Genomic DNA, 72089 nt, shown 5'->3' with positions numbered 1-72089 from the left:
GGTTCTCTGTAGTCTGTTATTGGTATATAGGAATGCTTGTGATTTCTGCACATTGATTTTGTATCCTGAGACTTTGCTGAAGTTGCTTATCAGTTTCAGGAGGTTTTGGGCTGAGACGATGGGGTCTTCTAAATATACAGTTATAATGTCTGCAAATAGAGACAGTTTGACTTCCTCCTTTCCTGATTGAATACCCTTTATTTCCTTTTCTTGCCTCATTGCTCTGGCTAGAACTTCCAATACTATATTGAATAGCAGTGGTAAGAGAGGGCATCCTTGTCTAGTGCCTGATTTCAAAGGGAATTCTTCCAGGTTTTGCCCATTCAGTATGATAATGGCTGTAGGTTTGTCATAAATAGCTTTTAATTTTATGATACGTTCCATCAATACCTAGTTTATTGAGAGTATTTAGCATAAAGCGCTGTTGAATTTTGTCAAAGGCCTTCTCTGCATCTATTGAGATAATCACGTGTTTTTTGTCTTTGGTTCTGTTTATGTGATGGATTATGTTTATGGACTTGCATATTGGAAGTTCTAGCCAGAGCTCCACATAATATACATTCTTCTCAGCACCACATCACACTTACTCTAAAATTGACCACATAATTGGAAGCAAATCCCTCCTCAGCAAATAAAAAACAATAGAAATAACAAAAACAGTCTATCAGACCACAGTGCAATCAGATTAGAACTCAGGATTAAGAAACACACTCAAATCCACACAACCACTTGGAAACTAAACAACTTGCTTCTGAGTGTCGACTGGATAAATAATGAAATGAAGGCAGAAATAAAGATGTTCTTGGAAACCAATCAGAATGAAGACACAACTTACCAGAATCTCTGAGATCAGCTTTCCTTATTTGAAAAATATAATACATTGAGACTTTTCATAATTAAAAAAATTTGTATAGCTGTCTTTTACTCTATGGATTTGAATATTTATTTTGGGGAAAAACATATCTTATTCCACTCTTTTTAGTGTTATGTGTTCTAGTTTGGGAAGTAAGATATGAAAACATACAAAATAAAATTAATATTTTTTTTGTTTACTAAGCAGTGATTGTAAAAAACAAATTGCCATCCTAATTTTACACATAAAATTTGTTCTAAAACCTAGAGCTGGCAAATCCTTCAACCCACTGAAAAATAACCATAATCAAAGCATAGAACTTTATATTATCAATAATTCAATAAGTATTATTTGAGTCCATATTATATACTAATCTCAATGTATGATAAAAAAGCATGTAATATGATTTTATCTCAATTACTTATAGTTTGAGAAAACAAACAAATAAGGTGAAAATAAGAATTTACTAAGAGAGAAAAGATATTCATATCTGTGAATCACCATCATGAGGAAAACATGCTTGTGAAAGTATTTAAGCCTGAAGTCAAACACAGAGAGTTTATGACCTCTATAAACTGATGATCATATACTTATCAATTCAGCTCTCTTTTTTGAGATAAGGAAACACAGGAACATAATAATAAGTGATTGTCCAGTGACATAAAACAAATTAATGATCTAGCATACTGTTAGAATTATTACAGTGGAACTAAAAACACATCAAGCCCGATTTGGTTTACATGCTTATAGTATCCCTTGCCCTCTCTTCCTCTACTCTATGCCCTGTTACCAAAATGATCTTCCAAAAATGCCTCTGATCTGTCACTCACTTGTTTAAAGACCTCTTCAAGGCTCCACGAGATCTGAACTTAAGGTTGTTTTTCTGCCTTTTTTTTTTCCACTACCCTGCCTGTTCCCTCTGTAAATTAAAAATAAGCCAAGCTATTCTCCAACATATGTTGGCCATTTTAAACACAAAATGCCTTAGTGCACACTGTCTTTTCACTGCATAATGTCCTCCTCCTTACCTCTTCAAATACAAACTTATGTATTCTATGTTCTGCTTAAAGAACAACTGGGGTCTTTCTTGATCTCTTCCAATTGGAGATAATCTCTCCCTTGCTTAGCGCATTATACCTCTGGGGTACACAGTGTCCTCCCTCAGTAACCAAGGGGGATTGGGTCCAGGAACCACTAGTAACAACATGTGCATATGCTTAGGACCCTTATATAAAATGGCATAATATTTGCATAAGCCTGTGTACATCCTCCTGTATACTTTAAATCATTTCTAAATTATTTATAACCTAAGACAACGTGCATGCTATGTAAATACTTGTTACACTCCATCATTTAGGGAATAATGACAAGAAAATTGTTTGTACATGTTTAGAACAGGTACAGCCATCTGTTTTTTCCTGAATATTTTCTATTGTGGTTGGTTGACTCCTTAGATGTGAAACCTGAGGATACAGAGGGTTGACTGTATCTCTCTCTCACAAGACTGAAAATTCACCGAGGATGAAGGCTTTCTCTTATCATATTTGTATCATCTGTAGCACATTGAATGACTTATGCCTAGTCACAGAGAAGTAACTTATTAATAACAATCAACATAATTAAAATAGTTAACATTTATGAGACATTTACCCTTAGTCAATCCAACTACTAATCCAACTACTGTTGATGAAGTGAGAATTTGAAGCCAGGCTGTTGGCTCCAGGGTTCTTGTTTTTAGAAGTGTGGGCTCTGGAGTCTTTTCTGTCTTGGACTGAATCCTGATTCTACTGCTTAATAGCTGAATGATCTCTCTGTGCCTCAAGGTGTCAACTACAAAATGAAAATATTAATGGTACCTAACTCACAGGTTTTTTAAATAGATGAATTAAAATAATACATTTTAAATACTTTGAGTAGTGCCTAGCACATAGCAGTGCAGAATAACTCTATTTATTTAGTTTGTTCTAAATATTTTTTGAGTTAATTAGTTCAGTCCTCCTGGGAAAAACACTTCTGACTTTCCCACCTCCTATCAAAATCCTATTCTAACGTTAAGGACCTGCCTATAGCCAACTCTTCTGTGAAATCATTCCCAATGCCAACAAGATTATTCCTTCACAATGTTGTACATTTCTAACCTTACACGGCAGCTAATTATATGTTAGCTATAGGAAACAGTTATCTTCAATTATACTTACCTATAATGTGAGAAATAGTGAATGAATCATGAATTTTGTATCATAATAAAGGAAAATGATCATCTAACTTTCTGTATTTTGGATCCAGTCTTTCCTCTGACTTGCTGAAATATGTAAAAAAGATTCTTATAGTAGGCAGAATGCTTTGAATGACCTGAATGGGACTACACAAAATAAAATCTCTATATTTGGTCACACCTACAGCAGAATTCTAATTCATAAATTAGAAGGAAAAAACATCTCTCAGGGTGCCCAGGTAGTGTTAACATATCAAAGATGAAGTGTTTACTCAATATGCTAGTAAAATCCCAATTTAATTCACTCTTTTCCCATACAGGAATTGTTTTCATATCTGAGGAATCATACTCAATTTTCTAGGTTGTATTAAAGCATGATTTTTAAGAGGTAATCCATAAAGATGTATTTTCCTATAATGAAAAGTAAATATATACCAGGCATTTTCCCTGAATAAAATCAAAGGGATTTTACAACAATTGTGGGGACTTGATAGCTTGTTAGGTCAGTCATCCTCCATGACGGGGCTCAGGAGAGGAGTGACACAAATAACTAGATGAGAGATTGCAATGAGGTATTCTGACATTGCTGCATTTCAGTCTTTTTGAAACTGAAGCATGAGTAGTTTAAATCAATCATCGGCTAATGTGGTTTTTAATACTAAAGTAATTTTTCATCCTCTTTCTATTGTGGGAATAATCAATATAATATTAGGTATCATTTCATATTTTAGTGATTTTATTATTTAGTAAAAAAAGCACTGATCTGCTTTGAGTCAGGCCTAAGACTTTGTGAGATACTTTATGAAAAAAAAAACAAAAACTGAAGACCATTTCAAGGTAACAGTAAAATAGTCATGTGGCTAAGTGTAGGAAGAAAAGCATGGAGGGTGGGATATTAAATGAAAATAGAAAAAGAACAGCCTAGAAATCCAAAAACTGACTTCTTTCTCAGGTTTCTCAGTGGAACTGCATACGCTTTTACAAACCATCATCAGTTTTTCTGCTGCAGTATGAGGTACAGAAAAAAAAAATACCAACTACTTCAAATACATGTACCTGCATTTCATGAAAAAGGAGGTTTTATTTTACCAGTCATTCAAATATAATGCTCAAGCCCTGGGGACCCTTGGATTACAATGAAACAAGTATTTTATCAAATGTCCAGGAACTTTTAATAATGGATCATTTCCTTCTCTTTCAAACATGAGTTCTACATATTTTGAATTTCATAGAAGGATATGAGGTAGTATAATTTATGGGTACATAATAAATATTTGAAAAATTAATTTCACAGAGCATCTCTAATCTAAATTCTAAATTCTTATTAATTTTAAGATACTCTTAGTGTCCATCTAGAGAACAAGAGGTAACATACTAAACCAATATCACTTGTTTTTGTTAAAATTGGCATTGATCAATTAGGCCTTCTAAACAAAGTGTTTCTTTATAGTCAACTGGACTATGAGACAATCCTAAATATATAATGTTGAAATGGAAACAGTTAGCACACATAATATCTTCCCTCTTCTTGTAACATTCACTTTAGCTAATGTGGCAGGGCTGAATTTTTCTCCCTCACTCACCCCCAAGTCCTGCCATTTCCTAGTATATAATACATACAATATTGGGATAAATAAAAGCAACATTTAATAAAGTGACTCAAGGCATGTTCACAATTTGAGGCCAAGGATTTGAGTGGGACTTCCTTCTGAAGAAAAAATAATATAATAACACTGACTAAAATCTGGAATGCAAATTTAACAGACTCTAAGCCTAGGAAGAATGCAGACATAGCCTGCGTCCTAAGAACAGCACAAAAACAACAAACTGAATTTGTAATCGACAGAATATGCAATGTTTCTATTATCCCCATGGCATAGAAACCCCCAAGCTCAAGATATGCTCTGATTCTGCACGCGAGGATCAAGAAGTCAAGTGAAGATCACCACAAAAGAGGGTTGAAAGAGAGAACTAAACCCAAAGAAAGAGGCAGTGGACTTACAAACAAAATTCTAAAACACATGATAAACTCAAATACCAAAGTACAGATAACCAAATGAAGAAGTGGAGCATGAATTCAATTTTCACATCAAATTATTTTTATGAAACATTCCAATAAAGACTTTAAGTATCTATATTTGATATACTCAAATTGATAAATGAAAGGAAAATTTTATTTTTTCAATGGCAAGGAATTCTTTTTAAAGAAGAAAATGATGGCTTGGTATGAAAAGAACAAATCAGATAAAAATAATGGTCATTAAAGTTAAAAAAAAATCCACAGAGGAGTTCCAAGATGGCCGGTTAGATGCAGCTCAGGATTGCAGCTCTGAGTGAAAGTGCAGAGGGTGAGTGGACGCCACATTTCCAGATGGATTTTTATTGCCCACAGACCAGGAGATTCCCAGGTGGAGGAGCCCCATGGGTCACCAGGGTGGCTGTTTTGGCCGGCGCGGCTGTTTTGTCTGTGCCCCAGCGCAGTGGCTCCCGTTGCAGAGTAAACGGGCCTGTGTTCCCAATTAGCCAGCAAGGGGAACTGAAACAGGGAGCCAGGCCAGGAGATTCTCGGGCAAAAAAAGCGCCACGAATCTCAGAGCCATGGTTTCAGTGGCGCAGTGGGTTGCTGCATGGGAAATCACACAGATCCCGGTGCCTATTCAAAAGGCAACCAGGACACCTGGTAGAGAGCCGACCGTTCAACTAAAAAACAAAAGGCTCTGAGGAAGGGAGCCAGGAGATCAGGCCCGGCTGGTCCCACCCCTACAAAAACAAAAAAACAGCAATTGGAAATGCTCTGGGTTGAGTGTTTCACAGCAAGCACAGCTGAACCCAGGATGGTCCAGCTCTGTGGGGGAGGGGCGTCCGCCATTACTGAGGCAGCCTGCTGTTGCAGAGGCAACCCATCATTGCCGAGGCAACCCACCATTACAGAGAGAGTCTGTCATTAGAGAGGTGGGCCAACATCGCGGAAGCAGTTCTAACCACGCCCATATAAACAGGACTGCAGGGAAGTCACATGGCAGCTGGGCAGAGCCCACAGCAGCTCAGTGAAGCCTCTTCAGGCTGAGAGTGACTAGGCTGCCTCCTTGTGGGCAGGGCAGCCCTGAAGAAAAAAAAAAAGACAGCAGCACAGCGGAAACTCATAAAGCCCTAACGCCCTGGGACAGAACACCTGGGAAAAAAAAGGAGGGGGGGTTATGAGTTCTGCTGCTGCAGACTTAAATTTACTGGCACAGCAGCTCTGAATGAACAACGGGGCTCATAGCTCAGCACCTGAGCTAATATAAAGAACAGACTGTTTCCTCAAGCAGCTCCCTGACCCCCGTATATCCAAAGAGTCACCTCATAAAGGAGAACTCAGACTGACATTTGGCAGGTATCCTTCTGGGACAAAGCAGAAGAAGAAACTGGTAGCAACCTTTACTGTTCGGCAGCTGCTGCAAGTGATCCCCAGGCAAGCAGGGCCTGGAGTGGACCTCAGCAGTCCTACAGCAGAGAGGCCAGACAGTTAAAAGGAAAACTAAGAAACAGAAATAACTTCATCAACAACAAATAGGACATCCATTCAGAGACCCAATCAGAAAGTCAACAACTACAAAGCCAACAGGTGGATAAATCCACAAAGATGGGAAGAAACCAGCGCAAAAAGGATGAAAACACCCAAAACTGGAACGCCTCTACTCCTACAAAGGATCACAACTCCTCACCAGCAAGGGAACAAGACTGGATGGAGAATGAGTGTGATGAAATGACAGAATCAGCCTTCAGAAAGTGGGTAATAAGAAACCTCTGTGAGCTAAAAAAATATGTTCTAACCCAATGCAAAGAAACTAAGAACTGTGGAAAAAGATTTGATGAAATGCTAACGAGAATGGACAACTTAGAGAGGAATATAAGTGAATTGATGGAGCTGAAAAACAACACAAGAACTTCGCGAAGCATGCAGAAGTTTCAACAGCCAAATTGACCAAGCAGAAGAAAGGATATCAGAGGTCAAAGATCAACTCAATGAAATAAAACGAGAAGGCAAGATTAGAGAAAACAGGGTAAAAAGGAATGAACAAAGTCAACAAGAAATATGGGACTATGTGAAAAGACCTAATCTACGTTTGATAGGTGTACCTGAATGTGACGAAGAGAATGAATCCAAGCTGGAAAATACTCTTCAGGATATTATCCAGGAAAACTTCCCCAACCTAGCAAGGCAGGCCAATATTCAAGTCCTGGAAATACAGAGAACACCACAAAGATACTCCTCAAGAAGAGCAACCCCAAGGCACATAATCGTCAGATTCGCCAGGGTTGAAATGAAGGAGAAAATGCTAAGGGCAGCCAGAGAGAAAGGTCGGGTTACCCACAAAGGGAAGCCCATCAGACTCACAGCAGATCTCTCAGCAGAAACCCTACAAGCCAGAAGAGAGTGGGGACCGATATTCAACATCCTTAAAGAAAAGAACTTTCAACCCAGAATTTCATATCCAGCCAAACTAAGCTTCATAAGTGAAGGAAAAATAAAATCCTTTGTGAACAAGCAAGTACTCAGAGATTTCATCACCACCAGACATGCTTTACAAGAGCTCCTGAAAGAGGCACTACACATAGAAAAGAACAACCAGTACCAGCCACTCCAAAAACACACGAAATGGTAAAGAGCATCAACACAATGAAGAAACTGCATCAACCAACGTGCAAAACAGCCGGCTAGCATCAAAATGGCAGGATCAAATTCACACATAACAATATTAACCCTAAACATAAATGCCCCAATCAAAAGACACAGACTGGCAAATTGGATAAAAAGCCAAAACCCATCAGTGTGCTGTATCCAGGAAGCTCATCTCACATGCAAGGATACACAAAGGCTCAAAATAAAGGGATGAAGGAAGACTTACCAAGCAAATGGAGAGCAAAAAAAAGCAGGAGTTGCAATTCTCATCTCTGATAAAACAGACTTTAAAGCAACAAAGATCAAAAGAGACAAAGAAGGACATTACATAATGGTAAAAGGATCAATGCAACAAGAAGAGCTAACGATCCTAAATATATATGCACCTAATACAGGAGCACCCAGATACATAAGGCAAGTTCTTAATGATTTATGAAGAGACTTAGACTCCCACACAATAATAATGGGAGACTTCAACACGCCATTGTCAATGTTAGACAGATCAACGAGACAGAAAATTAACAAGGATATCCAGGACTTGAACTCAGACCTGGAACAAGCAAACCTAATAGACATTTACAGAACTCTCCACCCCAAATCCACAGAATATACATTCTTCTCAGCACCACATCACACCTACTCTAAAATTGACCACATAATTGGAAGTAAATCACTCCTCAGCAAATGCAAAAGAATGGAAAGCATAACAAACAGTTTCTCAGACCACAGTGCAATCAAGTTAGAACTCAGAATTCAGAAACCAACCCAGAACCACACAGCTTCATGGAAACTGAACAACTTTCTCTTGAATGTTGACTGGATAAACAATGAAATGAAGGCAGAAATAAAGATGTTCTTCGAAACCAAGGAGAATGAAGACACCACATACCAGAATCTCTGGGACACATTTAAAGCAGTCTCTAGAGGAAAATATATAGCAATAAGTGCCCACATGAGAAGCAAGGAGAGATCTAAAATTGACACCATATCGTCAAAATTGAAAGAGCTAGAGGAGCAAGATCAAAAAAACTCAAAACCTAGCAGAAGACAAGAAATAACTAAGATCAGAGCAGAATTGAAGGAGATAGAGATACGAAAAACCCTTCAAAAAAATCAATAAATCCAGGAGCTGGTTTTTTGAAAATATCAACAAAATAGACAGACCACTAGCCAGATCAATAAAAAAGAAAAGAGAGAATAACCAAATAGATGCAATAAAAAATGATAAAGGGGATATCACCACAGATTCCACAGAAATTCAAACCATCATCAGAGATTATTACAAACAACTTTATGCACATAAACTAGAAAACCTGGAGGAAATGGATAAATTCCTGGACAGTTGCCTTCTCCCAAGCCTAAACCAGGAAGAAGTCGAAACCCTGAATAGACCAATAACAAGGTCTGAAGTCGAGGCAGCAATTAAGAGCCTACCACCCAAAAAAAGCCCAGGTCCAGATGGGTTCACAGCTGAATTCTACCAGACAAAGAAGAACTGGTACCATTCCTTCTGAAACTATTCCAAATAATCCAAAAAGAGGGAATCCTTCCCAAATCATTTTATGAGACTAACATCATCCTGATACCAAAACCCGGCAGAAACTCAACAAGAAAAGAAAATTACAGGCCAATATCCATGATGAACATAGATGCAAAAATCTTCAATAAAATACTGGCAAGCTGATTGCAACAGCACATCAAAAAGCTTATCCACCATGATCAAGTAGGACTCATCCCAGGGATGCAAGGCTGGTTCAACATACGCAAGTCTATAAACGTAATTCACCACATAAACAGAACCAAAGACAAAAACCACATGATTATCTCAATTGATGCAGAGAAGGCCTTCGACAAAATTCAACAGCCCTTTATGCTAAAAACCCTCAATAGACTAGGTATTGATGGAACGTATCTCAAAACAATAAAAGCTATTTACGACAAACCAACAGCCAATATCATACCGAATGGGCAAAAACTGGAAGCATTGCGTTTGAAATCTGGCACTAGACAAGGATGCCCTCTCTCACCACTCCTATTCAATATAGTACTGGAAGTTCTAGCCAGAGCAATCAGGCAAGAAAAAGAAATAAAAGATATTCAATTAGGAAAAGAGGAAGTCAAATTGTCTCTATTTGCAAACAACATTATTGTATATCTAGAAGACCCCATTATCTCAGCCCAAAATCTCCTGAAACTGATAAGCAACTTCAGCAAAGTCTCAGGATACAAAATCAATGTGCAAAAATCACAAGCATTCCTATACACCAATAACAGAGTTAAAGAGAGCCAAATCAAGAATGAACTGCCATTCACAATTGCTACAAAGAGAATAAAATACCTAGGAATACAACTAACAAGGAATGTAAAGGACCTCTTCAAGGAGAACTACAAACCACTGCTCAATGAAATAAGAGAGGACACAAACAGATGGAGAAACATTCCATGGTCATGGTTAGGAAGAATCAATATCGTGAAAATGGCCATACTGCCCAAAGTAATTTACAGATTCAATGCTATCCCCATCAAGCTACCAATGACCTTCTTCACAGAACTGGAAAAAACCACCTTAAACTTCATATGGAACCAAAAGAGAGCCCATATAGCCAAGTCAAATCTAAGCAAAAAGAACAAAGCGGGAGGCATCACACTACCAGACATCAAACTATACTACAAGGCTACAGTAATCAAAACAGCATGGTACTGGTACCAAAACAGAGATATAGACCAATGGAACAGAACAGAGGCATCGGAGGCAACACAACATATCTACAACCATCCGATCTTTGACAAACCTGATAAAAACAAGCAATGGGGAAAGGATTCCCTGTTTAATAAGTGGTGTTGGGAAAACTGGCTAGCCATATGCAGAAAGCAGAAACTGGACCCCTTCCTGACACCTTACACTAAAATGAACTCCAGATGGATTAAAGACTTAAACATAAGACCTAACACCATAAAAATCCTAGAAGAAAACCTAGGAAAAACCATTCAGGACATAGGCGTAGGCAAGGACTTCATGACCAAAACACCAAAAGCATTGACAACAAAAGCCAAAATAGACAAATGGGACCTAATCAAACTCCACAGCTTCTGCACGGCGAAAGAAACAGTCAATAGAGTGAATCGGCCACCAACAGAATGGGAAAAAATTTTTGCAGCCTACCCATCTGACAAAGGGCTGATATCCAGAATTTACAACGAACTAAAACAGATTTACAAGAAAAAAACAAACAAGCCCATTCAAAAATGGGCGAAGGATATGAACAGATACTTTTCAAAAGAAGACATACATGAGGCCAACAAGCATATGAAAAAATGCTCATCATCACTGGTCATTAGAGAAATGCAAATCAAAACTACATTGAGATACCATCTCACGCCAGTTAGAACGGCGATCATTAAAAAATCTGTAGACAACAGATGCTGGAGAAGATGTGGAGAAATAGGAACACTTTTACACTGTTGGTGGGAGTGTAAATTACTTCAACCATTGTGGAAGACAGTGTGGCGATTCCTCAAGGACCTAGAAATTGAAATTCCATTTTACCCAGCAATCCCATTACTGGGTATATATCCAAAGGATTATGAATCATTCTATTACAAGGACACGTGCACACGAATGTTCATTGCAGCACAGTTTACAATAGCAAAGACCTAGAACCAACCCAAATGCCCATCGATGATAGACTGGACAGGAAAAATGTGGCACATATACATCATGGAATATTATGCAGCCATCAAAAATGATGAGTTCGCGTCCTTTGTAGGGACATGGATGAACCTGGAAACCATCATTTGCAGCAAACTGACACAAGAACACAAAATCAAACTTCGCATGTTCTCACTCATAGGTGTTGAACAATGGGAACACATGGACACAGGAAGGGGAGCACTATACACTGGGGTCTGTTGGGGGGGAGTGGGGGGGACAGCAGGGGGTGGGGAGTTGGGGAGAGATAGCATGGGGAGAAATGCCACGTATAGGTGAAGGGGAGGAAGGCAGCAAATCACACTGCCATGTATGCACCTATGCAACAATCATGCATGTTTTTCACATGTACCCCAAAACCTAAAATGCAATAAAAAATAATAATAATAAAAAATACAAAAACTGTATGTGTGTCATATTATAGCAAAATGGGGTAATCAAGACACACTGTGGCTTCATTTATTGTCATTTTTTTGACAAAACAGAAATCATAAATGAGTTTGTAAAGAAAACTCATTAAGTATAAATTTAAAAAATTAAGAGTGACTACTAGTAGAATTGAAAGAAAATATACAGGTTGATCATATCCTTTGTCACAAATATTTGGAACCAGAATTGTTTCAGATTTTTTATTTTTATTTATTTGTGGATTTTGGGATATTTGCACTATACTTACCAGTTCAGCACCCCTAATCCAAAAATCCAAAATCTGAAATGCCCCAATGAGCATTTCCTTTGAGCATCATGTCAGCACATTAAAAGTTTCATATTTTGGAGTATTTCACATTTTGGACTTTTTGATTAGTGATACTCAACCTATATCCCTTCTAAAGTAGCAGAGAAAATAAAGGATTTTTTAAAGTTTTTACTCCCTAAAGCACTAATAAATAGAGAAAAATGATGGACAAAGATGACTAACAGAAAATTTGAAATAACATGGTAAAAATAAGTTCAAACATAGTAGCTAATCAAAATACTGTAAATTGCTCAAACTTGTCTGCTAAAAGATTACAGACTGGATTTTTATTAAACTTAAATTCCTGGCAAAAGCCATGATAAAATGATGGTGAAAGCTATGATATATGAATACTAATCATAAGAAAACAAATGCAGCAATATTAATATCAGATGGCATAGAATTTAAGGCAAAATATTAATAAGTCTATTATGTACAATATTAAAAGGGAAACAAATTGCTAAGAAATGCCAATAATCATGACCTTATTTGGAACTATGAACTTGAAATATTCAAAGTAAAGCTAGAACAACTGCAAAGAGAAATGGATACCTCAATAATATTAGTAAGATATTTTAAATGACCAAAGTGAACTATATATTATTTACAATATTGTTTTGAATAACAAACTTAAAAAGCTTTAATAAATATATACAGAACTGTGTATCAAAAAGAAAATGTGTATACATGGAATAATAATCAAATTACCAATGCAGTAAGTCACAAAGGCAATATTATCACATTACAAATAATTGCCCATAAGCAATAGTCTATGATAATATCCTAATCTAAACTGACATCAATAATAAAATATATTTTAAAAAATGAATATCCTGTCACAAACATATGTTAAATTACAATAGGAATAAGGTAATAGAAGTTAAAGATGTAAAGATATAGTTTATGTATGTGTGTATGCTTTTGAGATATAATTCTCTCAAAACCAATCCAATGCAACTAAAACGTCAGGTATATTTTGTAGGAATAAGTGAATTTTTTTAAAAGAGAAAATATTAAAAATAAGTGAACATTCAGCTCAAGAAGGCAAGGTAAATAAAACAGAAATAAATGAATTAAAAATAAACTAGTTTAGTTGCAAGATTTTGGCAGTTTGCATAAAAGAACATATAAAATCAATAGCATTCTTACTCTATTGGCATAATTATCAAAATAAAGAATAGATACTAGGACTAATAAAAGTTCAACAAAATAGCTAAGTGACTCATAAACAATAACCCTCTGTCAAAACTTTTTCAAATGAAGATATAATAGGAAAAAAATATTACTTATTTATAATAGCAACAAAATCCATAAAGTCCCTAGGAATAAATCTAATAGTAAATGTTTAATGTATTCATTGATAAAATTATAAATCATGATCAAATAAAAGAAATGAATAAATTAAGAAATGTACCATTCTCATGGATGAAAACACAATGTTTTTAAAATATTATTTCTCCTCAAATTGATGTTCCCATTCAGTAAAATTTCAACTTCATTTTTGAGTCAAATTTTTCATGAAACTTGATAAGCTGATCCTGTAATTCATATGGAAGAGCAAAATAGCCAAAAGTTAGAGAAGTTTTAAGAACAAGTAAGAACAACTTCTATCTGATATCAAGATCCAAGATCTAAACTTGGAGTTTCTCTGTCCTAGAAGTTTACAACTCAGACCCAGAAAACTCTAACAAGTAAGCTTTTGGATGTATATAATTAGGAGGCAAAGCCACTGTTGGGAAATTCTATTTTAAGGACTATATATCTTGAAGAGTAAGTGGAGAGGGAAAATCCACTGACAAAAACAGAAAAATGACATGGACAGAGAAAACAGGAAAAAAAAAAAAAAAAAGATGAGAGACCATGAAAACCCAAAAGAGACTACATTTCTGGTGGCTTTTTATTTGTTGCTGTTCCTAGTGATGCCTATTTTCACCTATAACCCAGAAGTTGCCTTATTTATGATATATTCTATTTTTTGCTTAAAGCTACTTTGAGGGGTTTTGTTTATTTTCAGCCAATAAGCAAGTTTGTTATCAAATTTTACTTGGCCTTAGAAATTAAAATGATGTCCAACTTTATAAAATGCCATAGGCTCTGCCTTTGCCTACCTGAAAGAAAGAAACAGAACCAAAATTAATATAAGCAGTTTATTTGGGCCAAGCTTGAAGGTTGCAACCCAGGAGTATAGACTGATTTAAAATGCCCTGAATATACACTCTGATTAGCAACAGTTATAAGTAAGTTTTTCAAAGGAAAGAAACAGGCAGTTGCTAAGTTGTTTGTAAACATGTAAACACGTTATATTAAACTAGCATAAGCTATACATTGTTCTTTGTATCAAAAATTCCAGGAACATGAAGATAATGGATAAGGCAGCTAGTCAGGAATAAAATTCCTTTAAACCAGTGGTCCACAGCTTTTTGGCACCAAGGACTAGTTTCCTGGAAGACAGTTTTTCACAGACCTGGGCCATGTAGGGGCTGTAGGGGAGGTTGGTTTCAGGATGAAATTCTTCCACCTCAGATCATCAGGCATTAGAGTCTCATAAGGAGCACACAACCTGGATCCCTCACATATGCAGTTCACAACAGGGTTCGTGCTCCTATGAGAATCTAATGCCCACCACTGATCTGACAGGAGATGGAGCTCAGGTGGTAATGGGATGGGGAGCAGCTGTAAATCCAGATGAAGTTTCACTTGCTCACCCACCCCTTACCACCTGCTGTGCAGCCCAGTTCCTAACAGACTATGGACAAGACTATGGCACTGGTCTATGGCCCAGGGCTTGGAGACCCCTGCTTTAAACAATTGACCCCAGGCATGAGGGGGTAGGGCATGACTGAATTCCCATACTCACGTCTCTCTGGGCTTGCACACCTCACAGAGTTCAGGCTGCTCTAAGCTATTTTTCTTTTCTGACTCTTAGTGCAAAGTCAGAAAATTATATATGCAGCAAATTGACCCATTAATTTTTTTTTAATTGAGCAAAGAGACAATATAAAAAGAGCAGTATTCAAAACTCATTCCTCTGTGTCTTATGTGGCTAAGATTTATGCTGCGAGTAGAAGCATAGCTAAAAGCTTTTAAAGAAACTATGCCAGGCTTTTGCTAACCTATCAGTATGAACTTACTCTGTGGTCTTACATAATGATAGTACTTCTTTGGATATTCTTCCAGTACACATATTCCTTAAGCAGAGTGAAGGGAAAGAGATCCACTGCTATTCAGTCTCAGCATAACATGACCTGTATGAAGTATGGCCAAGAGTTAAAAGTTACTGCAAAGGCCAAAACTAAATATAGTGACATTAGTTCTGCCTTAAAATATCTTGGTCTCTTATTGCATATCTTGAGTCATTTGTTCGCATTTTCATTTATTTTTCCAATTTTAATGGTGTTGTTTTACCCCATGATTGTTAAATCCTGGTAATAAGATATAGTTATTTCCCCCAAAATTTTTGTTCCTCTTACTGATGATGAGCAGAATCTATATAATACAGCTTCTAGCACCATAAACCATTATAATTTTGAGTATCACACTGTAGCCTCCACAACTTTTGCAAAAAGTTCTTCCATCTTGTGCCATGCTGGCTATCTTGCATGATGGAATTATCATGTCCTGAACCTTCTGAGTAGGTCTACAGTACCTGGTTTCACAATGGTATAATTATCTTATGTCAGTAATGTAAATGATTTCCTTCTAATGGATTTTGGCCAGCACATCCTTGTTAAAATGCCCCTACCTTTTTCTTTTCTTTTCTTTTCTTTTTTGACATTGTCCTCAGCATTACTAAATCTGGAAAATGCTGTTTTACTTCCTAAGCTGATCAGGGGCTTATGCATGAATTACAATCTATGATCCCAAGAACAATAATTCTATCTTTAGATAATAGACAGCTGTTGCATTGAAAACTGCACCTTATTCATGTTGACACAGAGTACTTAACACCTATTGGCTAGGTTATTTTCATAGATTTTTTTTAGGCTGCTCTTACAATTTATCATCCAAACGACATTACTTATGAAAGTTAAAGGGGTGCTATTATTAATTACACTGGAACATTAGGCATAAATAAGCACTACAACAGTTACATCAAGATGTATCCTCATCTAAGTTATTATGTAAGTAAAAGTTAGATACAATAATGCATTTGGAAGGTATTTTGTGTGTGTTATTTCCTTGATCCCTAAAATTACAGTGTTAAAAAGATGGCACATCTCTGAAATGTGTAAAGCAAAGTGCTTACAGAACCAAACAGTCCTTCCTTTGTGCCACTTCTGCTCTTAAATCTTATCTCTATTACTGAACTGGTCACAGATATTGCAATTATTGGTTTATGTCTCTCCCTCCATTGCTATGCTCAAGTCAGGTAAGATGTAGGACTAATATACTGCTTGTGGCCTAGAAGAAGCCCAGTGAGTATTTTTTGAATTGGAACCATTTGAATAAAAGCGAATTAAAAAAAATAGAATGTTTTAGGAAGTTTCCATTTTCAGGAGCATTAATAAAGAATTATCTGTGCAAAAGATACAGTGTATTATGCGTAGTGCACTTGTATGTAAATATAGTACCACAGAGCACACTGACGTAGAACTATGCAATTTATAATAGCTCGTTGTATCTGGATTGAAGGTACAACACAGTGCAATAGTGAAGAGGATCAACTCTGGAGAAAAACTACTAAGGATCTGAACCTAGACTTTACCACTGACTAGCTATGTAACCTAGAAATCATTTACATTACTGACAACCTTGGAAAAACTAATTTCTCTATGCATCTGTTTCTACATATAAAAGGAGAAAATTTTCTCATGCAGTTGTGAAAAATAAATGTTATTTTCCATAAAGAGCTTTAAATACTACTCAATTTATTATAAATACTCAGTAATTGCCAATAATTTATTATTTTTATTGTTGATATTATTATTAAAGATGGTAACCTCACATGCACAGATCAGTAGGATATATATGTAGTAGTTATACTCAAAGATTCAGAGTACAGCCTGATACTTTGTTTATTCATATAATAAAAAATTAACTGTTGTATTTAAATTAAATAATTTAAGGATGCAAATAGGACTAAATAGGCCAAATAATTCACATGGGAAGAGTCAATCTGACTTAAATTGTAATCTACAGGCTTACCCGACATGCTAAAGGCGATAGCTTCTTCTTCAATTTTCTGAAGTTTCAGAGGACTTGGTATTCATTTTTCTCTAAATATTTAATAGAATTCAGTAGAGAAGCTATCAGGTCCTGGGCTTTTCTTTAAGAGGAGTTTTTTTTTTTTTTTAAACTGATGTAATCTTATTACTCATAATTAGTCCGTTCAAGGTTTCTATTTCTTTTTGATTCAGTCTTAGTAGATTGCATGTGTCCAGGAATTTATTTATTTTTGCTAGGTTTTCCACCTTGTTGGCTTACAGTTGTTCTTAACAGTCTCTAATGATCCTTTGCATTTCTGAGGTATCAGTTGTAATGTCCCCTTTTTTATTTTTATTTTATTTATTTGGCTTTTTTTTTTTTTCTTTTGTTAGTCTAGCTAGTGGTTTGTCAGTTCTCAAAATTTTATAGAAAATTGGTCCAGGTACAGTGGCTTATGCCTATAATCCCAGTACTTTAACAGGCCAAGTCAGGAGGATAACTTAAGCCTAGTAGTTTGAAACCAACCTGGGCAACATAGCAAGATCTTGTCTCTACTAAAAATAAAAATAAGTTATCCAGGCATGCCTGGCATGTACTTGAAGCCCTAGCTACTCAGGAGGCTGAAGCAGGAGAATTGCTTGAGCCCTGGAGTTTGAGATGGCAGTGAGCTATGATCACGCCATTGCACTCCAGCCTAGGCAATGCAGTGAGACTGACACAGAAAGAAAAAAAAAGGAAGAAAGAGAGAGAAAGAGAGAAAGGGAGAGAGAAGGAAAGACAGAAAGGGAGAGAGAGGGAAAGGCAGAAAGGGAGAGAGAGAGAGAAAGGGAGAGAAAGAGAGAAAGTGAAGAAAGAGAAAGAAAGAAAAAGAAAAAAAGAAAAAGACAAGAAAGGGAGGGAGGGAGGGAAGGAGATCAAGGAGGTAAAGGAAGGAAGGAAGGAAGGAAGGGAGATTGAAGAAAAGAAAGCAATTCTTCCAAATTCATTCTATGAGGTTAATATTACCCGTACCAAAACCAGACAAGGATATACACACAAAAAAATAGAAACCCACAGGCCAATATGGCTGATGGACATAGATAAAAAAAAATCCTCAACAAAATTCTAGCAAACTGAATTCAGTAGCACATTTAAAAGATCATTCACCGGCCGGGCGCGGTGGCTCAAGCCTGTAATCCCAGCACTTTGGGAGGCCGAGGCGGGTGGATCACAAGGTCAAGAGATCAAGACCATCTGGTCAACATGGTGAAACCCCGTCTCTACTAATACAAAAAATTAGCTGGGCACGGTGGCGCGTGTCTGTAATCCCAGCTACTCAGGAGGCTGAGGCAGGAGAATTGCCTGAACCCAGGAGGCGGAGGTTGCGGTGAGCCGAGATCGCGCCATTGCACTCCAGCCTGGGTATCAAGAGTGAAACTCCGTCTCAAAAAAAAAAAAAGATCATTCACCATAATCAGGTAGGATTTATCCCAATGATGCAAGGATGGTTCAACATATAAAAATGAATAAATATGATATATTAATATCATATAATCATTCCAATATATGCAGAAAAAGTATCTGATAAAATTTAATGTCCCTTTATAAATAAGACTCTCAACAAACTAGGTATAGAAGGAATATACCTCAACATAATAAAGCCCATATATGACAAACCTACAGGTAATATCATACTTAACAGGAAAATGTTAAAAGCTTTTCCTCTAAGAACAGGAATAAGACAGCAATGTCTACTTTCACCACTCTTATTCAACATAGTATTGAAAGTCTTGGCTAGAACAATTAGACAAGAGAAAATAATAAAGGGCATCTGAACTGGAAAGAAGGAAGTCAATTTGTTCCTGTTTAAAGATGACATGATCATATATATATATTTTAAAAACCCTAAAAACTATATCAAAAAACCCCTAGAACTGATAAACAAATTTAGCAAAGCTACAGGATACAAAATCAACTTAGAAAAATGAATAACATTTCTCTACACCAACAACTAGCAAAAAAAGAAATTAAGAAAACAATTATATTTATAATATCCACAAAAATATACCTATGAATTGATTTAACCAAAGAGGTGAAAGATCCCTATAAGAAAAAATATAAAACACTGATGATAAAAATTGGAAAAAAAAACACAAAATGGAAAGACATCCTGTGTTCATGGATTCAAATAACTAATTGTGAAAATAACCATAATACCAAAAGCAATCTATAAATTCAGTTCAATCTCTATCACAATTCTAATGAAATCCTTACAAAAACAGAAAAAGGCAATCCTAAAATTCATATGAAACCACGAAAGACCCCCCAAATAGCCAAAGCAATTCTCAGGAAAAAGAACAAAACTGGATGCATCACACTACCTGACTTCAAAGTATACTCCAAAGTTATAGTAAAAAAAACAGCCTGGTAGTGGCATAAAAACTGACACAGACTAATGGAACAGAATAGAGAAACTAGAAACAGCCACAGATTTTCGACAAAGGCACCAAAAACATTCTTTGGGAAAGATAGTCTCTTTAGAAAATAGTGGTGGGAAAACTGAATTTCCATATGTAAAAGAATAAAACTAGACCTCTCTCATCATATTAAAAAAACAAATAAAAATGAATTAAAGCCATAAATGGTTTAAGAATCAAAATTTTGAAACTACTAGAGGACAACATAGGGGAAATGCTTCAGGACATTGGTCTAGGCAAAGATTTTACAGAGGAGGACTTAATAGCCCAGGTAGCAAAAGTAAAAATAGACAAATGGGATTATGTCAAACTAAAAACCTTATTTACAGAAAAGGAAATAATCAACAGAGTAAACAATCAGTAGAAAAAATATTTGCAAATATTAATCCAACAAGGAATTAATATCCAGAATATACAAGAAACTGAAACAACAGCCAGTAAACAGTTACCTTGATTAAAATTTAGCAAATGAGCTGAATAAAGATTTCTCAAAAGAAGACTATAAATAGTCAATAGGTATACTGAAAAAAAGTGCTCAGCATCACTAATCATCAGGTAAATGCAAATCAAAACCGCAATAAAATATCACCTCTTTCCAATTAGCATAGCTATCAACAAAAAGTCAAAATACAACAAATGCTGGCAAGAATGTGGAGAAAGGAGAATGCAGATGCACTGCTGGTGAGAATGCAAATTAGTAAAGCCACTTTTGGAAGCCATAAAGTGTCTCATCAAAAAACTACAAGTAGAATTACCATATGATCCAGAAATCCCACTACTGGGTATTTATGAAAAATAAAGAAAATCAACATGTCAAAAAGACCTCTGAACTGAACCTTGAACTGAAGCATGTTTATTGAAGTACTAGTCACAGTAGCCCTGGATATAAATCAACTTAAGTTTTCATCAACAAATAAAGAAAATGTATATATACACAATAGAATACTACTCAGTCATAAAAAGAATGAAATCTTATTAATAGCAGTAACATGGATGAGACTGGAGAACATGATGTTAAGTGAAATAATCCAGGCATAGAAAGGTAAATATCATATAGTCTCACTCATATGTGGAATTTTAAAAATTTAAGCTTATTGAAGTGGAGGGTACTAGAATAGAGGTTACGAGAAGTTTGAATGGATGGGAGATATAGGGATTGTCAGAGATCGGCTAATGGATACAAAATTACACCTAGATAGGAGGAATACATTCTATTATTCTATAGTACTTAGGATGAGTAGAACAGAATTTACAACAATTTATTGTTTATTTTTAAATAGAAGAGTGGATTTGGAATATTCTCAACACATATAAATGATAACTATTTGAGGTAATGAATATGCTAATTGCCCTTATTTTATCATTATACATTCTAAAAATGTATCAAAATATCACTGTACTCATAATTATGTACAATTACATCAATTAAAAATAATAAAAGCAAAAGATTATGAAATTAAGATGAAAGACATTATCTTTACTTCCTATTTTCTTTTCCAACTGTATTTAAAATATTTTCACATATTTATGAACATAGGAAATAGTCTCTTTTCTTTATCTTTATTCCCTTCTTTAGATAGGTAGCACACAATCATCTCACTTAAAAACAGAAAAATTGTATTTGCATCATGAAAAAAAGACTTGGATTTTCCAAATGTTTATTAATTGGGAAGTCAATTTAATATGTAGAAAAAGGCCGGGCGCGGTGGCTCACGCCTGTAATCCCAGCACTTTGGGAGGCCGAGGCCGGTGGATCACGAGGTCAAGAGATCGAGACCATCCTGGTCAACATGGTGAAACCCCGATCTCTACTAAAAATACAAAAAATTAGCTTGGCATGGTGGCGCGTGCCTGTAATCCTAGCTACTCAGGAGGCTGAGGCAGGAGAATTGCCTGAACCCAGGAGGCAGAGGTTGCGGTGAGCCGAGATCGCGCCATTGCACTCCAGCCTGGGTAACAAGAGCGAAACTCCGTCTCAAAAAAAAAAAAAAAAGTAGAAAAAATATAATTTTTTAAGAGTGTATGTATAAAATTATTTAAATGTATATTTCTATGAACACTTTATGCTAAAAATGTTTATAAATTCTAACATAAAAGCTTCCCACATTAAATTGCTAAAAGTAGGTTAGAAGTTATTTAAGTGTTTACAAAAAGAATTTCTAAATGCATAATGATTTTTAAGCACCACCTCTCTGTTATTTGATATGTTTCATAGAGTTTGTCTTTAAGGAAATGTTATGTCTGTTTTCACTCAGAACCAAGTCAATCACATACAGTATTCATAAATTCTACCATATAACACAGATACATCTGACTTTTGTTTGAGCCTTCAGCTACTAGTTGCCCATAGTCATAAGCTGTTATACAACATGCTACTACATTTCTAGGCTACATTTCTTTCCTTTGGACTCTGACTCAGAAAAAAGGCATGTTTTTTTATTAACATTTTAATTTCATATCTGAGTCTGATACAATGAATCTCACCAAGAATGAACCTCCACAAGTTATATGCATCACTACATGTAGTATTAGATTTTATTCACTGCCATTTCTGTCACTGACTGAATGTTAAAATCAAGTGTATGTGGATGGGTGGGTGTGTACTTTTATAATTTTTATATATTAATCAAGCCTTTCTTTTGAAAAATCCACCGATTATTTTTTCTAGTTGTTCTATTTGTTTACCCGAAAAGTTGATGTGCAGAACAGGTGCAAAACTAAAAGATCAGCCATTTTCAAAGGGCATGGCAGCAGTTGAGAAGATTGAGTTTCTTACACTTTATGTCTTGTGATGCTTGTTGGTTTTTAAGCTACTGAGCTACTTTATCTGAAAACATCTCTTGTTCTATTAGTTTTCACCTTAGCCAGTGAATTTAAGTTTGCATTATTGTTCTTTCAACATATAATTAGTATTTTATTCTCCATGAAATAAAGGGAATGATTAATGTGCTAGAAAAAAATTATAAACATAATAAATCAATTTAACTGTTAAGAGAAATGAAAAGAGAAGATGTTTCTTTGCTCCCTACCTCCCAAATCCACTGTCCCATTCTGTCCTTTTTTAATTCATGTCTCTGTCTTTTGCAACCTTGTGTTTGGTAGTTTGCTAACCCATTCTAGTTTTGATTTGGTTAAATTTATTCCTTTTTAAATCAGACTTCAAAGTATCCTGTCTGCATATTAAGGATAATAAAGACCTCACTGCAATTCAATTCTAGCTATAAGTATTGACTGAAGATTCCTACAAACTAGACCTTGCAGTGTGATAGAAGAGAAAACCTTTGTCCCTGTCTTGAACAAGCAGACAGTCTGGTTAGAATAATGATTCAAATGCCTACTGCATGCAAGAAGGTTAGCCAGAGATATGAAAATGGAGAGATCCTACTGACTGGAATAGTAAGATACTTCAAAAGATGGGTTTTGAACTTTGCATAGCAAAATGTGCAGAACTGGATAGGAAGAGAGAAGTAGGGATAACTGAAAGTGTCCATTAGGCAGGGAGGCATACATGAAGAGTCACGGAAGAACAGATTCCTATGGCATGTTCTGGGGATGATGTCACTGACTAAGGCTTAAGACAGGGAGCAGTGAATAGGTTGAATGGTTTCAATCGGGTTATGAGTAGGAAGATGTGCCAATTCTAACAAAGACAAGTAGTTTAATTAGGCATTGAAATCTGCATATCATATGTTGGAGGCATCACAGCCAAATAAAGGTAATTTCTCTATAATCTACTATTGTTTTACCCATGCCTCTCTTTATTAATCCAAATAATTGAGTGTGTTAGGAAAACACATAGTGAGTTTTTCATCAAATTTTCACATTTGTTACATATCTGAAAAATGAATTAATATTAATACATTTAACAAATATAGAAATGACACAAAATAAAAATGCTATGCTTTTTAAAGAGTTGTTCATTTAATAAGGTTTTAACACACTAAAATAAAGACATTTCTTATAAATCATGTGATCATTCAAACCTAGTAAAAATTTAATTCACTGTTTTAAATAGGCTTGGGTAAAGTGATGGAAACATATTGGATTAATGACAAAATCTATTTTTAAAAGATGAAAAGTGAATTATGTTGCCATGATTTGTACTATAAATTATTTCCAAAAACAGAAAAAATAAGCAAATGAATTTAACCAAATAAATACCAGTAATTTTTTTTTTTTTACTGTTCTCTTCAAAAGGAAATACAGTAATAGAGATGCTTGAAGAACTTGGCTTCTCATATTTATTTCAGATCTTGTTGCAGAATCAAATTCAATCCTATTTCTCAGTTCTACAGGAACTGGCTAAGACAGGATTCAAATAACTAGATAAGATCCTACTGCATAGTTCAATTTCTATATTCTTAGTAAAAATTTGAAAGGAAAGTCAGATTACAATAACAGAAATAAATAGATGAATCTGCTTGTATCTTTACTAGTACTCTTGTTAATTTACTGTTTTGCTTTGTTTGCTTTTTTGGTTCATTTATTTACAAAGAGTGAATCTAATTAAGATAACAGACTTGGTGATACAAAATAATATTCATGACTGGACAAAAACATGATTAAGAAAGTACTGTGAATGCTATTTGGGAGAAATAAAATATTTCCCCAAGCTTGGCATGAATATTTTTAAGTTTTCCATTTATCCAGGAGACTGATAAATGGAAATTTGAGACAAATTAAAGATGATCCTGTTTCTTTAATAAAATGATAGATGATATATATATATTCCTTGAAATAATTCACTGTCAAAATACTGGAGCTCAGAAAGAAACCATGGCTGCATTAACCCAATGTTCTTTTATACTGAAGGGTGAATATCACCTCATGGGCCTATTTTCTCTTACCTTGAGAAATCTATTGTGATATTAATGGCTTAAACAGATGTGATGTTTTTGCTGCCCATACTTGCTTGAGTTGCTAATTTTTAGAATTTTGTTTCTAAAAGTCAGAAGTCCAGCAAAATGAAAGATGGGGTTATAATATCATGTTTCTTATCCAACATATGAAGCAGATGTGTGATGCACCTCTCTTTAACTCTTCTGCCATGCCCTTATTTGGGCCTTAACCAGTACTTGGAGAGACACTGTACAGGCAGCTATGCCTGTAAAAGATTACCCTTGCTATCATGATTTACATTCAGATCTTCACTAACCAGGGGCTGCTAGTCCTCCCTGAGATCTACTTTTCTTGCTCGGCATAGTGATGTGACCAAAACAGATTGCAATACTCCATCTCTTCACATATCAGTAGTTTCATAGGTTATTTTATTTCAAGGTCATCATAAGTAATGTTTGGAGACTCATTGAATCAATTATTTCTTCATTGTATTCAGAGAAATACACAATTGAGTATTTCAAATCTTTTTACATTTGTTTTGTCATATTAATAATGTGTAGGAGAAGATTTGGTAAGTTAATATTACCAAAAGTCAAATAAAAGACATAAAAGAAGTTATGTTGTTCTTTTAAGAGAATAATTCCAGTTCAGACACCTGTGTTCATAAAGTAGTGTAGTGTTCTCTGCAATAATGAGATATGGTATATTGACTAAAACTCTTAAAGGTAGAATTCAAAAGCCAAACCATTAACAACTAAGGAAATGCTACCCTTAACTTCACTGTAATTTAGACCTGTCAACAAAATTATCAGGATAGCAATTTTAGAGATTATTTCTAGGTACTGCTTACAGTATTTCTCTTGTATTGAATACAATTGTGCCCTTTCAGACAATCAAATATTTGCACTGAGTTCTACTTCAGGATGTTTGTATTTGGTCAACTAAAAAGTTGAAGTCAAGCATTCATTTTCAATGGGACTTGAGTGTAATATGCAATTAGAGGATTTGGAAATAGTTATGTGTCTAATGAAAATTAAGGAAATCATTTACCACCAGATGAAAGTCAGTATAAATGTTCCATCTTATTTTGTCTTTCCACAAATGTATATGTCTTATCTATATGGGATAATACATGCAAGTTTTGCTCATTGACTTTGCCCTTACCAGTAAATAGATTACTTTTTCTACCTGGGTGACTTTCTTCCATATTTTCAGTGAAGTCAAAAGTGTCACACTACGTACCTATGCCTAGAACTAGCTATGCAGCATATCAAAGGAAGTGCTATGCCACACAACAAAGCACAGAGTTTTACATATAGCAGTCATTCAATAAATTGTTATTGAAATAAACTGTATGTGAATCTTTGCATTGCCTCTACTTCACTAAAATGATGAGTTTCATTATCATACACACTTTGCTATAGATAATAGCAGTAAAAGCCACTGCTATATTGGATATTCATTTCTTCTTCAGTATATTTCCACATATACCTATTTGCCTACTTAAAATTTTGAGTTATCCAACAAGATGATAATCATGTAATAAATATCACCAAAGACTGTTTGTTTTCTAAATGCACTTTGGAGGACAATTCATTGTTTTATAATGAGAAAAGATCCAAAATTTGTTTGAAGACAAAAATACTACCATGTGGAACAAATAGTCCATTTGGAGTTTTTATTATCATTTAATGCCTTATGCTTTATAGGTACAAATTCATTCTGAAACAATGCTTGTGGAACTTTTAATTTACATTTTCAACTCTGAATAGTTGACATTGAAATAGTTCAGTTGTGTTACAGTCTTCCCTCACAAGAGAAAAGCATTGCTTAAAGACAGGCCACCCACAAAATTTTGCAGAATTGAAAGATAATCTCCCAATTGTTTTAGTCTTTGTCAGATTTTGCTTAAGAATGCCCTGACTTTGTAGCTATAAAGGTGTAAGACACATGTGTGTTTGTGTGTATCAAGTATTACTCAAGTGAACAGAATATGTTTAAGTTTGCACATTTCAATATATATGGGTTTTCTTAAAAATATGAAATGTTAAAATATTTGATCAATGTATCCTGATAAATGATACAGTGTTAAATACAAATTTCATGTTCAGCACTAAAAGCCCAAAAAAATCATCTGCCGTTGTCCATATTTTATCTGTTTTTTGAAACCTTAGGGGGAAATATATACTCTTAGGGAAAAAAAATGAAGCTTTATTGCTAGAGAAATGAATGCAAGAAATAGCACTTTAAGTAGTGAAGAGATGTGAAGCATTGCAACTTCATAGCCTGCTAAGGAGCAACAGCTGTACCTAATTTCAACTTGACGTGCTTCAGATCTCATATTCATATAGGTATTTAATGATCCAAACATAATGGTCCTATATAGAATAATTACTTATATGAAGGAGCAAACTTATTCGCATTCCTTTTTAAATGATCCTTCAAGAGAAAAACTGCACTGGATCTTTGAACAATGAATAGTCTCTTTCACCAATTCAAATGTTTGGGACGAAATAGCTTGTCTTTTAAGAGAGAATAATAATAGTGCTGGGGTTACTTCTTTTTGACAGACTCTTTTTGTCTACCCTCTTCCCAGGACAGCCAGGACAATGACAAAAGGTAGAATGCCAAGCCCACCATTAAGTCATAATGGTAGATAGTAACAAGAAATATCAGAAACAAAAGGAAGTAAGGTATTTTAGAGTTGGTATATTTTGAAAACAAAGATTCATTGCTTTGAGCTTGACTTTCCTGGACAGGGAGACTAGTAGAAGCAGAGCTCTCAGATTCCATTTCGCCTGAAGAGTATAGTGATTGCCCAGAGTTTATTAATCCTTCATTTTCATCCCTTGCTTCTTCCATATTCTCTAGAGGTTCACTGATTAAAATCATTGGCCCCAGAGATTTTTCCACACTACACTCTTCTGATTGGAAAATCTGGCCTGTACATTTTTCTTTTCTACTACCTGATGCCACTACTCCTGAACTTTCATAAACTTCTTCAGGTTTAGACTCAGGATAAGGGTGCTTCTCCATACCCTGGATTTTTCTTGTTGAATTACAATTATTTTCTGATTTCGTAGAAATAGGTTGGCTAGCCATGGTAGCAATTGCATTCTCTACAGCAATTTCCTGCTCATTAGTTGACACCGAAATTTCAGTATGATGTTTGGAAAAAGGAGAGCTATTCTGAGAAGCTCTATTAGTGTCCGAGTTAAAAGCAGAATGCACAATAGCATCTAAGTCTGTTTTCTTTGATAATTCTTGAACCTGTCCGTGATTTCTGTTTTCCGAAAATACCGTTTTGTCTGCTGGCAGCATCCCCAACTGTAAATTCAGTTTTGAAGTTGCTTTTTGATTTTCTGTAATGACCAGTGAGGATTCTTCCTCAGATGTTATATTTCTAGTGCCACATTTCTCCCTGTCATGTGTCTTCCTAGGATTGCACATAACCATGGTTTCTTCCTTCTCCATTTCATCTACACGTACGTTACAAATACCTAAATGTGATTCCTTTTCAAAATCATTGTCATAGATTACACTTATGGTATCTCGTTGACAAAGGGTATAATGTGAATCATCATTTCTCCCTTCATGTGGATCAAAGGCTGTTTCCTTTACCTCGATGGGCCTGTCACTTCGTGCTGTCTCTTGAGGTAGCTTAGCAATTATTGCTTTTTCTCTAGCAGACATGCTTTCTGGAGTACTTTCTGATGTTGTCTTAATTATACAGGCTGTACCTGCTTCTGCTTTCTCAGTAATACCATGATCAGCAAGAGAAGACAGTTCACAGCACACTGTTTCTTGGCAGGTAAACAATTCTTCTGTAAGAGAAGCTTTCAAACTCCTCGTATTATCTCTTGTTTCCCGCATATCTTCACAATCTGCTTGTTCTTTTATATGCTCTGTTATGTTTATCTTACTCTCTCTTGCTTTTCCCTGACTTTCCAGATTATTCCAACTTGGTTTACGCTGTGTGTTATTATCCTGATCTTCAGAATTAATCCAACCTGATTTTTCTTCTTCAGCTTGGGAAAGATAATCATTCCTCAAAACATTTTCAGTTCTTGATGAACAAACTTGACCAGTTATCCCTCCTAAAGCAATGCCTTCGCTGGTCAAATGATGATGCTCTGGGGTTAACACAGCTTCTTCCCAACTTAAATTTGTCCTTGGTGAGTGAGACATGTCTGCTGTGATTGCGGTATCTTTGCTCAGCAGAGGAGTTGGGTCTCTGTTACTATTTCCAGTCCCTTCCACACTTATTTTAGGGTTGCCCATCTTCCTTTCTTGGTCATGTAAGATTGTTTGGAAACTTTTTTTTTGTTTTTCATTAATGCCTAAATATATTCTTTGTTCTTCATCATCTTTACCATTGCCATAATCTTTCCTGGAAGATTCTTTTTCTGTTGATTCTTTGAGACATGCTGATATATCTGAATGGAAATCTCTTCCTAAACATCCCCAATCTTTAACTTCAATTTTTTTAGCTCCTCCTTCATATTTTTTATTAAGATTTCCTGCCATTAGTTGATCTGAAGAGGGGCAAGATATTTGCATTGTGCCACTGCCATGGGCTGGATTAGCATTACCATCCAGGACTTCTTTGCTGCCAATGTATAATTGCACTAGTTTATCTCTACTAGTATCTCCCAGTGATGGCTTGATTTCTCCCATATTTGAAGTAATTTCCTCTGAAAGTTGATGTGTACAATCATTTCCTGAAGAACATTTTTCATTGCAGTAAAAATCTCCCTTTATGGAGCTTTCTCCCGATGAACTTGGAGACAGAGACCTTTGGAACAAGTCAGTGCGTATTTCACCATGGATTTTATTCTTCTCTAGCCTCTCTGCTTTATTTGGAAAATTGACTGGATCTGTTGAAAATGTATTCTTTTCATCTCTGGAATCAGTACTTCTGGTTCTTATTAAGTGTTGATTTATCTTACGGGATAAAAACAACAAAAACATAATGACCATATGATCTTTTTAAATGTACAGTGAATTAGATAGGTTTTATTAACTCAGCTAGTAATTATCTGGTAGATATGTTTGATTGATTTCATTTGTGGATTTCATATAAACTCTGGAAGCTGGATGTTTTGGGGAGATCCTTGTATGACTGGGGAATGAGATTAGTAAGAAAAGGGGCCCAGATTAATCATTCTCCTTCCCAGCTTCCAAATATCGCATTGTATTATTCAACTATTCTTGCTTGTCATTGCACTTTCTCCTCACTTAGGCTATACACATTGATAGCTCCATGCTAATCAATTAGAGAGCAGCTTCCTGGGTGCCCCTTGCTGCATTTACACTTGCTGTAGGTGCCCCCATTACAGTTTCTCTTATTAATATGTTTTCTGCAAAGCCTCTGCAAACTATTAATAGCAAAACGTCACTCAAAGAAAAGTGAGGGAGTTAATGTCTCTGCAAATTCTGTTTTAATGACCCTCTGCCAACTGGTACTCAAATGTATTTGAGCTCTTCAGTGATGCCAACTGTCAGGATTTAACAGTGAGATGCCTGTGTTTTTTTTTTTTCTCCTCATAACTGACATTTGCATGATCTCAATAATTATATGCAAATCTTACGTTTTCCCCTTCTTCTCACATAAGGCTCATGTTACTTGTCAACTGCACAGCTGTCTTGTAAGCCAATGCCTGTGGGTTCCACAGATTTGGTTGTATTTCCATCTATTATAGAGCTTCATTGTTTTATGCATTAACATCAGCATGGAGAAAATTAGCATCTAAATTACAGCTCCCTGTTCATTTATTGGATGTACAATCTCAGTAACTTCTAAACAAACTTTTATATTTGAGCCTGCTCATTGTAATGAGATGTATTGGTGAAGTATGTGATTTTTCAGGACCGTTTCATTATATTCTATGGTTTGAAAAAAAATGGCAATGTTAACTTTCAGCTGGTGAGAATTCTCACAATGGGTGACAACTTTGTAGTTTCTTAAAGTTGGAGCAAAGTAAATTGCATACTTTAGTGATGCAGCTCCCATATCACTATAGAAAAGGTGGAATATGTGGGGAAATATATGAGCTCTATTTCTCTCCTGTTTCAGCACTGACACTTGAAGAAGCAAATGTCATTTTAATCTTAGATGATTATGAATCCATGTATTCCAATGATATGAGCTCCATTCAAATACAGTAAAGGATAAATTGCATTATGTGACTCATTTACTCCTATTTCTTCCTTTGTGATAAAAGTGCTATCTAAACCATCCCCCCAAAAAATTCCAAATAGATTGAATGTTCACCAAGTGTGAAATTTATGATAACAAATTTAAAACTAAATTGTATAGTACTGAATTTGTTTCCTGTTTTAAAATTATGGCACAGGGTATTTTCTTCTTACTTGGTAATTTAATATGCTACAATGATATAGAACTTGGAGATTCTCACAAGGATGGAATTTTTTTAAAAATGCTGTTACATGTGAGAATCATTGACTTGTAGAGTTGGATAGGACACTAACAATCCTCTAGTCCAGCCCTCTCATTTTATAGATGAGTTTATGCTAAGTATACACTTGTCACAAAGATTAGAAATGCACATCAGGATAGTGCTACCTCTCCTGTAATTCCTACAAACTATTACTCAGAGCTGCTCGTAAAGAGATAAGAAACGAATGTCATTAATTTACCACTGCAGAGACCAGAAGCAACATACAGAAATCAAAATGCCTTGTTGATCAAGCTAGAGATGCAAGGACAGAATAGGCTGTGCTTTCACATTTGCAAATTATATTAGTTGAAGCTATTGAAAGGCAGGCATTGCAGAATCTTTGAAGCACAAATGGATTCATCTTCTCTAATACCGTGGCAACCAGAACACTTACCATCAACTCTAATTCTTTTTCATTATGTTCATCATGTTCCCTGTTTATGTCTTTTACATTTTGATTACTGGTTTCCAGATCTTCCTTGTCCTCATGAGAACGAACGTTTGTTGGGATATAGGTATCTGAAAAGTTAATATAATTGTGCCTATGTAAGATTGTCTTAATTGTGGGTTTTAACAAAAGAGACAAAAAATGAATGAAAAATATTACCTGTATTCTTTGGATTCTCAAAGTTATTCCCTTCTGATGTTACTGATGATTCTTCTTTACTGTTAAATTTAAAAGACAATGTTATATATTTTTCTGGGACTCCATCTTCTAAGCGTTTTTACACAGGGGGAAATTCAATCAGTAACAAGCCAAATAAATATTATATAACCTTTCTTATTTTCTTGTATTATCTGGGATTTTTTTAAAACAAAAATGATCTTTCTGGAATAATGCAATAGTAAATATCGGTTGTAGAAAAATTTAAAAATAATTCATACAATGCCGTATTTCTAAACCAGAGTGTGTTGCTCACATTAAAACCTATATAACCAAAGTAAAAATACATGTAAATGTAGATTATTCTGTCTTTGATGAATTTCATCTTTGCAAGTGAGAATATTTTTCTCATGGCTTAATGAAAAATTTTATGAACTGACAGTCCATTTGTGGTCATGGAAATTGCTTTCTAACATTTCAATTTTTAATTTTTTGTGTTCCATTTTACTCAAAATCTTTTCAGTTGGACTAACATTAACTCTCCAGAAAAGCAAAAAAACAAAAGAAATAACAGTAAAAAAGAAACAAGCTAAAACTAAGAAATTGAAGGGCAGCTAAATTTATACTCAAAGACTTTATATATGTATTGCCACAGGCCAATTTTATAAGCAAGACGTTGGATCATTTATATGCAAGCATATACTTTCCTTCTTTAAAATAATTTGGGTTATATTTCCTTTTCTAGAATACTCTGCATACTGATTGTAAAAGACAAATAACTTTTTCTTTCAAATGTAATCTATTTGCAGTTGTATTTGTGGAGTCATTAGAATTTAGATTTGTCCATGACACTCAGTAGGAAAACTGTTGGTTAAAAAAAAAAAGCCCACTTTGTATATAGTTACGTCACAAGTCAATTTATCAGAAATATTTGGTCCAGTATACACATTTTATTGTACTGTCTCAGCTGAATTTCTTTCTGGTGACTTTTCTCAATGACTTTTCTGAAACAAAAGAATCTGGAAAGTTGACAATGGCTGACAAATTTGTGTAATAAGAGTCTAGTCTTCATTGCATAAGCAACTTTCATCCAAATCACAGGAAGGCTATCACAAATCATGAGAAATTGAAAATTCTTCCATTTTGACCATGCAAGAAGATAATTCAGTTTTGTATATATTTATGAATCATAATTTTAACTTTACTAAAAACATTTGGTACTTTTAGCGGGCCCATATGTAGAAAATAATGCTTCTATATAAACATAATTTTATTAGAACAATATACTGTTTGCATAATCGATACTGACTTAATCTGTAAGTCCATATGAGGCCAAAAACTATGCTAAGATTTATTTTTATGGAATCCAACTGCAAGCTGACACATCTTTCTTTCTCCATGTATATAATGTTTATGTGCTTAAAAATATATAAACCATTAAACAGCAATTATTCCTGCCTCCTCTTTATTCCCATAACAATAGTGAAAGTATTATTTGTAGAAGAAAAATAAGTCATTCAAATATTTTTCTTTTTACCTAACCAAAATGCTATCAATCACTTCTCTAATTCAATTCTTTAAATAGTTTAATTCTTAAATAATGATCACATCAAAAGGACAGCAGCCTGCTTTATCTTATCTGGGGATAAAATAAGTATTCAACTATGTGTTCTTATGTTAGTGTCTTAAAAGCATAAATATAGAAATATAGGAGGAAAACTTCATATTCACAGACAAGTATAAACAAGAAAAGTAGAGTTAAGTGAAATTTAAATATCATATCAAATATCTATGAAGAAAAACTGAGAGAATATTTGTAAGATTCCTATGGGGAAAGTAGTAAAATTATATCAAGGAATGTTAAAGAAGATCCTTAAAATGTTGATAAACATACCATGTTCATAGATAGAAAGAAAATATTATGAAGATGTCAGTTCTCTCATAAATTGATCTACAGATTCAATAATAATCAAAACACCAAAACATTTTTTATAGAATTTGAAAATACAATTCTGAACAGAAAAATAAAGGGCTAAAATGTTTCTGAGAAATAACAGGGAGGAACTTTATCAGATTAAGTATTTTTAATAAATATTTCTTTATTAAGATAGTGTTATATTGGTACACAGTCAGGTAAACTAACTAATAAGACAGTATTGACAGCTTAGAACTTTGGTATATATGACAAATGGTATATCCAAAACCTTGGTAAATGACAAATGCAGCATATCAGACAAGAGAAAATATGGTACTTTTCAGTAAATGGAGATAGAGAAAATGGCGACCAGTTGGATTTATATCTTAAATGTCAAAAACCTTGAAATTCTTCCAAGAAAATATATGTGAATATCTTCTGGACCTCAGAGTAGGAAATATTTTCTTAAGAAAAATATTATTTAAAAATTGGTCAGTTTAACTGTAATAAAATTTAAAATGTTTGTTCATTAAGAGACTATGCAGCAAAAATAGAAGTTATAAAGTGTGAGAAGATGGTTTAGTTAACACAAAATGAACATAAATAAGTATCAAGAATACACAATGAACTCCTACAAATCAATAAGAAAGCACAAACAATTCATTGTGTGTCAGGGGGCAGGGTGACAGACATTTCAGAGAAGAGGAAACACATATAGTCAATAAGCACATAATAGGATGGTCAGCATTAATTAAGAACAGAGAAATGAAATCAAGACCACGAAGAGTTATAATTCTATACTCATTTCATTAATAAAAAGTTTAAATGTCTACTAATATCAAGAGTTGAAGATGGTTGAAGCCATGGGTGCTTTTTTTTTTTTTGGAGACAAAAAAAGACCTCTGTCACCTAGGCTAGAGTGCAGTGAAGCAATCTTAGCTCACTGCAACCTTAGCCTCCCAAGTTGCTAGCATTACAGGAACAGGTGCAGGACACCACATCCTACTAATTTTTTGTATTTTAGTAGAGATGAGGTTTCACCATGTTGCCCAGGCTGGCCTTGAACTCCTAAACTCAGGCAATCCACCCACCTCAGCCTCCCAAAGCGCTAGAATTACAGGCATGAGCCACTGCACCTGGTTCCCAGGCTTTCTTGTACATTGCTGGTGGGAGAATAAATATGTAAAACCACTTTGAAAAACAATTTGACTGACATTATCTTCAAAATTAAACATTTATATAAATGATGACCACTACTTCCAGCCCCAGGTATATACCCAAGAGAAATTCTTGTATATATACCTGAGATATTTAAAGGAATGTTAATGGTGTCATTGTTAACTGTGTAAGTCTTGAACCAACCCAAATTCCCATCAACAGAAGAATACATACAAAATTATTAATATCACAAAAAGGAGTATTATACAGCACTCAAAATCAATAAACTATATAGGCATACAACAATATGAATAAATCTTAGCAATATAATATTAAATGAACCATTCCAAAGTATTATAACAGAGGACATTCTTTTTATTAAGCTAAAAACTACCTATATGTGTAAATAAAATTACTTGTCCCTTGCTATATTATAAATTACATAGTCATATACATAATATAAATCATAGTTATAGCTATATATAACTACACATATTTAATATATATAGCAAAGGACAAGTAATTTTATTTATATATATGTAGTTATTAGCTTAATAAAAATATTTCTCTGTTAAAATACTTTGGAACTGTTCATTTAATATTATGTTGATAAGATTTATCCATATTGTTGTATGTCTCTGTGGTTTATTATATATTATAAATTACATAGATATATAGCAAGTGGTAATTTTACAGTAGTACACTAAAAATAATTGATTTTCAAGATATTATGGCTATATCAGGTAGTGATATATTTTGGCTGTGTCCCCACGCAATTCTCATCTTGAATTGTAACTCCCACAATTCTCACGTGTCATGGGAAAACCCAGAGGGAGGTGATTGAATTATGAGGGTGGGTCTTTCCTGTGCCATTCTCATGATAGTAAATGAGTCTCATGAGATCTGATGTTTTTAAAAACAGAAGTTTCCCTTCATAAGCTCTCTTTTTGCCTGCTGCCACCCATGTAAGATGTGACTTGCTCCTCCTTGCCTTCTGCTGTGATTGTGAGGCTTTCCCAGCCTTGTGAAACTGTAAGTTCTTAAGCCTCTTTCTTTTGTAAATTGCCCAGTCTGGGGTATGTCTTTATCAGCAGTGTGAAAACAAACCAATATGGGTGGGCCAAATTATGGGGAAGGAATCAGAAAATGAAATGAGTAGAATTCAGTCATTATTTGGGGTGGCTATTTTAAAGGTGCTTATTAATAGTTTGAAATGTCTAAATAAATTCTAGTTTCAAGTAATTTATGAAGATAGATGGATTACTCCCTGGCCCACATTAGAGGATGCCTATTAATAAAATACCACTTTGAAATTCAAAGTACAAGTCACATGACCAATTCAACTAAAGAGGTGAATTCAAGAGCTTTAGAACATTTGAGAAAAAAGACAAAGAACTTGATGGTTGATGATGATAGGGCCCAGAACTATGACAATTGTGATATGAAGAAAGTATACTTTTGAATATTTCTCATCTCTCCTTTATGTTCCTTGAGTTCTTTTTGATCAAGAGAGTTTTTTATTTTTCTGCATTCCCAGTGGCTAACACAGTGCCTGACACATAATAGTGGCATAAGAAATGCTGTTGAATGAATAAATGCACAGCATCCTTTCCACCCTCCCTTCCCCTCTCTACCTTTTGCCAAAATTACTATAACAGTGTTCTTCTCTTATTTCCTCATTTAATTTCAGAAAATGACCTAATATTTTAAAATATGTATATTTTTGTTTCTCTTCTAAGACTTAAAGTATTACCCCTTCAGAGTTCAGGACAATGGTTTCAATTATGGAGTCAATAATGAGTCAAGATTTAAACATAATTTTAAAATTCTTATAAATTTAGAAATTAAAAAGTAAAAAAAAAAGAGTGGAACAATACTTTGTTTCCAGTGTACCTTAAATTATACAATAGAGTCACCTATATTATTTAATCATGAGATAGATCATTTTTTCTTCTAAGAGATATTTTAAAATATCTATGTGTCATAAATTATAATAAACACTAAGAAATCATAAATATTCCCTAGTCTCTTATCTCAAGGAAGCTACAATGTGAAGATGGAAATAGAAACATCGACAGGTAATCATAATTACTACAAGGGATAAGTATTATAATAAACAATGGGATATGATAGATATTCTTTTAGAAATAAGAAGAGAGGACAGAATTTATCAGAAGACTGTTGGAGGAATCAGGAAGTTCATCTCAAAGTTAGTAACGTTCAGAGTTAGGATTTTAGGGAAAACTAGGAGTTTCCCAATTAGAGAAGAATACAGTCATTGTAGGCAGAGGGAACAACAGGTGGCCAAAGACAAGACTAAGAAAGCACGAAAGAAATAGGCACATCTAGAAATGATGAGATGTTCAGAGGGTTGGAGTCTGTTTGGGGAAAGAATGCCAAGGGACAGAATTAGAATTAGTTCTAATTAGGGCTTAGCATAGCAGGAAAAATGAGGTTGAATTATTTAGGTACTTCTTCACCAGTGGCATGGGGGTAGGGATAAACAGGAGAGAGATGTGGTCAGATTTACATTTACCAACCTATTTCTGCAGGTAATGTACAGGAGACACTGGACAGGATGAGCCACAATGGAGCAGAAAGACTAATCATGAGGCTCCTGAAACATTTCAGGCACAAAATGACAAGGGCTAAGGGTACTGGTAATGAAGAAAGAAAAAAAGAACCAAATATGAGTTTTAATTTTTGACGTAGCATCAATATGATTTGATCGATATGCTGTACATAGATTTTTAAAATGTCCTTCTCTACCCAACCTCAGTTGCATTCATCAGAATTAGAAATCTACATTGTCGCCCCTTCCAAGACCTAGGCCAAGATGGTTAACTGAGAGCTCCTGTACTACAAGTCAGCAAGGTCTTAAATTAGTCTTCAGATTGGTTTTGATGTTTTATGCACTGAGTGACTTGCTTTCCAGGAGTTCACGTGGACGCCTTCTTCAGGGTTCCTTCTTAATCTCTGGCACACATGTCTAGATGGTGAACCAGCAAGTTATATCTAGGTTTCTGATTTTTATTCCAGTCCTTCACTGAGGAAAATAAAATGTTTTCTTATTCACACTAGTCACCTAGGTTCACAACATTCTAAGGAGTTCTTACCAACCAGTAGAATGCCCCCTTGGGCATTCTACTAGATGAATTTCTAAGGAACTAGAAATCAAATTAAGCATCTCTGTTGTTTAGAAGACCTGTTACCTTATTTCTCCCCTCTCTAATAAATATGATAGATCTCAAGTATAACAATAGTTCCCAAGAATGGCCTTTCATGTCAGAAACTTAAGGCCTTACCCTCTGTAAAATCTAAATTAATATAACCTGTGTATGGAAGTGAAGATGGGGAATAGAGAAAGATGGTACTAACAGTTTTGTAAAATGATTTTGATGTGAGGCCAGGTATGCAAACTCCTAATATAGATAGCAATGCATCTCACTATACTGTTTCATTTAGCTATGCAGACTGCTCCTCCCTAGATGATAGGCAGTTGGGAGACTCATTCCTTTAGTTGCAATTCCTGGCTCCAAACCCCTTCCGCTGCTTCTTACTAGCTTCATGTGAGTTTAAAGCATGCTTTACTACTATTTAGACAACTCTTAAGATAATCAAGAAATAAAGGATTATGCAGAGGTTTCTAATTTGGAGATTTAAAAGGCTGGAACCACCATCATTTGACATGGAGATTTAAAAGGAAAAGCATGGGCGAACGAAAGAGGACAAGCGTTATTGAAGGAACTATGTTAAGCTTATAAACTACTCTTTAACCAAATGGGAAGTGAAAACTAGTGTTTGTTGAATGGAAAATGCCCAGGTTGTCATTTTTCCTTTTTCCCTTATGATATCATTGCACAAAGGCTTGTACTATCTTTATAAGTTGAGGTAAATTTACCCTCACTTCAAAGAAATGGGACATAATATTGAAATTTTATGTGATGACTTCTAGTAGACATTAAATAAGTATGTGCTGAACATAAGAAGAAATGAATGTTTTCCAGGCAAGTTACAATTGTGAAATGTAGCAGTAATTTTAAATTTATAACAATCTGTATTTATTCATTCAATCATTTAACAAATATTTAGTGAGTACCTACCAACTGCAAAATGTTACACTGGATTACCACAAAAAGCAAGACGGAGTCCCTGCCCTCAAAAGGCTCACAAGCTAATGGGGAAAGTGAACAAGGGCATAAAGCAACAGCCCCAGGGTATAATAACTGTGTCCTCGTTGAGGAACAGAGTAGGGTAGGAATAGCTTCTAGAAGGACATGGCCTCTAAGCTGAAACCTAAATAAGAAGCCCTAGCTAGAGAAAAGGAGAGAAGCAATTCCAAGCTTAAGGTATTACTTGCAAAAATCTTCTAAGTAAAAAAAAAAAGAATTATTCTCAACGTGTCAATTAATCCAAGATACAATTTAGTAAAAATGAAAGACTAAAGGCCCTGGGCACCAACCAATTGGTAGTCAACTAACTTAAGAGGCACAAATTTAAATCCAAACAGTGCCTCTCAAAATGTGGTTCACAGACCTCCTATGTGAAAATGACCCAGTACTTATTACAAATGCTGCTTCAGGGGGCCGAAATGGGCTACTGAATCAGCATCTCTGGAGTGGGCAGTGGGAACCTACATTTTTAACTGGCACCTCAGAGTTAGGTGAGGTGCAGTAGTGCTTGTCTAACTACACATATTAAAAAAATGTATCTACAGGCAGACACTCTGAGACTCCTGAAATGTGGTGCACGAAGTGCCTCTTCATGTCTCAAACTTTTCAGTAAGCTACATACAATTATGCTACAGCTATAGCTCTAGGCACAAAAGAATAAATGTTTACATATCTCATATGTACCAGAAAAGAAACAACACATTGAAGAATAGACCAATCATCTTATGTGCCTTACAGAATAAAATAATGAAACAGATGGGATAGAAACTGAAAGGCATTTTCAACCTATCTAATAAAATAAGTAAGCAAAAAATAATTTGTGTTTCTACGCCAGCTATTAATCATTCAAAATGTTAGTTCTACAGATTCTTTACCTCTGAGCCCCATGTAACTTACAGAAAGTTTATTTTACTTTTTATGCCGAATTCCTCTCAGATTTATAAGGAACCTCACACTTGGATTGTTCAATCCCATCATTTTATAGAGAAAGGAAAACTAAAACCCAGTTAAACAATATGGCAGAAGTCATACAACCAACTAGTGGCAAATCCATAACTAGATCCAAGTTTCTTCATCATTATGTCAGTGTTCTTTCCATAAAGGGTCAATCCATGGTAAAAAGCAAAAAAACAAAAACAAACAACAACAAAAAAACCCGCATGCAAATCTCAGTCTTTCTGGTTACTTAATACTTACTAAATCAATTACTCACCATGTGACTTCAGCAAGATACTTAAATCAACCTCTCTGTGCCTCATTTTTCTCCAAAATCTTCCCTACTCCTTACACAGAGTAGTTATTTAGCATAGTTTCCAACACATGAAAGTGTTTATTATTAGTAGTAAATGTAGTAAATTACACACTGATCATTAATTCTACATTATCACAAAAATGAATTTGTATGCTGCCTCTTTTACTCAGTTATCTATATTTTTAATGTTTACCATATTCTCTCATATCTTTAATATGCAAGCTACTCCTAAGAGTAAAGTTGCTCAGCCATTTAAATATACCCTTATTATCAGAAGAGTACCCTTCAAAGAAAAATCATTAGATCTTCAATGACAGTAACCTTTTGATTAAAAGTAGCCTCTCTAAACACAATGTACACTGGCATGATAACTTGCACCTTCTTTCATTACCTAATTGATTTATTCAGTGTTAGGATTTTGGCACGATGTAAATATTACTGCAGTTTCTGGATATGTCACACTTCTGTTTTTGGAGTTACAATTAATTTTAACACTGTCAAAATGTAGTAGTTTTTAGTATAAGCAATAATATGGTTTTTCCAAAGGTCACATAATGATGTTGTGCTAAAACTCCATGTGTCTCTTAAAAAATTAGTGAAACCTCTTAAAGATCTATGCCACAAAGTCCAAGTCTAATGTGATAGAATTACCCAACCAGTTAAGGTGAATGGCAGGATTAGGTTGTAAGCAGCAAAGTCTGCTCCAAGAGGAATCAAAATGTTGGCATGAAAAGTAATCATTTCCAAAGTGAGTCATGAATATTGTATTTGTGTCTCCTTAACATTCAGCCTGAAAGTGCTCAGAATTTTCTAAACAGGACCAAACGCGGAATTCTTGGGCATCACCTCTCACTCTATGATAAACAGTTAAAAAGTAAATGTGAAACTACTCAAGTTCAGACCAGCCCTCTTCATTCAAAGCTTGTGATCTCATTTTGTTTCTTTCACTCTCCTTCACAAAAGAAAAGAAAATAAATAACCTTTAAAATCAGAAATAATATGAGTCTCCTTTGAGATTTTTTTAAAAGTCACTCGACAACAGTATATCATCATTGGCACTAAGTGGACACATACAGAAATGCCAAACAGCGTTTCCAAGGGTAAATTATTATATAGTGTATTGTAGACTGTTTCTTTTCATAATGTTATGTTGCAGCTTCCCTAAAAACTGACCTTCTAGAATTCTGACATTTCATAGCCACTCATATATTAAAGAACAGAAGAAAGTAAAGACTTATACTTAACAACAGACAAAATTCATAATACATTAGCCAACTACTACAGCTTAATATATTTTCCTTTTGTGTTACAGCACCAGCTAGTCTTCTCTTGATCAGGAATAAAACAAAAAGTGGAAGACAAACATTCGATTAAAAGAGAGATAAATGTCTAATTGTGAACAGCAGCATCTGAGGAGAAACAAGGAACTATGCAGAAGGAATTAAGGATGAAAAAATGCATTAGGTTCAGTTTCTTGATAATGCAAGAAATGAAAAGAAAATGAATACAGTTTGTCATCATTAACAGGCATTGAAAGAAGCAAAAAATAGTCTCAAGAAAAACTGAGAATTTTTAAAATGTCTTTATATTATTCTTGTATGCTGAATCTGGGGACTAATAACCGACATAATAAGGCACATTGTTTTTTCTTTTGACCGACTCATCGTTTTTTGTGGGCATCACATTTCTTATCTGTAAAGTGAAAGCTCTGGATTAGATTAGAAAGCCACAAATACAATACAGTCATGCTGACCTTTCTCTCTAACACTCATGGCAAGCACTGATAACAGATAAAGGGGATTCCTTGCTATGGCCATATTGAGCCCCACTACCTTTCTTTTCCACAGCCAAGCAGCCACTACCCATAAACTCCTTCATTGCTCAAAATGCAACCAATTTCCCTTCTTAGCATTAATATTAAATAAAATACCACAGTTGAAGAGCCCTACATTTATATAACTAATAGAAATATTCTGAGTATCATTTAGAGGTGTTTAATTAAAAATATTCTTAATACTTTTAATAGACAAATGCTAGTAGAATCAATAGAAGTAATTGCTTACCTAAAATTCCAATATAGCCAAGGATAAATTGTCAATTAAATCATATAATCAGTATTAACAATTTAAAATGTAGTACCACAGAAATCTCACCTGCATAGTTTGTGAGCTATTCTTATATTATTTCTACTACATGTAATGGAATGGTTTATTTCCACGACATTTTATTTACATCAAAGGATACCTTTTCAAAAAATAAAACATTACCAATATCTACAATTAAGTAAAACAATACAATGAATATACCTATTATATTAAGCTAATTTATTACTTTTAAAATGTGACTATAAACCACGGCAAACCACAAGCCCATTGGGGATACTGTGCTAAACTGCTCAAGCATTCAAATAACTTAGAACATACCACTATGTTAGTGACCAGATTGTTTTATTGAGCTATTTTCCTCTTTGCATAAAACGGAATTGTCACATTTCTTAAAAATCTTCATTTCAATATCTAAGTTAGAACATTGTCCAATACCTCAGAGCTTTATCTTGAAAACATACTGAAAACAAAAGGTACTTTGCCTTCTTGATCCAGGAAATTTCAACAGCAAAGAGAGAAGCAACTGAAAAACAGAATCCTATTGGAGAATTCCTTGCTAAGTCTCTCTTCAAAAGTTCCATCATTTTTTAACTCTTCTGTTCCTACCGAGGAAAACAGGTCTAAATTTGCTTTGTCATGGCAAAGTGGTAGGTGTTGTTTTTTCTAGCTAACCCCAAAGGAAGTAGGGAGAAAAAAAAGACCTTTTAGTCTTAATTCTCTGATTGGGTTGTGCACCATGTCCAATTCTGTAGAGCTGGGTACTCTCTAAAGAGGCACTCAATTGTCAGGATCTAGTGCATAACTAAGTAGAATCTGGGAGGTCCAAGTGCAAACCAAAAAAAAAGTTAGATTGTTTTGTAATGAGGTGTAATTACAAGCAGAATTTATGAACTGTAAGTCAAAGACTTATAGATAAACCTGGCCCAAAGACCTCCATTACAACTTGCCAATCACATTCAATTGAGAGAAAAATATGAATGTTTTTCAGTGATGGATACTGGAAACACTGAATATACTTCAGAGAGCTACCATAAAAAAAAAATTCTCAAACTTACTGGCCTGAAGTCCCTATTTTACCTGAGTTCTTAAAGGAGAGTAATACTCACCCTTGGAAGAGGTCGGTAGCAAGAAACTTGCGATTGTCCAACTGAGAGTCTTGCTACCTCAGAAGTCTTATCTCCAAAATTCTCTCTCCACAACTTCCCCACAACATAAGTGCTGACAGCTTGACACAGCCTACATTGTTCAAAAATAATCAGGGTATTGCAATGTGTAATTTTTTCCTAAGGATACTAAATTTCAGGAATCATTTTCTTTATAACGATGTTAAATTTTTTTTTGATTGCATAAAAGGTCATTATTAGAGTCATGACCACTGAGGACCACTGAGTCAATTAATTCCAGTTCAAGAAAACCTGTTTCCTCTATGGAATCTACAGTAACCTTCACCTATGTTTCTTGATTTGTTAAATATTGAGCTCTAACCTCCAAACTCTACAGTATTTAAATTAACATATTATTTTGAAAACTGTTTAAAAAAAGGTGATCTTAAATGTAAATTGATATTTCCAGTGTATGTTTGGAAGGGTTTGGAGAAGGGATGAATACAAGAGGATATGAGACTTCCAAACTTTGAAATCAAATTATTCAGAAGTGACAGCTCTCAGGTGAGGAATATCTTCCAAACAGCGTGGCAGGTGTGAACTGACAGCATCAAACTGCAGCCACCAACTGAGCATCTGTGACCTTTAATGTTCCCCAAGATGGGATGTTCTTGTGTGGTTTGTTTTGTTACTTTTAAGGGGAACAAAGTACCAAACTTCAACTTTTTTCCCAGCTTCTATCTCATTCCTCCCATTATCTGGAGAGTAAATTAGGTGAAATGATGCACAACTCAGTAAAAATACTGGAAAAGCAATATGTTTTATGGTAAATCATAGAGTTTAAATTTGTAAAAAAAAAAAACAAAAACAAAACCAGATATTTTAAATGTAATAATTAGGATGAATAAAATTAAAGCCTGTCAAAGCAAGTTAGAATGTTAAGATACTCACTGTCTTGTTGTGACTACTTTTATTTAAATGTTAACTTTAAAAGCTATGAAGTCATCTTTTAGATCCTGGGTATGTTTCTGGATTGCTATGCAATCAAATATATGTCTAGTATTTCCTCTATGTTATTTATTTATATATCAGCTACTGCTTTATAGTTTTTATAAGTGGTTAGAAGCCTCTATGATGTGAAATCTGTTGGAATTTATATCTATTTTCAAGCAATTCCATTTTACAAACATATTTTCAAATTAGTTATTCTACTTATGCTAATCATGCCATGAATTAATGTATCAGGAAAAATAGAAATACAGTAAATTGGGTTAGTTTGCATTAAAATCCAAATAAGAACCCTATTACTAAACTGGATTTGTATTTAACAGCATTTGCAAAGTTTTCTAGTCAGATTCAGTAAGTCTTAAAGCATTATTTCTAAATTTAATGCTTTGGTGTACTTACGTCACACATTAAAATCATCTTAATGCACCTTTTTGTCAATTCTTCACAATAGTATTACAAAAAGAAGGGAAGAGAGGATATATTTATAAAGCAAACGAAAAAGAACTCAATGGAAGCCTATTAGGTTACCTGTTGATGAGCATATAAGAGTCATTAATATGCGGATCATTGACATGATAGGCCATAATGACTCCTCCAGGGACTATCAGTCTATTGTGTCAGAGACTAGTTAGGTATTCATTAACGTGCAGACGCGTGACTTCTTAATATGCAAATTATGAATGCAAAGCACTGAGGCATACCTCACAAATGTCCACATTTTGTGTTACACATTTTCTTTGCCAACCCCTCACCCACATCTTTTGTGAACTATTTTGTTTCTTCCATCCTCTGTCACAGATTTCTTCACAAAAGAGCCTATACTAATATGGAATCTACCACTTCACATTCAAAGACCTCCTCCTCTTCTTCAGCTCATGTTTTTGTTTGGCTTTTTTTGTTTGTTTGTTTCTGGTTTATACATACAAACCACTTGCTTGCACCATTTTAACTAAACCAGTCAAAATTCAGTACAAAATCTACATTGATATTTTTCTCCAATGTGAAATTGGTGTTTGGCTAATGACATATCAAAGTGAAGAAAGTACTTGTTTTTAAAAATGAAACATGAGTAGCATAATTAGCAGTTGAATAATTTGGACTGAATGTGGGTGGGGAAAGCATAGTGGAATAGAATACTGAAAAAAAGAGCAGAGAAAGGCCCAAGAGAGGACACCAGAAAAAAGAGTGCAATTAAACCAATTTAACTTCTTTCTATAGAAGAAAATAATAAGAGAACTAAGCCAAACTCAGAACAGAGATGACCAGGAAGGCCTCCTGGTAGAAGAAGCATTTTATTTGAGAATTTGATATCAATGTAACACAATAAATGAGGAAATGGATGCAAACCACTCGGTGCCTGGCATACAGCAAGCAAACAGGAAGCATCAGCTATTCTTATTATATTGCCATTTTGCATTTATGCAAAAAAAACGAACAGTCATATTCCCTTTTGAAAAAAGATGAAAAATGTATGGAGTAAAAGTTGTTCAATCTTTGAACTAACAGTCTATGAATGGAATCAACAGATTCCTTACATTCCTACAACACAGTTAACTACAGAATCCATGGAAAGACATTCAATTATTTTTTGAAGCCTATTCATATGCCATGTTATGGAAAATATGTTATGGTATAACTTTTCATCTGAGATTTTATATATTGCTTGTATTCACTTTCTTGACACTTTATTATTCTAGCCCAATTTAAAATACAATACAATCTTTCATTATTATTTCTCTCCTAAATTTCAGGAGACACAGACCCTTAGTTCTTTACTTGTAAACTCAATGTATTCTGAGCCTTGCAGTGGGTCTACAGAAGTCTATATCAATTTTTTGTTATTTTTTATATCATATTTATCAATTATTTTGTATCATAAAACAACTATATCTCCATATACATTAATTTGTATATTTTTAAGTTAGCTTTAAGTTCCTCACTATCTTGAGGAGATCCTAACTAGATTTTATTTGATTAAAACTCTTTAAATATGAGGTAATATAGTTTAGAATAAATTATGCTTATTAACATGATTATCACAAGCAAATACTTACACTTCATATTCTGGCTGATGTTAATTTCAATATTAAATGCCAGAAACCATCCAATAGTTATTGGGGTTCGAAGCTGCAGTGAGCTTTTATTGCACCACTGCACTCCAGCCTGGGCAGCGGAGCAAGACCCTGTCTCAAAAATAAAAAGTTATGCAGGTGATGTAGGAAGCCTAGAAGCTTACAGTAGAGACACCATCTTATATTCACTGGAGCCATCCACTGGAGGGGATGAAAGAGGTCAGGATGAGCTTGTAAGTGCCAAGACAACTTGCCCTGTTGAAGGCTTTTGGGAACCTGATTAAATGAATAGAATTTATTACCAGAAAATCCTAAGAAGATGAAGTGAGAAGGGTTCACTAAGATGACTACAGTTGAAGGTTAGTGTAAGAGCAATATGGTGTTCTGGAAAGGTCAAGCTGAGAACCAGATAAAAGGAGAAAGGCAAGCAGCAGGTGGCTAAGGAAATGGACCGTGCTGGGATTGCTAAAGGAGTGAAGTCCAAGAGCCAAACTCTGCTGAGATGCAGTTGACAAGAATGGGGATCTCTGTTACACTTTTAACAAAGCAGCACAGGACATTATAGTCAACACTTTGAAGAGCACTGCTACCCAGTGGGTTTAAAGGACTCCGTCTTTGGATATGATGCCAATTCAGAATAACACTGGATTAATTTCAACATGTGTTCATTCAACAGATATTTAATTTGTACTGGGCTAGAAGTTAAACCACTAGCGCAAACTGACATCAAACAAATTCTGCCTTCATAAAGTTTACAGTTTAATGAAGGATAACACAAAACAGCACTTTAAAATCACAGCTGTAAGCTTCAGGATTAGGGTAGCATAGAGTTTTATAGAAGAAAATAATAAGAGAACTAAACCAAACTCAGAACGGAGATGGCCAGGAAGACCTCCTGGCAGAAGGAGCATTTTATTTGAGACCTGAGGGCTTACTATGACTATTGAGATGAAGAAGACAGAGCAGAATATTCCAGGTAGATGGAATATCATGGGGCATGATGGCGAGAGAGATATGAGTGTCCAACAAAAACAACTAAAAAATGAGTACGAGTAGATCTTAGCAACAAAGATAATGTAAAAATTTTATCTCTGACTAAACTCTAGCCAGGCTTTTCAGGCCCATGTTCTTGACTAGCCCTCAACCCTGGCCTACACAAACTACAGCCTCTCAACACAAATGATTTTGGCTTCCTCTTTTCCCCACAATAAAAGACTTAAGGAAACACTAGCATCTTTTCTAAAGCTCAAGGCCATATTGCTAGAATGACCCTAGCCACACTTAAAGTACCTGCTTGAGAAAGCTCAAGGCTGCCCAAAGAACGTATTGTTTGTTCCAGCCAATGCCTGAAGATAGGGCTCTGGCCATCATTTCTTAGAGCTTTTACTAAAAAGAGCTTACAAGTGTGAATCCTTTCTCTATGTGTTAAGATGTATGTATATGCCCTACAACTCAGTATTGTCTTCTTCCAGGACCTAAAAGATATTTTATTAAAATGTAATCATCAGGAAGGATAGGGTCTCTATCTAAGAGTCAGGAACTCACCCAGATCCTACTTGCCTCTTCTCTACTCCTTCAATCTCCCTTAAAAATCCCCAGTCACCTCTGTACCAGTTCAAGCTGAGTTCAGTTCATGCTGGATCCCACTTCCTTATTGCAATAGTATATTACTGATTAAAATCTGTCCTTACCACTTCAACCACTGTCTTCAAAAAGAAAAATGAATACTAAATTTACTTTATTCTAAATGAAAATTAACTTTGTCATGTTGTGTGATGTACCTTTTTTCCCAAAAAAAAAGTTCTCCTTTTTCCAGGTCTTCACAGAGGCAGCAAAGTATCTTTAATAAATAATACATAAAGCTTATCATTTTTATCTGAATGTCCTACATCCTTAATTTTGTTATTAATGCTTAAAAATACATCATGCCACATTTTTAAAGTTCTATTTTATTTGAATTTAAAATTTTTATTGGTTTAAATAGCATTATTCTTTTGGTGGATAGTGTGACTAATTAAAAGATGTTCAGCATTTTTTAAATTATAACTCAAAACACCAGCATTTATGTTCCTGGTTTACATTGGTCATTCTCAACCTTTGTGCACATTGGAATAGCCTAGAGATCTTTTAAAAATACTAATCCTGCAAACACCCCAGACCAATTAACTTATAGTCATTGTAGTGGGATCTGGGTGTGGGGGCCTTATTTTTCCCTTTGCTATGTGCAACCAATTTTGAGAAGAATTGGTTTACACTGCTATTCTACACTGGCTTTTACTATATGAAAGTATGGTTAATGTGAAATTAAGCCCTTTAGTAAAAATATTCTGTTATTAGGGTTTTCTAGAAGAGTAAGGACAAAAGGGGCATGAATAATCAAACAGTCTGGCATTAATGTAAATTGCATATGGATTGCATTTCTGCTACTAAGTCTATAAAACAATTACTTTTCATTCATCATGAGGATTACCTCTCCATACTTGAATGAATTTAAATTTACTTTTTTTTTTTAACTTGATGTTGTTTTGGGTAGGAAAGATTAATCATTTCTATGTTAACAACTTCTGCTTATTACAAAACTGATCATGTTTACAAAGATTTAGACTTGGGCTAGCAAAATGTTTTTCAGTTGTTGTACTATGTAGCAAATTGCCCAAACAATTACTATAAATGCAAGTACCATAAAGTATATCTCATAAAATAAACAATCAGGGTCTTGAGGTGACAATAACATAGATGAAATGGCAGTTACTGAAGAAGGTAGAAGTGTAATACAATGGTTTAAATGCAAGTTCATGGATAATGCTGATAGTTTAATGTGTTTGGAGTTGATTATGTGTAAGAGAATATTTCAGATAAAATTACCATGAACACATATATTCTGGTCTTTTCTTTCTTCCTGATATGCTACATAAGTGAAGGCACTTGAAAGATTACACTTGCTGTCTTTCAGAATTATCACTTTCCAATGATTTCCTTGACTTATAGATATATCATTATAAGTCAATATACATAAAATAAATATTGATAATCATACATATATATCTACTATATTATTTATTATTGTATATGTATGATATATGTCAAAAATATATTTATATATCATTATATATAGCACTGTATATATGCATATAGTGATTTATATATACAGTGCTATATATAATGATATATGTAATTATGTATAATGATATATAATTATATATTAGGAGTATATATACTTATATTTAAAATTTTTATTGGTTTAAATAGCATTATTCTTTTGGTGGATAGTGTGACTAATTAAAAGATTTTCAGCAGTTTTTAAATTATAACTCAAAACACCAGCATTTATGTTCCTTGTTTACATCAGTCATTCTCAACCTTTGTGCACATTGGAATAGTCTGGAGATCTTTAACTAATTTTATAGAAAATATTTTCTTCTTGTAAGTACTAACATATAAACTTATCCAATTTGCACAGTACTAGAAATTAATATTCAAGATAAGACATTCTGAAAACAAAAAAATGATAGTTACAATGATTAAGTGTTAGTTTTAATAATGCAGATGTAGAATTTCTTCTTTGATTAGATTAACTGTAACACAATTCTACTTTTACTCAGAATTAGCAACTGGGTCCTTCAGTGGGAAAAGATGGACCTGAAAGATAGATAGAATTTGAAGATCTAGACAGCCAGAAGGCAGCCAGAGTAAAGGTCAAAGGGATCCCAAAAGAGTTTGGTATCAAAGACAAGCCACCTATAGCCTGTGTCCATCCACGCTTTTCTTGCACTCTTCCTGACTCTGAGAGACTCTGTGGGTAGTGACTTATTCTGTGTGAAATAATCCAAAGAGGATATAGGAGCCCCAAGGAGCATTAGAATCCAATGACAACAGAAGGAGAGGGTTCATCACCTCAACATTTTCCAAACATGGACACCACCCTGCCTTCTAAATTAGACTCTCCAACTCTGTAACTGGCCACAACAGTGTATATAATATATTAATGAGTAGAAAAAGCAGGTTGTGGACTTAATTTCGCTTCTATTTAAAACATGATGACAGTGTGTGTGTATATATGTGTACCAACTTAAGAAAAAACCTGGAATTTATATTCCAAATTAATTTATCTTCAATGAAATAAAATGGAATGGGTTAAAGTAGGAATGTCACAAAGAAAATTATGAAATAAAGAATGTGTTTGGTTTTTTTTTCATTTTCCTTTTTAGCCTTCTTAACCTTCCTTGCCAAAGACTTTTGTAACAGAACTATCTTTCCAACTAAAGAAACAAGTCCAGGGTGAGCTGCAAGAGGTATGGGGTCATGTGGCAGGACATAGTAGAAAGATCATATGCAGTGGTGGCAAAAATATTCTTTTCAAATCCCCTCAAAACCAATATACTCATTCTGTGACCTCAAAAAAGTATGTAAATCTCTTTAATCCTCTTTCTGAAATTGTCACGATGGAAATAATGGCAGCACCTACATCACAGAGTTATTGAAAAAAACAAGTAAGATCATAAACAAAAGCCATTTTTTGAAAACTGTGAGCATCACTAAAACAGGGATTTTTAAATTTATTATAACTGAAGTCATTTTGTATATACAATTTTGGTCATAACTTTTAGAGAACAAGAAGCATGTTGTATAACTTGGCTCCTCATTTTAATGACCTTTGTTTGCTTCCTTATCTTTTCCCTGGCCTCTTAATGTTGGAATCTCTGAGAACTCAATTCTGTTCCTCTTTTCTCTTTGTGTGTGTGGTGTGTGTGTGGTGTGTGTGTGTGTGTGTGTGTGTGTGTATGAGATGGGGTCTCACCATGTCACCCAGGCTAGAGTGCAGGGGCACAATCATCATTCACTGCAAACCCAAACTCCTGAGCTCAAGTGATACTCCAACCTCAGCCTCCCAAGTAGATGGGACTACAGACACAGGCCTCTTATCTTTCTTACATATATGTTCTTGGTGATAACTTCCAGTCTTATGTTTTAATATGCCATTTATAGGCTGAAGACTCCAAATGACAGACTACATCTAATTGTCCACTCTACATCTCTGCTTGGATAAAGATTTACAATACACTTTAATGCTATACATGCAATCAGAGTCAGCTTGCCTCTCTGCATCTCCTGCTATTTTCACCTTAACTCACTATGCTTTAGCCACACTGGCCTTCTTGCTATTCCACAGACATTCCTGTTTACTCTCATCCTAGAGAATTTGTACTGGCTGGTTCCTTCAGCATAGAACATTGTCATCACTGACTCTGTTCAAGTCTCTGATCAACTGTCACCTTCTCAATGAAGTGCATTCTTTTGAGAAAGTGAAGGAAGAAAACTCTTTATTCTATTTATGCCTCTCAATTGCATTTATCTGGTAACCTTACTCTTTATACTTATGATTTATTATTAGTTTTCCCTCCACTAGGACGTAAGCTACAAAAAGACAAGAATTGTCACTTTGTTGCTAATGTATCCTCAGTACTTAGAACAATACTTGGCATATAGTATGTTTTTAATAATATTTACTGAATAATTGATAGTCCGTCATTCATTTCTTCTAGTCGCTGATTTTTTTTTCACTTCCCATCAATGCACAAGCTAAAGAGCATAGTAAGAGTTTTTCTACTATTTGTATATTTTTTTCTTTAATGTTAACCAAGATCCATACCCTCTCAAACTTGAAGTTATTGGTATTAGAAAAGAAACCATAGTAGAGTAGTTTCCATACATTCACCAAAAAGGATAAAGATTGAGGTGCCTGGATTACTCATTTTCACTAGGTAGAAGTATAAACTTTAGATTTTGAAGGAATAATTTGGATCCAACTAATTACAATAAGAAATTATCCTTAAGCACAGCCATAGTAGTAAGGTGAATCACCCATGAAATAGGTATAGAAATAGCTAAAATCTGTGCCACAATGTATATCTGCTTATTTATGTTAAAAATGACCTTATTGAGTACTTAATATCAATAATGGGAAAAGGATGAAACTGAGGTTTTAAACATAGCAACATGTATAGAGAAACAGTAAGTAAAAATGCTTATGAACTCAGAAACAATTATTTAAACTATGACATATCCAAAATATGCCCTGTAAGTATCATGGTGTTCATAAATTCCTTAATCAAAAGGCAATGAAGGACCATTCATATAACATCACCAATGCGAAACCTCTTAGCAGAAAAGAGTTAGGAAATCATACTCAATACAATTGCATTCAATTCTCCTCCTTACAGTTAGCAAACTGAATCATACATTTTCCTTCATTCTAATGTGTTCTTCATACTCTTTCTGGATTAATATAACAAAAAATACTTTGTTCTTGAGCATAGAGACTAAAGTACAAAACCTTCAGCCTACCAAGGCTGTACAACTCTTTTTCAATCTTGTTTTTCAAGAACACCTCCCACAATTCCCTTCATTTCAGGCGGTGTGATTAACTAATAACATCCTCAACTTTTTGTGCAGTCATCTCCATAAGTATATTTATACTGTATGTAAATGTTCTTCTGCTCCTTCTCCACCTTCACAAATTTTACCATTTGGAGGTCAAGTTCAATTCCTCTGTGGTGCTGTCTCTAATCATGGTAGCCTGCAGTATAATCATTTTTCTAATGCTTATTGGTCTTTATCTCCTATGAATTTGTCTAGATATGCTTCACTCTATTTGGTAAATACCATGTCCATAGCTAACTTCTCATGTGTACAAATATTATCATTAAACCAAATCTTTGCTTACAGATAGAAGCTACCTGAAAGAGTTCTATGTAAAATAGGGACTATAAATTCTTTATGAATAATTAGTTTATTGAAGCACTATGCCTCAGAGCTATAGGGAGTTAAAGAGCTTAAATCACAAACCTAGCTTTGCCTGTTATATATTTCCTGGACTTGATCAAATAAATCTCCCTTGACAAATTTCTTCTTATGTGAAATGGGACAGGCTCTGCTTACTAGAATGTAATTGTGAAGTAATGGGAGATAAGGTTATATCACCTAAGAAGTAATAAGAGAAGTAATTTTTTTAGCAATTTAGAAATTGCTATTATGTGAACTTAAAGCATTTAATATACATGCTTTAAGTTTATGTAATAGCAATTTCTAAATTGATAAAAAAACAAGCTAACTTATTAACATGGTAAAACACCATAAAACTCAAGTTGTCAGTACACTACAGTTCATTATACACAAGATGAGAGTTATACCTGGTTTTGTAGGCAAGTTCTAACAAATGTTACAGATCCTCAAATACAAAATTAAAGGAATAAAAGGAAATTGGTTCAAAATTATAAGTGCTCAAAGAACTACCCAGAAATTGAGGAAATACAGAGGAAAAAACCTTGTTTTTTAGAGTTATCTCAACAAAATTATACAAAGGTTTCAAAACTTCATTACTTCAGAGGTCATTTTGTACAGATAAGTGTATTCTATTACACTAAAAACAGTATCTCTCCATATTACTCAGTCAACAGCTAATTATCAAAAAATGTTTAATTCAATCTCACAGTATTTTCAGGAAGACCCATATTTGTATATTGAAACTGAAATGAAAACAACAAAATGTACTGACAAAACTTTACCTTTTAGCTACTTTCATTTAAACAATTATTCGGAGAAAGTAGAAAATAAAATATTTATGAATACCATATATTACCTACCTCAATAACACATTTTTACTTTGGGAGAAGACCTCAGGTTTTGTACAATAAAGTTTGCAAGAATATTAGGAAATATTATAATAAAATGCTTAACAAAAACTATGAGGATTAGTTAAGTAATGTAAGAATTAATTGATGTATCATAATATATGGAATATATTATTTTTGCTATATAAAATACATAATTACTTAGACCTCATCCTAATTTCCTAAAATAGGTTTCTAATTCTTATCATAAAAAGGATTATAATTTTATGTTATGAATATTATAATATGCCTGATAGTACTATTCCGTTTGAGTTTGTCAATATTTTCACAAAATATTTAAAATGTGATGGTTGCAACAAACCACCATGCACGTGGATAACTATGTGGCAAACCTGCATGTTCTGCACATGTACCCCAGAACTTAAAGAACAATAAAATGTAAACAAAGAAAATGTTTTTTATTCAGTAAAATCAGCAATCATCTACAAACTAAAATGTTACCATTGCTTAAAGTTTTCAAAAGTAAAAGCTCTGCCTACAAGAATCAATGCAACTAGATTCCTCTGTTACAAAGTTTAAAACATTTATATATACATGAATATGGGAATTCTTCCTGCAACTTTTCTATAAATCTAAAATTTTATCAAAAAACATTTTTAGAAACCTTTTAAGTAATACACAACAGAGTGCAGCAGACACGTCACACTAAATTTTTGTAGATCTTAAGCTTAAACATTTAGATGCATTGCATTACTCTCATTGCTTCTAGGTTTTTGTTTAGCTTTATTTCATTTAGGAAAAGACCAAGACTCTACAATCTCAAGACAGAGATATGAGTGGAATATAACTAGTAGAGTGTCTAGGAATGCTAGCATCAGTGAGGTCCACATAAGCATCAGCACTAATATGAGCAGTGGCCCTGGCAAGAAGAAAAAGAGAAATGAATCACTTCTGATTGGTGGATACAGAATTTCTACCTTTGGTCTTTATCATTCAGTCTACTGGGTGTTTCTTGTTCTGGTCCCACTGGTCTGAATCATAAAGAAGGCCAAAGGCTGACCAATAAATATTGCTTTTGAGATGTCAGAATTACTTGAACTTACAGAAAAGCAAAATTATGATGACTCAATCAGTTCTTTAGAAGTCACTGGAAAGAAGAAAGTGCTGAATAGAGTATGCTATAGCAGACTATATTAATTCACTTATCAATTCGATTTTTCATTGATATCTTTGTAATTGAAAGAAACCAGATAAATTTAGACTGTCTACAAGGAGTTACAATGGTTAATGTGTTCAATTCTCTATTAATTTTGATTCAATTTAGACAACAAATATGTAGTTATTGCAGGGACAAATCCCCTTTTATCTGTTGTTTTTATCATATGTAAATATAGTCTTTGTATATTCTATTGTAGTCTTAATTTTAAAAATAATTTGTATTTTTGATCAAATGAACAATCATCACTTTCATGGCCATCCAAAATAATATGAGTGTAGAATTAATAGGAGCTGGCAAAGGTAAATCAGGTATGATATTAAAGTTTCTTATTTGAATGACAGGAATGATGACTATGACTTAAACAAAATATAAAATATAAAAGAAAGAACTAGGACTGGGGTAGAAATGTAACTTTGACTTGGGACATAAAGTAATTTGCCACTTGGAGATCCAGATGGAAATGTACAGGGAGCATCTGATTTTTTAAAATCATGAAAACAATAAACACACTAATCGTCCAACTATAATAAACATAATTCATTATTTATGCAGAAATCTTTTTGGATTTTAACAGGCCTCAGAGTTATGAATGAGAAAACTATTTGCCATTAATAGATAGTTTCAAAGGTTTTTGTTATTCACATGGGGACTAATACTTAGACATCATTCCTGACCTCAAAGAATTTGGGAAGAAGGTCACACATACAAGTTTTTAAGTGCAGAAATGGGCAACATTTGATGTATATCAGAGGAATGATGTAGGCATTAAATGCCGAGCTTAGAGAAAGGAATGATCTGGATAAATTAGAGACATTAGGAAATCCTCGAGAGGGAAAATCAAACTGGTTCTTGTGGAAGGTGGAAGGAAAAAAATGTTTTCAAAGCAACCAAGTGGCTTGAATAGAAACAGTGAACACAAGTGGAAGAGCTGGTATCTGCATAATGGAAAGCTTTAAAAACATACCTTTGACTGTGCTCATGTTTACCTGAAAATCAGAATCTTTTATTATTAATAGAATTGTTAAACCCCATAATGCATTATTGTATCACTATTGCTCTTGAATAGCTCCAGAAACCAGAAAAGCCCTATTACAGTCACTACATTGTATTAATACACTTGGAGGAGCTTTCTAAATATTTACATTTCAGCATATTGAGGGTCCACTGTTTTATTGAGATTTAACATTCTTCACTGTTCACAAATGGTTAGCTAGTGAGGCAGCATTATTAGTGAAGTGAAAGGTGGTTTTGACATCAAAAACAGCTGTAATCCCAGTTTCGTCAGGGGTTACCTTGCAAAGGCTGAGTTTCAGTTTCTTCATCTACAACTACCTCATGGGATTAAAGGAATACATTTCTGGAATTTAACCAAATTAACCCAAATATTTGTTCCCATCACCCTGCCTATGTCATAAAAGGCCAGCAAGATGTAGTCTCATAATTGTTTTTTAAAAATGGTATAAGTGTAATAAATGACCTTTGAAAATAGTCTAAGAATTAACTAAAGTGTTTTACGATAAAATAATTTTTTGATTTTTTTCACAAGGGAATAAAACCATTTATTAAAATATAAAAATTATAAAGGATAAAATATAATGTTAGGGTATGAAAAAAATAGACCATACCGGAGGCTGCCTAGAAATGCCACCAGTGTAAACTTGCTGACTAAACAGACATAGAGAGCAGTGTGGCAAAGGTCCTATTTCTTTCAGACACAAAAATATCTGGTAAATAGTAAGTTTTTGCTAGGTGTTAATTTCTTTGCCTATAAATAATTGCATCAGATGTAATAGTGACAAACAACAACTTTTTTATTTAGGAAAAGTTGTTTTATTTTATCCCTAGAAGTAGCTATTTCATGGAGAAAATATTGCTAGAAATACTGGTAAATTAAAGAAAGTAAAAAAAGGTAATCAGAGGTCAAAAGCAAGTAGTATGAAAGGTCCTGTTGAACTAAATTGGGTTTTATGAGATTTGCAAGCAAATGCCTTGAATGTTCATATAATTGCCAGTGTCTAAAAACTTAACTTACTTTACCAAAGTTAAGTTGGAATGAGATATTACTAATATAGAAAATATAAAATACTAGCTAATATATGAACTCTCTGGATAATGTCTTTATTATATGTATTACGCACATACATGAAAGAGGTTAAGTGAATAGCTCGTGTGTGTGTGCACATGTGTGTGTATATTTTTTCCACAGGAAAAAAAGCGGTGCATCAAGGACGAGTTGAGTATAACTGGGCAGTATTACACTGCTCTCCATGTTTAATTTCCTAAATAAATTATCAACTGGAATGGCTGTCCCAATCTTCTGTATATATTCATTGATTAGAAAAAATAGCTTTTAGTTAAAATTATACATACACACAGTCAAGAAATTTAGCATATATTCAAATAATTTCTGCTTGTAGACACAATATTAACCTTTTTTAAGCAAAGTGATATAATGTAAACCAATTTAACTTTTAGTGGTTCTAAATTGCATTTTCTTTTTATACATTTATTCAACATTTCTTTTTTAGACACCCTTGTAGATGTTATTGTAGTCCTATTCACAATAGCAAAGTCATGGAATCAACCTAAGCGTCCATTGATGGTGGACTGGATAAAGAAAAAGTACATATACACTATAGAATACTATACAGCCATAAAAAAGAAAGAAATTATGTCCTTTGTAGCAACATGGATCCAACTAGAGGCCATTATCCTAAGTGAATTAACATAGAAACAGAAAATCAAATACTGCATGTTCTCACTTATAAGTAAGAAATAAATAATGGGTATCTATGGCCATAAAGATGGAAATAATATACACAGGAAACGATATAAGTATAGAGAGAAAGAGAGAAGCAAGGTTGGAAAAACTACCTAATGGTTACTACATTTACAACATGAGTAATGGAAGTCCAAACTCCAGCATTATGTAATAAACCCATGTAACAAACCTGTACATGGACCCTTTGAATCTAAAATAAAATAAAATTTTTGACAAAAATTAATAAAGGCTAAAAAGTTCTTTTCAGAATCTTATATATACAGTTACATTCTGGAATGAAATGTTATTTAAAAATTAGATATCTAGAAAATAGTGTAACTTTAATTCTAACTTATTCATTATTTGTCCACAGTTTTCAAGAATTCTAATATAGCTGTTGTTTTAGATAAGATAGAAGAATAAATGAAGTGATCCTCTGAAGTATTTTTAACTTTCTAATTTTGTAAAATAAAGTTTCCTTTCCTTCTCTGACTCCCAGAGGAATACTGTAATAATAGTACCTACAACACTGAGAATTCAAACATAAAGAAGACAGGGTTGGGAGAGCACCTTAGTTAGACTACTGTTGACAAACTGGGCTATTCCTGATCCCTCAGTGTTGGCAATGTATGGTCCTGGTAACAGTGATATTATTCACCCCTTACGAGAGTTCAGTTGATGATGGCATTTTTTTCTTCTCTGGCTTATGCATTAAAATACTACAAACTTGTTTTCTAATTAACTAGATCAGACCTCAAGGGAAAAACAAAGTTTTTGAGATTATTTGACATGGAAAATAGAAATCTGTGAGAGAAACAATATAATTTTGCTTAATTTTAATGTATAAGGATAGGGATTCCAACATTCAATTTAACTGAAAGTGTAAATAAATTACTAAAGACAGAACAATATGAGTGGTTACATTAAAGACATGTAACTTCCTGATAGAACACATTAGTGAAGAACTATGTATTAGTCTATTCTCACACTGCTCATAAAGACATACCTGAGACTAGGTAACTTATAAAGGAAAGAGGTTTAATGGACTCACAGTTCCACATGGCTGAGGAGGCCTCACAATCATGGCAGAAGACAAAGGAGAAGCAAAGGCACGTCTTTACATGGTGGCAGGCAAGAGAGCTTGTGCAGGGGACCTCCCATTTATAAAACCATCAGATCTCATGAGACTTATTCACTACCAAGAGAACAGTATTGAGGAAACCTCCCCCATGTTTCAATTATCTCCACCTGGCCCCACCCTTGACACGTGGTGATTATTACAATTCAAGATAAGATTTGGATGTGGACACAGCCAAATCGTATGGAGATGATTAAGAAGAAACTGTATAACCATTTAACCCAGGTGTTTTCTGAATAAGTCTGCTAAAAGCAAAGGATAGAATTAGATGGTCTCGTCTACAAAAGGATCCAACAAAAACTGTTCAGAAATCAAGTACTGTATTAACATTGGAAACAATAATTATAACTATATTTACACTAAATACAATAAACACAATAATTTTATGCACCCACTTACGATTATATATGAACAATACAATCTTTTTCTGCTGCACCTGAATGTGCCTTCTTAAAACTTCAATTTTTCTATTGGTAAGTAGTAACAGTATTTAAGTTGTTTTAATATATTATAAAATTATTTATAAATATTAATCTTCAAAAGATGATGTTGATAGAATCTATTTTGTATTTCAAATATAGTTTATGAAACTGAAATTTATCTTAGCAATTCTATGTAATTTGTAATTGTATTAACACATCCACAGTAATTTTTTAAAATGAAAATCAGCTGGAGGTTATTCATACAGATTTAGAGTCAATAGGTTAGGTTTGTACCATGGCTTAATTCTTTAAATATCATGGATGATATTCAGATGGTATCAATGAACTAAGAAATGTTTTCACATAATTAGGAAAAGCATTTTCACTATTCAGTATCACTTACAAATACCAATGGGGAGGGTATTTGAATCTTTTTTACAATTGCAAATTTCAAAATATGTAAATAAAAATAGAAACCATGACTACACACATCGGACAACCATTACCTTACAATATTAAAATTCAATTCATAATTGTGTCTTGAATAGTGCTGATGTACAACACAGACCATTTTTCAGAGTAACTCGGTGTGGAGGGAATTTTAGAATTTCCTAAGACAGGTTTTTTTAATATACAATTGGTCTCTGTCACTGAGCAATGCAGTAAAACAGTTAAATTTAGCAACTTACTTGTTTTCATCTTTTTATCATAAAATCTTTAAACAGCAGGATGGCATGATTAAGTCTTCAAACATAGTTGTTATTTTTATTTAATAGATAATAACACTACTCTGCTAGTTAACCTAGTAAAGCTATTAAAGCAGCAGAAGAAACGCCTGAAAAGGTCTGAGAGCTCTATTCTGAAGAGAGATAAATTCTTTTTCATATAGTTGTGGGGCACAGAGAATGCTTTAAAACAGAGGAATGACTGAAATTTGATGATGCATAATATATTTTCTTAGAAGAAGATAATTATATAAACTTCAATTTCATCTTCTATTCATAGGTATAAAGGGATAATAAGGTGAATTGTGTGCAATCAACTCAGTTATTTAGTCCAAAGAACCACCTTCAGAAGAGCTAGCTTAAGAAAAAACATGCCCCTAGTCTCCAACTGATGAACAGGTGATGTTCCAAAGTTTTTTTGTGACCCAGAAGTTGCTAAAATTTGGAAATCATTTTCCCATAGAAGCAATGCCATAAATATTAGTCTACCTGGCTAGTTCCCCAAAGCTTATTGAACCATAACACGACTAATTTTAAAACTATTTGTTTTAGCCTGGGTCCCGGTAGCAAGAATGATAATAAGGGAAAACAGCATTCCTCTGTTAATCTTGGCCACAGTCCTAGCCATACACAAGATTGGAAAATGTGGAATTTATCACCAATGCCACGAATACTACCATTTGGAGTATCTACAAAATGTTAGCAACTAGAATAGATGCTTATATGTGTTAGCTAATGTATTCCTCACAGCAACTCTGCCAAATAGAAATTATTATCCTGATTTTAGACTTGAATAAAATAGATACAAAATAAAATTTATCCAAGTACAAGCACACAGTAATTAGTTAGAATTAAAGCCCAAAGGCCTTGCCTTACTTTAAAGCCCTTGCTGCTTCCATTATGTTTCAATGTTTTTGAAATTCACCAACCCCCATACACACATGTACTCCAGACCCCATGAGTCTCATACTTCTGTGGAACCCTTTATCACAACTAAGTACTTAAATCTGCCTTGTACACTGTAGTGCTCTCTGCTCTAAAATCAGACATTTCCATTTTCTCAATCCAAACTCAGAGTGCCTCTGTGCAACTGATCTCAATGCATATAAGATTGAGATAGTCCCTGCCACCCTAGAGGGGTCTGCATTTAAGGAAAATTTCATACATGTGTATGCATATGTACATATGTATATAAACAAACAACACATACACATATATATACACACAAACACACATATATGTAAATTTTAGGCAAGGTTACAAAATGAGATGTCAGAATATAGAGAGTTTTTTAAGTTCGATAGGGCGCTAGACAATCGGATCCACTTCAGCTGTCTGCCCTGGAGGTTATTTTCCCTGCATTATTCTTGTTGAGGGGTTGGGGTAAAAGCTTGGAATAGGGATGAGAGTCACAGTTAGCAGAACTGGGGGAAAGTGAAAAGCTAAGTTGGCCCACTTCATCGTGGTGCCATCTTTTATTTTCCTTTCTTTTTTATTTTTTAATTTTTTTAAATTTTCTATTTTTTGCCAGGAGCATTTTTGGCTCAGAAATAGTGGGCCCTGCTTTATTTTTACAGGTTGCAGATGGGCTTTAGTTAGGAGGATAGGCTCCCAGAGATCCCAGAGGCATGGTACTCATAGTGACTCCTTTCAGCCAGTGCTTGAGAGACACCCTGAAGGAGGATACCCTTTTGTTCCTCTTCTCTCAGAAAAGTTTCAAACCCACTCTAGGGAAAGTCTAAGATGGGGTATGGATTTCCACAAAACCAGGAAGCCATGAAGCCTTGGTGAACCTCCAAGGAAACGCAAAGCCAGTTGGCGCCTTGCTGTCAACCAGTTGGCTGCTTCCAAACACCCTCCTGATGGGCCCTACACAGCTGTGTTGTATGTTTCCATGTGGCCTTGCCAGAGGTCCCTCCCTTAAACAGACCCAGCTTCCACAATTAGTGTGGACTCAAAACGAATTAGTTATGGCATACATGAGGTCCTGAAGGCCTCATGGGGCTATTTACACCTCCTTGGACTATTTCCAGGACCCCAGATTATACTGTACGTGTAAATTAAGGAAGTCTCACAATCCAACAGCCCTAACTGAAACACGCAATGTAGCCATATCTTATGCCTCATTTCCCAATGCTTTTCTTGGCCTCATTTTTACAATTTTACCACCCTGAAAGATAAACCCTCTGTATTCTTAAAATTATGTTTTAGAAAGGATTTCTCTCTTTCCTATTCCTGAACGTAACTGGTTCTTTTCCTACAGCACAAATATTCAGGACTAATCAAGTTTCTCCTTTGGCATTAAAGTCATTTAGGATTTATTTGCATTCACGTGGCCAAGTTATAAATACCATCAAACACCTATATCATGCAGTTACTTTACTTAAAATAATAAATTGGTTTCACTTAATAAAATACAAAACCAGATGAAGTTAACCAGTGTGCCCAGCTATTGGGAACATATACTTAGCAGGCAGTGGGGGAAAAAAAGCCAAGATGCTGAGAAAGAAGACCACCCCCCCAGGCCAGTAAGTACACCATGTCAGCTCTAGGTTACATATTCTAGAAAATCTCCAGTGGAAATAATTATTATTTCATTTTTTATCTATGGTTTCTATTATATACCCAGAGAATCTGAGCTTGGTTTTGGTGTTTTCTCTCTCCCACTCACTTCTCTCTGCTTTTCAAGGCCTTTTCCCTTGGGGCCTCTTCTTGTGTTCACACCTGTCTCCAGCCACATTTCCCAGTTAGATACTGCTGCCTAACAACTCAGAACCTGACATACAGCCTCTTAGTAAACATTTGTTGCATAAGTTTTGGAGCCTGAAACAAGGAAACCTATGATGTATGAAGAAATAATGCAAGTTCAAGAGTCAGGAAATTAGCTGAAAAATATTTGATAACAATAGGGACAATTATGATGATGAGCTTTTGATGATAACCTGATGTGTGTCTAACACTCTATAATAGAAGCTTTAAGTATATAATCTTATTTTAATCTAATCAAGACAACACTAGACATTAAGATGCTTATTTGACAGGTGAATAACCTGAGGCTTTGAGCTGTGAAGTAATATGCCCACAGCCACAAATCTATTAAGTGTAAACTTTACTAAAATTTATATGCATGTCTGTTCAATCCTAAATGAATGCCTTTTTTATCCCTTTCAGTCTGGTTCTTCATTATTTCATCTATTAAATATGGATATTTTAACTTCACTAAGTTTTCTTCCAGCTTTAAGATATTTCACATATAAGGTGACACATATCTCAAGAAAATTTACAGTTAAGTTAGTTTTCCTTGTTGATCAAAATCTTGCAAGAGACAAGGGAATGGCTCTCCAAAGTTGAAAATTTAGAAGCCCTGAAAGGAAAGAGAATAACTTTGGTGCAGCTTAAGCCTTACTGGAAATTCCAGGTACACCTAAAGCTGGAGTTAGCATTGTCTTTTTACAGCAGTTAACATTTACTGATAACTTATTATGTACCAGACACTATGCTAAAAGTTTATAAGTATTACTTCACCGAAAAACAACCCCTATGAGATAGAGCTATGGTTATTCTCAATTAACATATCAGAAAAACAAGCTTAACTTGGCCAAGTTCACATTGCCAGTATGTAGGAGAGCTTGAAACTCAGATATCTTTAACTCTGAAGCCTATAATCTTAACTTTGAGGTCATACTGTTTTGCATGCTATTTTAGCTTATATCTATGTACATTTAATTTGATTTATATTAATGTCATTTTTTGTCATTGATTTTAAAATAAAACCTATCATATATATCAGAAATCTGCTTAGTTTGTTTGCTAGCACGTAGCTCAGAGCTGCATACGTGGTGATACTTAAAAAGTATCTCATGATGTATGCCTTTCAGTGCAATTAAATATCTTTGGGTCACTCTCAGTCACATGCCTATGAGTTTTACAAGCTCTGCCTCCCCCATCTCTCTACATATTTCTTTCTGTCAAAAGTTTACAGACTATCAGACATCAAAAGAAAATAGACATCCCACACAAATGTGGAGATTTGCAAACTCTAACATGAGAAAATTCTTCATAGAGAAAACATAATGCCTGGGTAGGTGATTGATTTAACAGAAATCCTACCTAAATGTATTCCCTATTCCCACATTCATTCCTTCTGTACTTATTAGAAGGGATTATTGACACTTTCAGAAGATATCATCTCAGGGAATCTGATAGCAAATTATCTTTGGTATTAAGAAGAACTGTGGTTAGATGTTATTCTGTATACGAGGCCAGCCTGATTTTCATTTTAACTATGACTGATATTATACACTATTACTAACTTATTTTCAGGTATAAAGAAAAAAATCGTATTATGTGTGTATGTGCGTGTGTGTGTGTGTATATATATATAATATATATTATTCTGTTTTTACCTTCTGAAAGAAATGACCTGCAAATTAAGCTACATAGGAAGTGTAGAAATGCTCAAAAGTGACCCATCTAGATTCTGTAACTATTTGGAGGGAGAAGATTTTAGAAGCTATAATTTTGTGATCAAATAAGTATTAGTTCATTTTTATTTTAGCCAAGTACACATTTTGTAAAATAACACCAATAAGGTGTGCTATTTTTCACTAACCAAATTCTTCACAATAAAATCCAACTGTAATATTCATTTAGAAATTTGATAATGCTCTCTTGTGTGAGTTTTAGGAATATTTGAAACCCCATTGCATATAAATTATATCATGGAAAAGCTGTATAAATATTCTATTATGGCACATGCTGTTCTAAGGATCTGTCAGGATTTCCTTTATACGCTCCATTTTGAGTGGTATATAAATCAGATGTAAAAATTCATGTTGGACTGAAACTCAGCACAAAAAGCCTCCTCCAGAGGCAAATGCTTTTTTCAAAATGTGGTTTGAATTATGTTGGTCATTTTTAAGTTATAGAAGTGCAGAAAATGTATTTGTGGTTTTGAAGGAGAGAGATTTTTTCCATTTTTATAACTCATTAGAAAACTTTACAGGCCTTCATACCATTCTGTGGTTTAGTTCTTCTCAGGTTTTTCCCCAAAGCAATATTAAAACTTGAATGGTGTCGCTATGAATCCAATAATTACTGTTCTGAATACAAATCTATGTGTGGATATATATAGTTCTACATATCTTCAACTAGGAGAAGTTCCAAAAATATCATGACCAAGGTAGAAGATGAGGCCTATCAGTTGGCGAGTCTTTTGGTATCAATCAAGTTTGGCCTATCAAAGGAATCCCATATCCAAACCACAGTTTAGTAGGTATTGCTTGCAATTTTAAAACCACATCTTTAAATTGCAGAAAAATCCACTGAGTTCAACATTGTCTTTTTCATGGGCTTTTAGACAATAATGCTGCACCTTTTCTAAATTTTACTTTATTTAACATATAGAGCAAGTTACAGAGTGTTTAACAGATATTCACTAATTATCTTTTTTAAAGCATTTAATATGTATATATTTATGTATATGAATTAGTTTGCTAAATAATGTTGAACTTGTTTTGTGTAGCTAATGTGTTAATTTCATAAACATCTAACTTATTTTAGCCTATATAGAGATTATTATTAAATTATCTCTCTTAATAGCATCAGTTAAAATCAAAGAAAGTTTGATTTAGACCAAGAAAGTGGCCTAATTCACAAAGTTGATTAAGCCAATATTTCAAACGACTTTAAAGGAAAATAAAAATAAACATAACTTGTATGGTTGCATTGCTTTCACCTATACCGCATTTAGTTTATTAACACATTGAAACAATGCATTTAGTAGTTATAACTTATCCTTTAAAGCATAATTTTTAAAAAATTTCCCAATGTTGTATTTTATGCTTTTTATTAAATTCCACATAGAGAATTAGAATCTGAGTGTATTGATTCCAAATACAGTTCCCTTTTCAACATATTACAGTATTTCTGGTACAGTCAACAAAATCCTTGGGTTTAGGGATGGTTAGGATGGAGCACTCATAGGATGATCAAACATTTGCCTGTGGCTGGAGCAATGTAGACTTTCCCATTGGGATACTGAGGAGCAGAGGGGGTCTCACTTCTCCTGAATGTTTTATCTACTTACATAGTGTCACTGAAATTAGCCAGCCATGTACTATAGAGACATCTGAATGCCAGTTTTTCTTATTTTTCACATTAACAAGAGAGCAAGGTTACTAATGAGGGGTCACATCCCAAATCTCTAATCTATATAGCTGAATATCCCTATTTATATTTGGGTCATTTTTTATTCTGTTCCATTGACTTTTACTAAATTATACTAATTTGTGTTCCATAATGTTATACTTGGTTATAATCAAATTTTGTATGTAACTCATATATCACACATGTACTTATGTGTTTCTATTAATCATTAAAGTAATTTCTCTTAAAGTTTAAATTAACATGTGTCACTTCAAACATCCCTGTGTAACTTAAACAGTCATTAAGAAGTTCTTTGCAGCTTTTGGGAGAAGTTTACAAATTTCTGAGAACTAGATACATATTCAAATATAGTTTTATGTTAATCAAAACTGTTTCAAAGTAAAGCATAGACATTTAAAAACTACTGAAAATAAATGTACTTTAAATATCAAAGTAAATAATTTTATATGTGAATAATCTAGATTTCATGGTTTGAACAGGAATAATTTATAACTCATTAGGCGAGTAATATACACATTGCACTTCACCCCCAACATATTGCGTTATAGCCACATTTTTTCTCACATTTGGAGAAAGGATAACACAGTGTTGTTATTTGAATAGATTTGTCCTTGTTAAAGCCTGGCACTATTTTTTTTTTTACATACTCAGCAGTATATTTTTAAATAGAGTGACTTCCTTACAACACACGAAATAAAGAATGACATAAAAACTTTAAGATTATAAACAGGAAGGTATATAAGATACATCCTCACCTTGATTTTACCTTTAAGCAGCCTTTTATTTGTCTATTAGGAACTTCTTTCCATGGTTTTGCAGGTTCCGGCTCTTGTTCTTTCTTTTGACAAATGAATGTATAATTTGTGCCATTATTATTTGACCAAAATGTACCAACAGAAGTTTCATAACGTATACAAAACTCAACTTTACTGCCATCTTTTTGATAAGGAGGAACCAATGAAATTTTAAAGGAGAACTGGTCAGTTTCACCATCACATGAATCAGGAACATATTCCGCTAAAATGTCATAATGTGTCTGCCAGTCATCTAAAGACATTCTTACATATACTAACTTCTCAAAAGAAACATTCAAAACTCGAATAATACCCCTGATACATGTAGACCCAGGAAGAGACTCAGTTGACTCCAGTATTGCTTTCTGTACTTGGAGTTGTTGCATAAGATCTTCTTTTGAAGAAGGCAAGTCAAAGAGTGGGGTTAAAACATATTCTTCTGTGTGGAAAATGTTCGTCCCTAAGTCAAAAGTGGTTGAGGCACTTGGTAATTCCCAGCAATCAAATTCTTTAACAGACACGAGATCGAATCCAAAGGAATCAGCAAATGAAACTCTTCTAGTACCTGAAGATGAGGTATCCAGGTATATATCTTCAGAAGAATCAGAACCTCGTCTACTCGGCTGAGGGGAGAAACCAGGTTTGAAAGTAACTTCTTCATCTTCACAAAGAGAGTCATATAAACTAGGAACTTCTAAAAAATTATCTTTGCTACTCTGACTAGGTACTTCAGAAGGCTCCATTGGGCTCTCTGATATCAAATAAGAGAGAACTATACAACTAGTAGAGGCTGATATTTGAGATACTGAGGCTTAAAATAAGTATAATGTTACAGTTGACATTGCAAAAAGAAGTCAGCTCTATAAATAGATCCAATGGTGTGTCAACTATGCTAGCCTGAAAACTCTGCTAGCCTGCCTCCAACGGCCTTGAATATGATAGCATCCATGCTACTCCCTCCGGTATGATGTTTCAGATTTGACTCTCAGTTTTTACAGTTGCATTTGTTTATGAGTTAAGTTCCAAAAAGATATTTTTAAATCATGTTCTTCTGTATTGGAAATCCTGGAACTTCAGGATAAAAACATTATTTTAATCAGTTGATGTTAAAAATGAAAACATGGATTTTTTTTAAAGGAAATAAAAGTAGTATCACAATACTGAATATGTAGTTTGAACTAAATTAATCCATGGAGCAGGTATGTGCAAATAGGGGAAGATAAGAATATTTATAGAACTGGAGAGATCCAGAGCTGACTAACAATGACAGCTATCATTTTCAGGGATTTATAAATGTATAGTTTTTATTACAAAAGGGTTAAATAGAGGTGCTGAAAGTTCTGAGGAAGGAAACACGATGCCGATGGGGAAGGTATAATTTTAAATAAAGCATAAGTGTTGGTGGAATTTAGACATGCAAGGTTAGAGCAAAGTAGATTTTCCAAGTAGAAGAAATAGCCCAAGCTGAGGCCTAGAACAAAGAAGTAATCAAATTCATTACTTTAAACATTAGTATCTTTCTTTTAATTAAGCCATGGTAAAATACAGACATTTGTTATTGACTTGCAAACATAAGTGCGCAAAGGTAAGCCTGGCCCAGGAGTAAAACATTTATGTAGAATAAAATAGTCTTTGGCAAGCGGCCATTTTATGCCCACAAAGCAGAAGTTGATACCATAACACCTTGAAATTTGATGTGAGTTTTAAAGTATAAACAGCCTGCTTAGACTCTCATATGTTTTTTGTGTTGTAAATCCCAAGGTGGGGATGATAATTTGGTAAAAACCTATAAAAATTTTAATTGCACACAATTTGATTCAGAAATGCCCCCAGCCAGAAATTTGCTCTATCAGTATGGGAAATTATATAAAAATAAACACAGATATATGTTCATAACAGAATTGTGGGTTTACAAATTTCTAGAAACTTATTAAATGTCCCTTGAAAGAGCATTGGATAATGTTACACCCATGTAATAGAATGTTTTAGAAAAAGATAAAGCAGCATTTCATACGCTAATATGGAAAGAAAACCAAGAGAAACAGCTAAGTGAACAAAAGAAAATGTGTACAGATCTGTGTATAGAAAATTCCTGAAAAGATACAAAAGATGATGTTAGCAGTATTTACTTCTTTCCATAGAGTTTAAAGGTGGCAGAGGAATGGGGGTTCTTATTCATTTTACTTTATAGTCTGCTGCACTGTTTGAAATGTTAGACATGAGCATGGTTTTCTTTCAAAATATCTATGAATTAAATTGAAAAAATATATAAAATGTGAAAGGTGATTAGTTTTGTTTTATTTTGTTTTTTGAGATGGAGTTTCACTCTTGTTGCCCTTGCCCAAACTGGAGTGCAATGGTGACATCTTAGCTCACCGCAACCTCTCCCTCCTGGTGAGCTCCTGCCTCAGTCTCCCGAGTAGCTGGGATTACAGGCATGCACCATGACGCCCAGCTAATTTTGTATTTTTAGTAGAGATGGGTTTTCTCTATGTTGGTCAGGCTGGTCTCGAACTCCCGACCTCAGGTGATCTGCCCACCTCAGCCTCCCAAAGTGCTGAGATTACTGGCATAATTTCTTTCAAATGAAAACCTAATTAATATGGTGTAACTTATTAGATAATTTGAATGGCATAAAGTAGTGGATGGAGAACTTTTCTAAAATTCTAAGTGACTAGTGTCTAGAAGGATAAAGAAATGAAATTATTTAAGCTTTATCTCATCCACATAGCTAGAATGGGTGGTGACCACATGGATTGCTCAAGAATGGGTAATAGCTATGGAAATGTCTGTCCCTTGCAAACCTGATGACCACAAATAGCTATATTTCAAGGTATCTAAAATATATTGCTATGTAGTCAAGGAAATCAGTAACAAAATGCTTTATGGAAATAAGTAAAACAGTCCATATAGCCATGTACATAATAGAATAATGAAAATTTAAGATATAATAATGTACTGAAATATTTTAACTATCCAGGGGTTAGTTAGTAAAGGAATGAAAATGAAGACCACTGGGTCCATTTCTTGGCTCTGCTGCTTACTAGTTGGATGACCTTCAGAATGTTACTCAAATGTTCTAACCCACAGTTGCCTTAATAGTCAAAGTACAATGTTAAAAATTAAACAAGATGCTTGTTAAATGTCTAGCACAAAAACTATGGTAATAGCAGCAACCATTATTTTAATTCCCATATATATTTACAAAAGGCTGATTTCTAAGATATATCAATAGATATATGGATAGATATGAAATCTATCTAGCTACAGAGAATCCATATATATCATTAAGAAATGATTTGTAATTTGTTTCATTTTTGTCTTTTTCAAAGGCTATAATATGTAACACTTAGCTTTATAAGACAGACTATAGCTCTACATTAGAAAATGGTCTTGTTATTTGATCTAAACTTTTCCTTTGCTAATGTGTCTCTTTACGCAGAGCACTACTCCCTTGATTTGTAGTAATCACTGCCTTTCTTTTGGAATTTATAACCTTCACATAATCGTAGACAGTTGACATGTTCCCCCTTAGTCACCACTTAGCTAAAGCAGGGTGATTTCATCTTTTTAATCTCTTCTCACATGTCAATCCTCCAGTGCTTTCTATCATTTTGTTACTCCTCTATGAACTCCTTCCAGCTTGCCTATATTTTTCTGTTAATGAGCTGCCCCCAGATGAATGCAATATTACAGATCAAGTGTCTCTGGAGCATGAAAAGAAATACTAACAGCCTTAGCCTTGTGACTTGGTGTTTGCATTCAGTTAAAAATCACATTTCCTTGCTTTGTTTCCATATCCCGGATCAGACCAAAGTCCCATTTTCTCATATCTACCACTACCTCAATTCCAACACAGGTTTTATCACACTCTTCCTCAGCTGCTAAAGTATACTGTTTTCAGAAGAGTTAGAGAGAGCTTTTTTTCTTTCTTTTCTACAAACTAAAGCTCAAGTCTCCATGCATTCCATATTTTTTGGTATTAATCAAAGATTCTCAAATGTACCACTAACATAAAAAAACAGTATCAGTCAGGAATTCAGTAAATAGGAAATAGATGGCATGGTCAAATAAGATAATTCCAGAAGGGTTTATTTACATGGGTTATTTATAAAGTGTAAATGCAGAGAAGCCACAAGAACTAGTGTGACAAACTGGGGTCAGTTGCATCAGAGCTTTTACCATCCCTCAAGGGATAAGGGAAGGGAACACTTACCAGAACTTAAAAGCAAAGAGTGCCATAAAGAGCTTACCAGCTGGAGACCTGGTTAAGGGACACAGCCAGTTGAAGACGACTTTGCCAGGACTGATCCAGGAGCATAAATATACTGAATTCACTCCTCTCCTTTTGCATGATGTCCTCCAGATCTGCCTATTGGCCAGAGGGCATGGGAACTATTATAGTTCATTCAGGTCAGTCTCCTGCAGCAGAAAACAGGGAGGAAAATGTTGAAAAGGGTGACAACTGGATTTGGATGGCAAACAGAAGATATGAGATATGAAATATATGCAAATGTAATTATATATAGCATGTAACATATGTAATTTAAAATACCTATGTGTGTTCCTCTTTATTTATACATACTCCATCTCAATGCCAACTGAGTTTCTATTACCTGATCTATTGTCACGGGTTCAAGAAAAAAAAGTTAAAATATCTAAGGTCTGTCAGCTCTGATCCAGTGAGAATCACAACAAGAGAGATTGAGTTTACCCACAAATAGGTAGGAAAGAAATGATCTATTTTAAAATTAGTTAGGGC

The 72089-nt window shown here is 34.3% G+C and overlaps 1 protein-coding gene across 1 annotated transcript; it reads right to left on the bottom strand.

Moving 5' to 3' along the window:
• Positions 1–26283: 26283 nt before the first annotated feature.
• PPP1R3A (protein phosphatase 1 regulatory subunit 3A) lies at positions 26284–68104 on the bottom strand. Its single transcript, XM_012456998.2, has 4 exons — positions 67289–68104; positions 31688–31746; positions 31475–31599; positions 26284–29563 (listed from the first exon to the last, which is right to left on the bottom strand). The coding sequence occupies exons 1-4, from the start codon at positions 68068–68070 to the stop codon at positions 27173–27175; spliced, it is 3357 nt and encodes a 1118-aa protein (XP_012312421.2). The 5' UTR covers positions 68071–68104; the 3' UTR covers positions 26284–27172.
• Between the last annotated feature and the right edge of the window lie 3985 nt (positions 68105–72089).

This window comes from Aotus nancymaae, unplaced genomic scaffold (assembly GCF_030222135.1).
Source record: "Aotus nancymaae isolate 86718 unplaced genomic scaffold, 86718_ANA_hifiasm-v0.15.2.pri h1tg000002l, whole genome shotgun sequence".
Classification (NCBI taxonomy): Eukaryota; Metazoa; Chordata; class Mammalia; order Primates; family Aotidae; genus Aotus; species Aotus nancymaae.
Note: the sequence above shows the minus strand (reverse complement) of the source record. Positions and strands in the feature narration are given on the sequence as shown.

Excerpts from the sequence above, each read along its gene's own strand:
- PPP1R3A (XM_012456998.2), bottom strand. The coding sequence starts at position 68,070 with ATGGAGCCTTCTGAAGTACCTAGTCAGAGTAGCAAAGATAATTTTTTA. Across the intron at positions 31,747-67,288 it reads TGCTTAAAGGTAAAATCAAG|TAAAGAAGAATCATCAGTAA; the intron begins GTGAGGATGTAT and ends TAAATTTAACAG. Across the intron at positions 31,600-31,687 it reads TGAGAATCCAAAGAATACAG|ATACCTATATCCCAACAAAC; the intron begins GTAATATTTTTC and ends TTAACTTTTCAG.